Raw genomic sequence first — 72,089 nt, 5'->3', positions numbered from 1 at the left:
TTCTGCGCTCATCGAAATGTCCACCACATAGTCCATCATGACAGGCTTTTAAAATGTCAAAGATTTCATCTTCTCGAACGCATCTTCTAATATGCATGTCTGCCCTTGTGTGAAACAAATAGCCCCCAATCCACGAGAATCGAGCACTCTTCCGAACAATTTGTTTCTGCTCATTAGGGGATAGATGTTTCGGTAGTTTACCTACTACTAGGTAATTGGCAACATCAGCATACCAGGGTGTTTGAATAGCGACAGCAAACAGATGCCCATCCGGGAATTGATCTTCAACTACTGCTGCATCGATTGGCTTTGGCATTCTTGAGAGAAAATCGGCTATAGGATTTTCTTTGCCAGGTCGATCCTTGATTGTGATATCAAATTTCTGCAATAAAATCAGCCATCTAGTTATTCTGCCATTTGTGACAGGCTTATTTGCTAGATATTTTATGGAAAAATGATCTGTATACAAGATAACAGGATATCCAGTAATGTAATGTCTAAACTTATTGATAGCATGTATTACAGCTAGGAATTCTTTTTCAGTAACAGTGTAATTTAATTTAGTAGGGGATAAATTTTTGCTGATGTAATAAATTGCATATGGTTTTTTTATCCTCTTCCTGCCCAAGGACTACTCCAATGGCTGTATCTGAGGCATCAAATGATATCTGGAATGGCAAATCCCAATTTGGTACTCGAAGGACTGGGGCTGTGGCTACGAGCTTCTTCATATCCTTGACAGCATGTTCACATTTTTCTGTCCAAAGAAAATCAACGTTACCAGTTAGTGCATATAGAGGTGCAGCAATGTGCGAATAATGTTCTATAAATCGCCTATAATAACCAGAAAATCCAAGAAAACTGTGTACCTTTATTTGAGTGGTAGGAATGGGAATAAGCAAAAGTATTTGGATTTTGGCTGGGTCTACCTGAATGCCAGCTGCTGAAATATAGTGGCCTAGGATAAGTCCTTCAGTCATCATCATAAAACATTTTTCGTGGCTTAAACAAAGCCTGGTAGCAATGCAGCGTTGTAGGAATTTTTATAGGGTATCCAATGCTGGATCGAAATCATCTCCATATGGTGTAAAGTCATCCATGTATACTTCAATTCCATCATTTATTAAATCTGAAAAAATGCTAAGGACAGCCCTTTGGAATGTGGCAGGAGCATTGCATAAGCCAAAAGGTAGAACTCAGTAGGAAAATGTTCCCCAAGGACAAGTAAAGGTAGTTTTGTCTTGGTCTTCAGGGGCAATCTGAATCTGATTGTATCCACTAAAGCCATCTAGGAAAGAAAAGAATTTCTTTCCTGCTAAAGTATCTAATACTTAGTCGATGAATGGGAGAGGAAAGTGGTCTTTTTGTGTTGCTTTATTTAGCTCCCTGTAGTCCACACAGATTCTCCATTTCCCATTCTTTTTTGGTACCACCACAAGCAGAGAGACCCATTTACTATCAGAGATAGGATAGATAAAATTGACATCTAAAAGTTTTTGAAGTTCAGCTTTTACCACATCCTTTAGATGAGGATTAAGTCTCCTTTGAGGTTGACGAACAAGTCTGGCATCCTTTTCTATATAAAAGTGGTGTGTACATAATTGGGGGTCAATTCCTTTCATATCAGGGTAATCCCATGCAAATGCTTCTTTATATTTCCTTAACAAATGGATGAGCTTCATTTCTTGTTCATGCGTGAGGTTGGCATTAATATTTAAGGTTTTTCCCAGTTCAATTTCCACAATTTTACTATTTGCAACAGAAGTAACAGTTATTGTTTGATCATGTGTATCTTTCAGAGGATCTTCTTCTAATTCATTATCAAATGTTTCTTCTATCATGTGACACTGTGTGCAGGGTCTAGATTCAGTTTGACTAATGAAATTATTAATGGCATCATCTTCTGTTTGGTCTTTAAAATCAAGTGCTTCTTGTATAGTTAATGGAGATCTAATGTTATCAGTAAGGTATGATACAGGGTGCTTATTAGTTTTGATTATTGTGACACTTGGCTGCGCTGGAGGATATAGAACTAAATTCTTGATATTTGGTCCTTTGGTTATGGTCATATTTCCTTGCCGGCAGCCAATATAAGCATCGGCAGTGGCAAGCCAAGGTCTACCTAAAATCAGTGGATGTCCATCAAGTCAGGTTTTAGGATTTATTATCAGGAAATCGGTTGGATATTCCCAGGAATCAACAGAGACCATGACATCATGTAGAGTACCCTCCGGCCTAACCACAGATCGGTCACCAATTCTAGCAAGGTAGAGGTGGGTTCTACAGATGTAATGCCTAGCTTTTGGCAATTAGTGGTTGTTAAGATATTAATTGCAGCTCCTAGATCAACTAAGGCATTGGACAGGGTCTAACCATAAATTTGGACAGTTACAATTGGATTTCCTGGGTCTTCATATTTAATGGGTGTTTCTTTCCCTGATAGTAAGTCAGATAAAGTACCGACTACTTGGACTCTTGGATTATTTGTTATATTCCTCCTTGGTTTCTTTATGCATAATTCTTTGATAGTTTTTGCGTATATCGGGATGTCTTGAATGGCTTGGAGGAATGGAATTTTTATGTACAGATTTTGTAATTCTCCCAGAATGTCAAAATCAGGATATTGTATAGGTCGAGGTATGACTAATCATTCTGGGAAGGGAGCAGAGGATGTGGTTGCTTGATTATGCGTTTGTTGTTTATTCACATCCTCTTGTTGTGACAGATGTTCTTTGGGTAACTGATCTTCAATCTGAACTGTCTTATCTCCCTCGGTTTCAATAATACGCCCAGATCTTAACTGAAGATCATTACACTCCCTCAAGTCGGCTCCTATTTCTGGTGTTTCTATAATTTGGAGAGATTGGACCGGTCTATTATTTGGATTGGGGTTGGGTTGGGCTGGGAGTTGCGGTCTCAGATTAGACTGGGGATTTTGTTGCAAGGCTAGCAGTGTAGGTTGAGGGAGCGGGATAGTTCCTACTGGCTAATGCATTGGTCTCTGCCAGTTTATCTGCCAGGTTGAACTTTGTGAAGTAGGGGGAGTCCATTGTGAAGGATATGAGTTACCTTGCCAATATGGTGGAGTATAAGGAAAATTCGGCCAACTAGATTGGTTTACCTGATTCAGCCACGGGTTTGAAGAAGGAAACGACTGTGGTGACCAGTTTGGAAACGGGGGTTGGGATTGGCTTTGCCACGTATTATATTGTTGAGCATTATACTGTGGAGGCTGAAAAGAAGAAGCTGGGTTTGGAAACATACCAGATTGTCTCGGCTGCCACTGAAGGCACTGGTTGAGCGAATACACCGATTTTGGTTCTTCTTCCACTTCCTTATATACCGCTTTCAATCCAAGAAGTGAGGGGCAGCTCTCCGTAAGGTGATCTTTTGTACAGATGGCGCATGTTTGGATTATATCCATTGGACACTCCTTGTGACTATGCTTTTTCCTGCATCGGGGACACAAGATCGCCAAATTATGTTATGCCTCCATTTGCTTCTCTTTGGCCTGCATAATATCAAGTTGTGTAGTCAGTGTCCCTAGTATATCAGTTTTAAAATTTTCCAATAAATTTCCAATTTCTACACGTGTTACTCCTTATGTTGAAATTTTATTATCTCTTACAAACCGATCATGTTCTGCCAGTTTTACTCTTGTGCTGCCTCTCGAGCTCCTGATACATAAATCAATAATGTCAGCAAAATTTTCTTGATAAATATCCCATTTTCCCATAATGTTTAATGTTCTGATCCATTGTTCCTTCATGCCCCTTATCAATGATGTTTTTAACACATTATCAGGTAAAGGTAGTGATGAATAAGGAGATATTTGTAGATTATACTGGAAATGTTCCACATACTCCTCTAATGTTTCATTCGGTCTAGCTGTCATCTAGAATATTTTGTCCTTTAGTTCTCTAGACCTGCAATAATCCTGATATTTTTTTAGAAAATATTCTTTCATTTGATCCCAGTTATTTATAACCCCGCCACCTAATCCCATAAACCATCTTAAAGCAACCCCTTTTAATGTAGAGGGAAATAATTTCAGTTTATGGGGGTCGGTGGTGTAATCATATCCCCTGCACAACACATCAAATTCAAATAAAAATGCATCTAGATCTTCTGATGTAAGACCGTGAAATGTAGGGATATGTTGAAGAGGGATTGCTTTCATAGGCGCATTTGCTGCTGAATCCACTATAGGGTATTGTAATGTAGAGGTTTGAGTGTTTGGCTGATTTTGAGCCATAGGGTCGAATATATGCGAATAACCTCCTGGGATATCTAGGAGGGTAATCCTAGGTTGAGAGGGAATGGATTTGACAGGAATAGTTTTAATAGCACTTCCTCTATCTGGGATAATGAGAATGCCTGATGTCTGAGGAGATTGAGTTCCTTCAACAATGATTTTTGCAGCACTTCCCTTGTCTGGGTTGTTTAATGGTTGAGTTGTTCCAATAGGAGATCTTGGTTCCTCAGTTTCCCCTGTCTCTCCTTCTCCTTCACAAAGATTGCTGAAATTCCCTTCCTGCAATAGTTCTGGAGTAGAATTTTCAATTTCTTGAAAGTCCTGCTCTTCAGTTTGACTATGCACCTCAGCAAAGGCTACAGATGGTGATCCTGTGGCCTGAAGGGAGCTAGTAGGCTATTTAGAAATGATTTTCCTGGGTCCTACTGATGGCTGAGATTCTGCTTTCTTGTAGATTTTGTCTATGAAGGTCGTTCGGCCAAGGGTCACCAGCCCCTTAGCTTTTTCTGGCTTGGGTAGAGGTTTGGTATTTTTTTCTGGTTTTTTCTGCTTAGTCATGCACTCAAATTAACTACTAAATTCTATTCAAACAAAACAACAGCAAATCTGTTAGGAAAGCGGACAGAGGAGCAGGGCTTTTACATGCTCCGCACGTAGGTTCTTACCTTCCATTTTTAAAATCCAACTCTTCCCTAGCAAGTTCGTACACTACTCTGAAAAAAAAAGAACAAATGGCTACACTCTTTCCCCGGCAACGGCGCCAAAATGTAGAGCTATAAAAAGGGTCTCTTTCACCTCTAATTACCTCACATTAATATGTCAATCCGGGAGCATTTTGTTATTTCAAAGAGTGTCTCAGTCTGAGGCTATCATTTGCCAGAGTAATGCTAGTAGTACAGTGTTCAGAAATACAAAAGTAAATGGATGTTTGTCTACAGCTTAACTACTTCAAAAGAGTAAATCACACACTCAAAAGACTAAGTAACTTATCAGTCAAGGGTTCAGTAGTAATAACCTACAGCTTAACTACTTCAAAAGAGTAAATCACACACTCAAAAGACTAAGTAACTTATCAGTCAAGGGTTCAGTAGTAATAACCCATCCCTTTGGAAACTGATGGAAAAGGAAATCAGAGAATAGATCGTGGATCTGGGAGCCAGACAGTAAATGCCAACGCTCACTACAGCCTTAGATCGTCTCCCATACCAAAATAACAAATACCAGGAAATGGAACGGCAGATAAGAAAATGGAACGGCAAACAAGAAATCGAACAACAAGTCTGTAATGGAACAACAATTCTTAAATGGAACAGCAGCTAAGAAATATAACAGCAACTAAGTCTCACAAGCAGTAACAAACTTAATCTATCAAATCAAATGCATTAATTGTAATCAAATGGCAATCTTTCACTCTTAAGGCAAATCGAATAGCACACACCAATGGAACAGCACTGATTACTGATGAACTATGGAATAGCGCTTGAAAGCCATATACACACACAGCACACTTAAATAGTAATCTGATCCAAGTATCAATCTTAGTTAGAAGGAATACGACTGCGTTTCAAAATAGAACAACATTGTTTATAAATCCAACAATCGTAAAGAACATAACTCCCAAGATGAATTCGGTGACGTGAATGAACAGGTGCACAGCACAAAAACTCTGTAATGGAATAGTAACAGTATTATGTTAAGACTAGTAATATTAGATCAACTCTGAAAAGAACAGTAATATGATGCAGAGTCAATACATAGTTTTGTCTGTGGAAACCTTAATGAATTAAACATAACAGAGCATGTGATGTAAACTTATAAAGCACATCAGATTACCAAATAATGACGATAGACAAACCACGCATAAACCAACGTAATAATACAGGAGCAAGTGTCCTCCATGGTCGGGCCCTTAGCCTCCAGGGGTACACCGCTTGAAGTTAATCCAGACTCAGAGATGAAGTAATCACCAAGTTTGTATTAATGCATAAAGCAAAATTACAATAAACTAGTTCTTATCGAGACTCGAAGATCAAAGTTTTGATCTTAAAAGAAATCACATAAAAACATAATCATGTCTAACTCTCTCCCGAGCTAACAGTGCTGTCCCTTTTATAAGGGTGACGGCGGAAATGTCTAAGTGAAAAAATAGATAAAACAGCGATCCTTCAGGATCAAGGATCCTGAGGGATTCGCCAAACCGTTAGGCCTCAGTCATTTCTTTTCTCTCCTGTGCCGAGCTGATATCTCCACCTCCTTTTCTGGGCCGATTTACTTTGATTTGCTTTGCCTTGTTTGCATTCGGTCTCCCGTCAAAGGGAAAGCGGTTAACCCGTCCTTGTCCTTTCCTTTGGAATGGCAACTTCTCGTTTTCACTCCTTCCTGCATAAGGAAATGACAATTGTCAGTGTTTTAGTCTTGCATATTAATCTCACATGTTTTGTTATAATTCTTTATCATTTTCCGAATTCATGATGCAAAAAGGTTTGCAAGTTCTACTGAAAAGATACTGAAATAATCATCAAAAACATACCTTTTTTAGTACTCCACACTCAGGCTTGAGAACGCCTCCACTTGCATGCCTTGAATATTAGCCTCATTTTGTTGCATTCATCGCCTATACACCCCATTCTCGAGCCATCCTTGGTACTTTACGGCAGATCAAGATAGATGCACCACCGCATCCTACATTTGGCCTATCATCTACCCATATTACCCATTTGTGTCATTTCATCTGCCTCACCAACCCAACATGGAGACCAACCAATGCCCCCCCCAGCAAAAGCACCAAACCTCCATCCAGGTTACCATTATCATGGGGCACTTGTCTCTGTGTCTGTACATCCAAATCACCTTCATATTCTTTTGGCAAGTGTACAAATATTTTTTTTAGGAAAAAAGGACTCCCACCCATATTTTCATGTCTTTTACAGGGTGGCATTTTCTAGTCACCCTTGGTCAGAGCTCGCATATCACCCACAGTCATTTACCATCTTCACGCCAATCAGAACATACTTACACCCACCCTGGAAATCCTTCTGACTCTAGGGCAATCCCTATCAGCAAACGTGTTTTGATTTGTCACCATTTTCATAATCAATCCAACCTCGAGCCACCTGTCTCTATCCACTCATCTCGCCAGCTCTCATTATCATGTCTTAACTGACCCACAATATTACAGTCTGTTTACACATTATATTGATTCCCCAACATAGCGTGTCGGGCAGTTGATGCCTCTTTCCTGTCGAATTCAACACTCGTATTCCAAGATAGAAGAAGAATCTTGGATACTCACCCCTTGAAGGGATATCCTTGAGTAGTACAATGGAAATAACTATTTCCCACTGATTTCATCGATCCCCTTGACATTCGACACCACACAAGTTTTCATGTCAAGGTGGTATCATACTTAATGACCATTGCAGTTATTTCATTTAGTCGAAGACCTCTGCATCACTAAGAACCTCATTCAATAGTGCTTACATCATGATATGGGGGAGGTACCCAAAGTCGAAGACCCATGCATACCTCAGCACCTCATTTAGTAGTGCTTCACCTTTGTTATGCATGGGGGAACCAAATTCAGTCTATTTTTCCAAGAAGCGCCCTTGAGGGTGTCATCAATTATCATCATCAACCATCAACACGTCAACCACCATAATGTTGACTAGACAGAACCATTTCCTATCTGATTGTAATAATTCGTCACTAGTCATCATAACGAGCATGGGACATGCCCGCCTCATATAGACATTTTTTTACTCTTTAGGTTTTCTTCAGAGCATGGTTATCCTTTATACTCAGTCAAGGGGTTTCCCTACTCATATCCACAACAATTTATTCTCTCTCTCAAAAAGTTGATCAGATTCTCCGTCAGAACAAAAAGTTGATGTATCTCAACTATAATTTTACTCCTAACCTCATACATCAAGGGGCAATTGTTAACACCATAAAATCATACACATGTTTTCACAATCTAGAAGATGCCAAAAGGTGTCTAGCAGAATGCACAAGTGAAGATTTTTCAACTGAAGACGAAGTTTAACTTCTCCTAATATACAAAGTTTATAAGGTTAAAAAATTAAGGACATCGCGACTATTTCCTCGATAGCTGCGTACCACGCCGAATTTTCTTCAAAAGTCGTGCGGTCGAAGAAATGGATGATTCACGAATTTGGGACCACTTCACACTCTTAGAGGTGATTCCATAACAGGATCTCAGTCTAGGACAGTTGAATGTGATTCGCCCTCAATGGAATCATCTTGTCCTACTCATGATTCATTGTCATGCATGAACCAAGAGAGGGAAGATGAATTCAAAAATTTTGTATAAACATGCCATGGGAGAACCAAAATATGAGACATTGTTATGCTGGCCAAATTGCTATCAAAGCAAACCAACATTCCATTATTTAAGCCAAAGAAAGTAAGAGCACTAGCATGTTGACCATATTGCTTCTAAGTAATCCATCATCTTAGTGAGAGGAGAAGAGTCCACCATTGGAGAGTCTACATACTTCTTTCAGAGAGAGGAGAAACTTGCAAAGAGATTGAGGAAAAGAACCCCCCTGCTAAGGATTTTTTAGCACCATAGCTCAAAGAATTCTCTTCAAGTGTTTCGGATTCATCTATTGTATTCAACCTCTACTACCAGCAGTCAATAAAGGGATCTTTTTCCATTGTTTTATTGACTTGTTTGCTCCATTGAGCATTGTTTGTGTATTTATCTCTTTGTTTTAGTATATTTTTATATATGCATTATTTTCACTATTTTCAATGCTTTGTTTATCTTTGTATGTTCACTAACAGCACCAACTCTGTCTTTGATCCTTTGCAGGGAACAACTAACTGCTAAAGAGGTGTCTTTTGGTACACCATTGCCACAAAAACACTACTACAATGTTAATGAATGATTGTTGTATTTTTCTTTATGTACAACACCACGTATGTTTCTTTATGAATTTTTTGTTTTGCTATTTTCTATGCATGAATATAAATGTGTTGCTTTCAACTTTTTTCTAGTATATAGACTTGGTACTGGGGAATTGAGAGGGGGGTGATATAAGAACTTACATCTTCACGTGGTTGTCCATATTCAGTAAAGAATAAATTAGGATTTGGATAATCTTGGAACAAACCTCCCTCGATCCAACAGAGCAACAAAAAAGTCATTGTTGACTTCATTGTTGCTCCGTCAAATCTAGTGAGGTTTGCTCAAAAATTACACTACTCCAATAAATTATTCTTGAAACCTAGAGGAGCTTATTAAGGTATTCAGGCGCTCAAGTTTGTATTTTAAATTATTATATAGGCATAAAAATGTTTGTTAATTTATTTTGTTATTTTGTTGATTCTTTAAGTGTTGATTAAATCAATAGAAAAATTGTTGGAGGAGATCTCAATATGTACTTGTAAAGAGAAACAAGTGGAAGTGATGTACAAAATGCAAGAGCATGATTGAACTAGTTGAATGTTGCAACCACATGACTTGCAGGTACTATATTGAGTTATGGAATTATTTTATTTATTTTATTAAAAAGATGTGGAATTTATTATTTTTTCAAACTCAAATTATTAATAGTCCCGCCATAATTGACCTAGCTTTCTATAAGGACTAAAGCAAGTCTTTGCAAGTTGGAAACATTGAGACCTAAGAAAATTTATCTATTTTAGTTCAAATTAGATTTATTACTACTATGTTTTTAGTTTTGTATAACAAATTATATTATTCCAACTTTACATCGGGTGGAGAATGTTATATTCTCTTCAATACTAGGTTGTGGAGTGCACTAGGAGCATATATATATCGTAACATCCATCGGTATACCTCGTACAAAATACACATGATTAAATTTTTTACAAGTTTTACCAACATGTAGCATCCCATGAATGACTTATCACATACTTAATTAATCATCAAATGATCAAATCACCATCATAAAGTGAAGTAATCATAGAAATGGAATAGCTATTTGTGTAAAGGAATAATCATTAATGCAACTTATTAACATAATGATTTATGTTGCAACTTTGCATCATTAACATTGTTCAATGAATCGGGATTATAAAAAGCGTGATGAGTGATATAATTCAACATTATGCAAGGTGACCATATCATTGAGGCATCTAGATAGGAGAGCACATAAACGAATGCCAATATTACTCTTGAAACCCCGAAGGGAAAATCTAGCAAACAGTTAATTTATTAAACATTTCATCAGGGAATTCACCCCTCACTCAATGGAAATAAGGGATTCCATCACTTGTTCATTGTTGATATTTTATAAAATAAACATAAACGTCCATTCAAGCATTATTAACGAGAGGCCCATACATTAGACATGTTGTCATGTTTCTCTAACACATTACCCAATAGCTCTTAGAGCAGAATATCTCTGTGGAATGGTTGTTTACCGCAATAACTTTTTTCCCCATTGTGCATCACCATTGTCAAACCATAAAAAGTTAACAATATAACATAGTAAACCAAGTTTCATGTTGCAAATTGCATGTAACAATAGTTATATATAATAATATAATCACCTGCAATAGTATTAGTTATAATCCATTGTTTAATCGTTGCAAAAGAGATTAGTTTATAAATTATTACTCAATTCTTTGTGAAAGTCATGATTCTTCCCTACAAACATTATTGTTAGCAAACAATATAATGTCATGATTACGTGTAATTCCTAAAATATCAAATTGTTCAAATCCAAAATATTATGGGTTTTCATCCAAATATAATATGAGAGAATTAAAATATCTCTATCTCAAATATTTAATCTTTATCCGTGATCATTTTTATGTCAAAATCACTAATAATCTTCTACATATTATATATTTTTGCATGAAATCACTTCTTGCACATGCATAAATAAATGTCATAACCTCATTAACCTTTTTATTTATAAATGCATTATCAAATACAGAACCATAATTATTATTGCATTTCTCACATGCAATACCATAATTATTATTGCAAAATCATACTTTTATTGCATTTAACATAATGCAAAACCATGGGTAACAATCTATTTAGTCATTTTAATACAAAACCGTGGGTAACAATCTACATGTTCCCTTTAAAACAAAACCATGGGTAACAATCTACGTGTTTCCTTTAATACAAAATCATTCTTGTTATTACTAATACAATAACATATATTAATAATATAAAATATGTTTAATCTTGTTGTCATTTATTTCCATTGTATTATACAATTATAAGAGCTCGCCTATTTATCTATCTTTCACTTGCTTTAAATAAATGCATACAATTATAAAAGCATGTCTATTTATTCATATTTCACATGCATTAAATAAATGCATAGATTATAAAAACATACCTAGTTATCCATATTTCACATGCATTAAATAAATGCATACGACTATAAAAACATTCCTATTTATCCATATTTCCGATACATTAAATAAATACATCCATTTATAAAAAATCCGGTTATATATGGTTCAAAATGCAAAACACTATGCATTAGTGAAACCACCTTTATATTATTTTCGTGAATACAAAATCAAATGCATTATCTAACATAGAGCCATGACTATTTTATTATTAAAAAGGTAATGGCAAATGCACTGGTTGAAATCAATATTTTATATGTAAGTAAAAAGAATTATAAACTCACTGCCATATTGACCCAAATATAAATGTATTGATGATCCGGATTTAAACAGGAACAAAACAAATTAAAGAGATAACCATATACACAAAGATGCAGCGGAAATAATACTTCATTTCATTAATGGAAAATATTGAAATATGCTTACAACCAGAAATGGAAATAAACCAGCTAGGGCGATGGTAGCTTATCTCTGAGAAGAGATGTGATGGCTACATGCCTCTGAACTGTGTTACAATGAGGCTCGAAGGCCTATTTATTGTTGAGAAACAATGGAAAAACCCTTAACATTCCAAAACCTAACCCTAGGAGATGAAACGCCAAACTGTGGGCCCCGTTTGGGGTAAATTGGTACATCAACTTCCCGGGGTCGTAACTTTGGCATATGATCTCCGTTTGACGCGTACAATAGCTCATTAGAAAGATCTATCCGAGCACTATCATTGTTGGAACGGGCAACATGGGTCCATGTATGGACCCATGTTGCCCCTGGATTCCCCAAAAAACGTCGTTTAGGGCCTCAAAACGGCTCCGGAAGTTCAGGACCCGAAAAACTGCTAAAAATAGTAAGTTGTGCTACAATTAAGGAAACTGAAAATGCTGAGAAAGACAATGGTGGGGGTCCAGGTGGACTTGGCAGGTGGCCACCAATATCCACCTGGATCATTCCTCCCCCCTTAGGAAGCAATGGTCCCCATTGCGTTGAGCTCCTCCATGAGATGAGGAAACTTCTGCTGAACTTGTTCCCTGGTGAGCCACTTGCCCTGCTGAAGGAGTTGGCCTGCTTTGACAACTCGATACAGTTGGATATTCTGTTGGCGAGTGTTCTTGATCTGTGTGTCCATGATTCGATCAGTTGCAGCTTGTTCCATGCAATCTGGATTTAATTCTGTGGGTTTGAGCTGTTCTGCAATGTCGGATGTGTCTAGCAATGGTGGAAAGTATGGCCGAAGGCGGTCCACATTGAACACTGGGTGCAGGCCAAGGAATGGGGGAATGCTGAGCTCAAATGCATTGTCTCCCATAGCCTTAGTAATGGTGTAAGGACCATATCAGAGTGGTCTCAATTTCCGATAGGCTCCAGTAAGGCGTTCCTTTTGCAAATGCAACCAGACTTTGTCGCCCACCTGAAACTTGTGTGGCACCCGATGTTGATCATGTCGCTGCTTGTACTTGGCATTTGATTTCTCAAGAATGTCATGGACCTGCTGGCGAATATGTTGGATGCGCTCAATGAAGCTGGTGGCCTTATCTGTTTCGGACTGGACATGAGCTGAATTCATGTGAGTAGCTGCAAGTGGCATGGCCACATCAATGGGGCATAGTGGCTGGAATCCCAAACCCACCTGAAAAGGGCTATGGCCAGTGGAGCTGTGAAGAGCTCGGTTGTAGCTGTGCTGAACATAGGGGAGGCTCTCGTCCCATGTGCGTGGATGCTTTGAGTTATACATGCGCAGAATGTGCACAATCATCCTATTGACAACCTCTGTCTGGCCATCAGTTTGAGGATGGAAGGCTGTGGACTTCGTGAGTTTGGTGTCCAGCATTGACCAGAGACTGGACCAAAATGTGCTGAGAAACCGACTGTCCCGATCTGAGATGATAGACTGTGGGATCCCAAAGTGCACCCACACTCGTTCAAAGAAGAGTTTAGCAGTGGCTTCTGCTGTGATATTCTTCTTGCAGGCCACCATAATGGCCATCTTCGAGAACCTGTCGACGACCACAAAAACACAGTCATTTCCATGCTTAGTGGAAGGAAGGCCTGACATGTAATCCATGGAGATGGATTCCCAAGGTCGACTAGGGGTAGGCAACGGGGTATAGAGGCCGTGCTTCTTAATGGTCGGTTTGGCAATGGCACAGGCAGTACATGATCGGATGTACTTCCCAACATCCTGTCGAAGATTCGGCCAATAGAAATAATTTTGCAGTACTGCCACTGTTTTCTCGACCCCGAAATGCCCAGCAGCCCGACTGTAGTGTGCTTCCCAAATCATCTTGGCACGCTCGCTTGAAGGAACACAAAGGTGACCGAGGTGGCATAATAGGGCATCCTGGAGGTGAAAATCTGCAACATGCCGACCCTCCAAGAGTGTCTGGTATGTGTGGCCGAATTCTGGGTCGCTTTTGTAGAGAAGTGGCCAATCAGAAGTCTCGTGCCCACAAGAGTTGAGCACGGTGGTTAGCGCCATGATCGGTGGTCGACTGAGGCAATCTGCAACATTATTGGTGCTGCCCTTTTTATACTTGATATTCAAGTGAAACTGTTGCAGGTATGTAGACCACTTCTGATGGCGATCATTCTGCAATTTCCCTTGGGTCTGTATGAACTGCAGGGGTCGGTGGTCTGTGTGGATGACCGTTTCCTTCCCCAAAATGTAATGCTTCCATTGTCGGCAGGCCTGTACAATGGAATACATCTCTTTATCATAAGTGGGGTACTTCCGGACTGTGTCTGAAAGTGTTTCACTGTGATATGCCACTGGATGTCCATGTTGAGTAAGGACTGCCCCAATAGCATAGTCAGAGGCATCTGTCTCGACCTCAAATGGTTGTTGTAAATCTGGTAACGCGAGCACTGGTGCCGTGCAGAGGCGATCCTTCAACTCCCTGAATGCCTTCTGTTGAGATTCAGACCAAAAGAATTTTGCTTTCGCCCCTCCCTTGGTGACTTGACTCAAGGGCCAAGAAATATGAGAAAACCCCAACACAAACCTGCGGTAGAAGTTGGCAAGACCTAGAAAGCTGCGGAGCTCTGTTAGAGTGGTTGGAGAGGGCCAATCCCGAATGACTTGGACCTTGGCTGGATCGACATGCACCCCCTGTTCATCAATGATGTATCCCAGATACTGAACCTGGGTCATGCCAAAAGTGCATTTCTCCAAATTGGCACATAGCTTGTGTTGCCGCAGTGTTTGGAGAACCTGTCGGATGTGGTGGAGGTGCTCTTCCCAACTCTGGCTGAAGATCAGAATGTCATCCAAGTATACTACTACAAAGGAGTTGGTGAATGGCCGCAAGATGTCATCCATTAGCCTCATAAAGGTTGCAGGAGCATTCGTCAATCCGAAAGGCATGACCAACCATTCGAAGAGGCCCTCCTTGGATTTGAAGGCAGTCTTCCACACATCTGAGGGTTCGATTGGTACCTGGTGATATCCTGACTTCAGATCGATCTTGCTGAAATATTTCGCCCCCTTTAGTTGGTCTAGGAGGTCATCAATCCGCGGGATCGGGTACCTATTACGGACAGTGATCTTGTTCAGCGCCCGATAGTCAATACAGAGTCTCCACGTCCCATCCTTCTTCTGTACCAACACGATCGGGCTCCCACAGGGCGATGAACTCGGACGGATGTGACCTTTCTGCAGGAGCTCCTGAATCTGCCTCTTGATTTCATTGTTCTCCAGAACGGAGCGCCGATAAATTGGTCCATTGGGTAGCGGCGCACCTGGGGTCAGATCGATGGAGTGCTTGACTTGACAGTGCAGAGGAACCCCTGCCGGGGAGGTGAAGATGTCTTCGTACTCCTCCACAATCTTGTCCATCTGTAGTTGTCGTGCAGAGGGACCCCGTTTGGAGGCCGCGGCCACTGTCTTCTTCTTCCCTTGAGGGCGTATCATCAGGAAAACAAATTTCCTGGTTTTGGAAATGATCTTACTGCATTGTTTTGCAGTAATCAAAGAGATGGCGGCAGGTGGTGCTACCTCTGGTATCCTGAACAACTTATTTCCCAATGTAATAATAACAGCACGGGGCCTTGATTCATACACAGCATGTCGCTTCCACAAGTATGGTTGTCCTAGTAATACATCACAAACTTCAAGGGGAGCAATGTCACACAATACCTCATCCGTGAAGGGCTTGATGTTGTATGGAAGGCGACACTGCTGGCTCACGCGAAGATCTCGCCCTTGGTGAAGCCACCCAATGGTGTATGGTTGTGGATGTGCTGTGGTCGGTAAGCCCAACCGCTTCACGACCTCTGCCGAAATGAGGTTCTTTTGACTCCCGCTATCAACAATGAACTGTATCGGGGAGCCCTTTACCCACATCTGGGAGTGGAAGAGACGCTCCTCCTCCTCTGGATCTTCGGGTTCATTTTTCTGGATCTTTGCGGTAGCAACAGTGGCGCTGGGATCCGCATCAATGATCTGCTTCCCTTTTTCATACCCCTTATCGGGTTCTGACTCAGAGTCGGAACATGCATCTGATTCTGAAACCTTTAGCTCAGCCACCAGTGACTGCTTGGCCCGACACTCACTTGTGTTGTGAGTGGAGCTCTTATGGAACTCGCACCATTTTCCAGTGTCCTTTCTCGGCTTCGCGGCGTTGTTCTTTGCTTGCAGCTTCGGCTGGTTGTCTTGGGCTGTCCCGCCTTGGCTTTGTCCTTTGTTCTGTGGTTTAGGGGCACCTTTCCCCTGCTTTGGATTCGCAGATCCAAAGTCTCGCTTCTTTTGTTTAAACTTTTGCTCGACCTTGACGGCATATCGGTATGCTGCGCCGAGCGAGGGGATGTTTAGGAATTGTATTTCTTCCTGGATGTACTTGTGCAGGCAGCCACGGTATTTGAGTATCAAATGTTGCTCTGAATCCTTGATACCCAACTTTGTGCGAAGGGTATGGAAAAGATTGGTGAACTCCGGCACGTCTTGGTCCCTTCCCTGCCGCAGCGTGGTCCACTTTATGTATTCATCCTCATAGCTTCCGACAGGGTAGTACTGCTCCTTGATGGCATCCCGGAACGAATCCCAGGTGGGTGCGGCTGAAAATAGTGAGCCAGTACTTTCATCCTTCTGCTCGCAGTAGGTTTCCCACCAGTCCTTGACGTGGGGGGCTGCTTTGAGAAGAGAAAAAACAATCTTTTCCCGACTCGAAAATTCATGAACAGAAAAATAACCCTCTAGCAGATTTAACCATTTATCTACGGCATCGGCGTCTATCTGACCCTCGAATATGGGGATTTCAAAATTAACTTGTACCTTAAAGGGTGTGGCGTTTCCAGAGGAGCTGCTGGAAGCCGATGCGCAGCTTCTGGGTAGCCGCTGAAGGATCTGGGCAAAGCTGTCCATCATCGCGTTCCGTTGTCGCTCGAGAGCTTCTTCGAGCAAGATTTTGATGGGATCTCCTGCCCCCTCGTCTTTCTTCTCGTCCGCCATGGGAGGCCGTCGGGATTTGCGAGGCTGGTCTTGCAAAGGTTCAACCAGTTCAAGCCCTAACTCCTTATATCCCGACCTTGTTGGGGACATGCAAAGAAAAACAGAGAAAAAGCAGACCGCTCTGATACCACTGATCTGGATTTAAACAGGAACGCAACAAATTACAGAGATAACCATATACACAAAGATGCAGCGGAAATAATACTTCATTTCATTAATGGAAAATACTGAAATATGCTTACAACCAGAAATGGAAATAAACCAGCTAGGGCGATGGTAGCTTATCTCTGAGAAGAGATGTGATGGCTACATGCCTCTGAACTGTGTTACAATGAGGCTCGAAGGCCTATTTATTGTTGAGAAACAATGGAAAAACCCTTAACATTCCAAAACCTAACCCTAGGAGATGAAACGCCAAACTGTGGGCCCCGTTTGGGGTAAATTGGTACATCAACTTCCCGGGGTCGTAACTTTGGCATATGATCTCCGTTTGACGCGTACAATAGCTCATTAGAAAGATCTATCCGAGCACTATCATTGTTGGAACGGGCAACATTATTCCATGGACCCATGTTGCCCCTGGATTCCCCAAAAAACGTCGTTTAGGGCCTCAAAACGGCTCCGGAAGTTCAGGACCCGAAAAACTGCTAAAAATAGTAAGTTGTGCTACAATTAAGGAAACTAAAAATGCTGAGAAAGACAGTGGTGGGGGTCCAGGTGGACTTGGCAGGTGGCCACCAATATCCACCTAGATCAATTGACCAACGCAAAACCATATTTATAATATCAACTTTCAGACCGCATATAAATAGCATTTAAATATCACCATGCCAATGAGTAAAAATAGAGTTTGTGTACCCATTAATTATGTTACATTCTACTTGGGTGCACAAGAACAGAGGTAATTTTTTTATAACAAAATATTGTTACCTTATGAGTGGGAATTATACCTCCAAACCCTTGCATGAATCGTTTTAACATTGGTTTTCATACTGAAAATCTACCAAGGCACCGACGATTGCATTTCTAAAATGGTATTCCCTTGCCTTTCAAGTTGGATTGAGAATTCTCTTGGCCAAGAAAAGCATACCCTCACCAATTCCTTTAACCAAGGTATTTATGGTTAGCAGTCTGGTGGTTTCCAACTATTCTATAACCAAGCGGGGGGTTTTTGAAAAGATGTTGGTTTTTGAAAAAGCTTCCTCATGGAAACAATTGCATCTTACAAATATTTATTGGCTCAGTGAAGGGATATAAGATCAAGGAGATTTATAGTTGGCCACCCTACTCTAACCGTAAATCTATCCTTCTTCAAAACCTCCTTCCAAACATGTTTTTGCATAATGAGGGCATATGGAAATGATTAACCTTGTTTATCATATCCATTAATATCCCTAATAAGTGTTTATCCATGCTCCTAAAGCACAGGATAATATGTACTCATCTCAAGCTACCTGAAGATCATAAAAATTGTTCTTCAAGGCATCCTTGAACATCATTACACTATAGTCGTGTTCATTCAACTTGACTATAATGTTTATTTCATTAGCAAATGCCCGATATGTAAAATTTGAAGGAGGGCCTTTCCTTAAGGACGAATCTATTGTTAAAATCTCCTCCATTCATGCAATATCTTTTGTCAAATAAAGAATCATAGTATTCGAAATATCATAAACAAAATTGGCATCATCCATGCCATCTCCTACATTGTCCAAATAAAGTCGAGTAGCATATGCAGGGAACTCTTTTATCGCCTCATGTAATGTTTTGAAATTTTCTGTAGACTTTGACATTTTTTCCGAATTGAGCATAAAGTGCCCATTGCATCTAAATGGATGGGGCCATTTTTCCTTAGGGAATATGGATTTGTGATTGTAAATAAAAACTGTGAGATGGTTCTGAATTAAAACCTTTCCAAATACCCACAAATCAAAAGGATAACAATATTCAAACTCTTTCTTCATGTGTTTCAAGAGATTTGAGGGAATTTATGATTGTGGAAAAAATCCCTCAAGTAATATATAATCCCAAACCTCAACTGGCATTTTAATTGGCTTGATTAGAGACGTACTCCTACCATAATGTCCCCATTTTGCAAAACACGGGCAATTGTGTAATAGGCCATATATATTGTGGAATCTGACAATGACTCAACGAGAAATTTTCCATCCCAGGGAATTCTTGTTCCAAGGCCAAATGATCTAGAACATGCCCACTAATTAATCCAAATTAATGTAAGCTCAAATCCATGCCTAGCCTCATGATAATATAGCTCCACCTTAGTCAAACACTCCTCTTCCTTTACTTTCCACTGTGGTTTACCATAAATTATGCAAGATTGGTCAGTAAGGGCCACAACACATTCATCACCTGACCTGGAGATTACCTTCTTTACAGGCTCCCTATGCATGACTTCATCCCCTGGCTCTAAAATCTTTTTCCTGATTAGAGGTTTTTATTCTTGAATTTTTTTTCCCTTGAACTCCCCCACTATCGTTGTTCCATATGTAAAAATCTTCCACGGAAGTAGTTAATCTCTTTGCCTCTACAAGTATTCCTTTCTCATTTGGGATCTTGATCTTCAAATCCACACACTCATTTTCATTTAACGTGTCCCTAAACTCTGGAGCGTTGATTATAGGGATTACATTAAATGGTAAAAACCCATTCATCCTTCACATAGAACTGAGCCGTGAGGGTGGGTTTTAATGTTAGATCCAATAAATCCATATAATCATCTTTTAAATCACTAGGGACATTAGTTACTATTACAGTGTCTTTTTCTATTAGAACTGTGTGCATGGGAAGGGCATACACAACCTCGTTGACTGTCAAATGAGAATCTAGTTGTAGACCAATCAAATCATGGCTAGAGAGCTATAACAAGTAGGTCGGATTCTTAAGGACCTTAGACATATGTTGATATGCAAGATTAAGGGTAGCCCTCTCAGTGATAATAAACACATCAATATCATCAATTTCAAATGAACCATACTCACCAATCCAAAAAATATGAAAAAATAACACTACATATAGAATGGAGTCAGATTTGAACAATTTTAAGGTGTTTCCATATATCCTAGCATTCCACAATAGAACATACTAGGATGGGAATTGATATATGCACACACACACCCACAGCCACAAGATAACTAATCACAAAATAAAATGGATCACAAACTAAGAGAGAGGATGCAAATACATGAATCTTACCAACTTGTGTCCCAAAGCTACATTTGACTTATGGGTTGGTATGAATTTGTCATATGAAGAGTTTAAATATATGTTCTACACATTAAAGAGAAGTAGGATAGTGACTTCAATGATTTCATACATCTTTCACCAGTGCTAAACATTTGTCACTGCTCCCCAATGATAGATATCAATAAGAAAAATAGTGTAGATCTTACTCATAAGCATGTCATACTCTAGATTGTCCTTATGCTCATTTCAACAAGCACAATTCATTAATTCTAGTGCTTATTTAGAGTATGTTACTTTTCTAAGGAATCACTCAAGGTCCACCCTAAAGGACTAGGCCCAAAGCACTTTACCAAATAATCTCTCAAGAATTTACCCAAGACTCTCAAAATTCAAGAGCATTCAAAATAATGGTATACATTGACAAGTATTCAGGAGTGTATTTAGGAGGATATATTTTATATTATAGTGTTTACTGTGTATTCCTTTTACTATCTAAGACCCGTATTTCTTTCCCATCATTTTATGAGAATTTCCTCCACATATATGATGGATCTATTATCCTTTCGAGGTATATTCTACAATAATAGTCTCATGAATTGCCATTTCCTCCACATCTACAATGGTATCCTTTCTAGTTATTGTCAACAATAATAGTCTCATGACTTTCCATATCCTCTAGGATCAATTAGAGTTGGGTCTCATTGTCAAAATATGTTTATATTATGAAGATATAATGCACTTGGCCCTATACATTATGGAGTTGTTCAAACAATTTCCATTTATGAAATAAGCATTGTTTGTTTTAGGTCAATCATACATTTTATGTCTCTTTACTTATTACTTTTTCTAACTAATCACTTCCATAATTAGCCAGAAAAGGGACGGAATTCTATTGAGTTTTGTAGAATTACCAAATGTTGTCCCTCATCTTTCTTAAGTCAAAATCATACTCATATTCATGGGGACCCTCATTGGCCTTATAGAGATATATCTAAATATAGGATCCTATAGAAAAAATTGTTTCTTTGCATGAGATAAGAGGTCATGCATGGATGTTAATGGATTTAATGTTTCTTCCTTATTAAGAAATAACTGACTTCCTTTAAGGACTACACAATATTCCCCATGATCGTGATCCCTTCTTTGGGAAAGGTACGAGAGTATTTATGGTCTTTGATAATGATGGATGGTTTATAAAGTTGCATTTCCATAGAACCTCTTATTTACGATGTTCTAGGTTACTTCATCAATATTTTGTCACGTGGATTTTTCTACCTTTAGCATGGAGATTTCATAGGCACTTTATTAGGATAGGGATATTGTACATGTTATATGTGAAATTTGTACATTAATTATCTTTATTCCTAATCGTTCTCTTTAACTCAACCAAAAGTGTGTTTACACATCCTTGTTCTTTATCTCGTACCCCCCTCTTTTGTTGCAATGGATATTAACATAGTACTTATGACATATGTATTCCAATTTTTATATGCATTATTGAAGTATTCATGCCAATTTACTTTCACACTTTATAAAACTATCCTTCAAGAAAAAAACAAAAAACAAAAGACAAAAGACAAAAGAAAAAACAATAAACAAAAACCAAAAAACAAAAAACAAAAGCAAAACAAAACAGAAAAACTAAACTAAACTAAACTCCATGTAACATTTTTCTTGAGGATTTCCTGTAAAATCATTATTTCTTGTTCTCCATTTTGTTATTGTCTATATGTATCCCAAAATTGCTACCAAATAAATAAATTAATGATATATCTTATATCTCAATATAGATAACTAACATGCAGCATTGTCATCATCCTTTACAAAAATGTGATGTCACGGATTTTCTTTAAAAGGTGGATCCATGCATAACAAAAGTTATGGAATTTGTTCTTATAGTACCATTTGACTTTTTTATTAAAGTGTTGTCTCATAGGACATTTTCACAGGAAAATTATTTGCTAAGAATGGAATCAAAATGCTTTGAAAGATGTTATGATCCGACTATGCATTGACAGTTGACTCCTTTCCTCAAGCATTTATTACTTTCACTTACCCAAGCCTTCCCTTCTAGGATGAGAATGGGGGACACTATGGAGACTGTTCAATGGATGACACCATCCTCATCAAGGTTCTAGGAGAGAGAAATTGATATTTTTAGGGTTCCTATGTCATTCAATATGGATTGGAAAATAAAAGTGATCCCTAATTTTATCAAGTGTTGGTAAAGGATAAGAACCTAGAGTGACCATTCTCTCACACCACCACTTTCCATGGGGGGGAATTTAGAATATTATATATAATGATTTTCCAAAGTTGCCTTACCTTTTGAGTCTTGGTTTATTGACTAAACACATTGAATACTGGTGTGATTGTGAGTACCAATGATTTTAAGCTCTTTAGAAGCTTGAAAAAAGTTCCAAATGCTTCATTTGATCCTAAGGAAATATTTTTTACCTTACAAAACACCCTATAGGAAATCTTGGTGTATTCTCATATGTTTGTCAAGAATTTCTTCAGAGAGCATCTAGTAAAAGTAAAACATGAAGGATGGTTAGCAACTTAACACCTTGATTTCAAAAACATGGTCTTCAAAAATCATAGTGTGATCCTGGTTTCTTCTTTGTGTAGCATGTATTGTTACAAGTTAAGAGGAGGCATCATGAAAATAGAAGGGATGCCTAGGAGTTGAGAGACTAGTCTTGTTAGATACAAGTATGAATGGATCATATGAAGTAGATGTATCCATGGTGAATCCCATGATGGATCTTATCACTTCTATGTATAATATATCACACTTTGTGGATTTGAAGGAAATGAAAACTAGCAAATTAAGACATGGAAACTTATGTGTTTGCTTCTGATGATGAAGGTGATATAGCAACAGGAGTTAGAAACTCAAGTTGAACACCAGGTCCTTTTGAATTTTCCTCCTTTGATGTATGATATGAAACCTCAACAACTTCTTCTTTGGGTTTGTATCCCTACATCAAATACTTGGTTGGAGGCTACAATACCCACTTAGACATTTGTGGATATTGGATTTATCTAGGTGCATTCACCATAATTTTTTACGATAACTTATATTTATATATTAAGGCTTAATTTCACTTGCATTTATTTTACTTTACGGTTTATATTGTATAAATCCTTAGAAACTCGAATGAGTATTGGCACTTTTCAATTAATTCACTGCATTTCATTGCTTTATCTATTTGATTTGCTATTAAATCACTACTAATTCACTTACCAAACTATTCTTACAATATTATAAAATGAGAATACCTTTTGACATATTCAAGTTTGTGATCTTGACAATATAAGAGTTTCACACCATAACGTTTTCTAGATGAGAAAGCCTTAGGAAATTAAGTGATTTTTCCATGTATCCTCGACATTCCTATAGTTAACACCATTTCTGATTATGAACTTACATGTCTCTAGGGTGAAATTATTTTTAATGTGAGTTTAACATTGCATCTTGATTCCCTATTTTAAATATGGGATTCTCCTTATTCCCGCCTTATATAACTAACTTCTTTGGTAATTCATATTACAACAAGTCTTATAAATACTTAAGTAATATTTCTCGATTAAGCATAATATCCTATGATTTTCAACATGCTTCCTTCTCTATTAAATGCTTCTAATTTCCCGCGCTATTGATTCCTTTTTTAACAAGGGGTACTTCCAATGTGTTGTTACATTTTCACTGGGTTGTAAGTGGAGTCAAATGTTTAGATTGTTTTATATACATTTATTGAGTTTTCCTTTTTTCGATGTGTGTTGCACCATGGCTTATTGGGATAGTGATTTTTTAAGCATTACCAGATAAGTTCTATGTGCCTTATGTGAAATATTTATGTGTAGATATTTCGTTTAGTGCAAGAAATATATTGTTGAACCTAAACTCGAACCTAAACCATATGACATTGGTTCAATTATGAAAGTACAAATGTGTCCACTTTTCTAAACATCATATTGGAGTCATCAAATTTATTCAATATATGTTGATTTTTTGGAGTTCATATTATAAGTAGCATGTTGTTGTCCTTTGCAAACCCTTATTCAGTGGTGAGTTCATTCAAGTTACTCCTTAATCTATAACTTATAGATGTATTTACTCAAATAAATAACAGTGCTTTCTAGATTCCCTTCCAATCTTTTGTTTAAGCATGGTTGGCCCTTGCAAAGAATATTTTAGTGATACCTTGAAAATATAGATCTGTACAGGAAGAAGGTTTTGTTAGATACGCATTGAAAGTCACTTGAGAATGATAAATAGTATCTAGCTCATAGTGTATTTGAGATGATGTTTTCAGTACTACGTGTCTGAGATACATTAGAGAACTGATGTGGAAAAGTAGTTTCTTTTTTTAGGGGTCCTTCATTTGACTACAAGAGAACATAAGATCTTATGTGTCTCATTGTACAATGATTTTTTGTTGCTTCATTCGATAGGGACATTTGGTTTGATGCCTCAACCTGAAGGGATTGTTGATATCTCATGTAGTTAATATGTATATATATTATTAATAGCTTATTTGTAAGGAACTATTGGGTTGCACAACTAAGTTGTTAAAACAATTTCACCTTTCCATTATAACCTTTACATTATCCACCTTAGTATGTAATCATGCAAGCAAAGACTAAATGTAATATGATCAGTTTACAAGTTTATATTTTTTACTGAATATCAGTGTTGTCTAATCATACATAATTAATCATCTTCTCTTGTTGAGAAGCGCAATTTCACATAATAAAACATTTCAAGTTTCATGAAAAACATAATCACAAAATGTTATGGTCTAAACCATGCTCACATTAGTTGGAATTGGTATTAATGCTTGGAAGTTATAAGTTGAACCATGTATTATATGAATAATGCAACGCAAGCAAACCCACATGAATTTTTGGATAAAACACTATTATTTTTATACTTTTTAAGTAGAGGTACTAAGTGTTGGAAAGTGATTAAAATCCATAGAACATGCAACATCTTTGTTTCATACATGTCCTGACTGATCAATTTTTTTAACCTTAAATTTAGATCTTCCCTAGTAATATGTCCTATCAAGGTACATATTGATGTTTATGTAAATTCACAATTACACATAAATATTTTTTGGATATCCATTGAGTATTTTGAGAAACATACCACTAGGAGGAATAATAACCTAGCTAAATCCTAGAGGACCTTAACAGGGGTCATATGGATCATTTCTATTTCATATATATCTATATATATATATATATATATATATATATATATATATATATATATATATAGAGAGAGAGAGAGAGAGAGAGAGAGAGAGAGAGAGAGAGATACTTTGGTTCATCGTTCCTCCAACAACGACATTCGACGAGCTTACGGCAATGATGTATGATGTCGTTAATCGACTGAATCTCACTCTTGTAGCTCTTGCAACAACTGGTAACATCCAACCATCGCCATGGCGAGTATGGAAATTGTGTCGAAGGATGTTCAATGTCATCGATAGACTAACTCTAACTCTCTTCAGTCTCATGATGACCAGTAATGTCCAACCGTCAAATGAAAAGCATGGATGGTATGGAAAGTTTATCAAAGGATGTATGATGTTATCAATCAACTAACTCTCACTCTCATCGATCTTATCATGACTGGTAATGCCCAACTGTCGAATGGAAAGTGTGGCAGGTACCATCGAATGGAAAGTGTGGTGGGTATGGTAAGTTCATCAAAGCATGTTCGATGTCATCGATAGACCGACTCTAACTCTCATATGTATTACAATAACTGGTAACTTACAGTAATCTAATGGAAAGTGTGGTAGGTATGAAAAGTTTGATGAAGAATGTTTGATGTATTTGGTCAACCAATGCACATTTGTCGTTAGTCTTGTGACACTAGGAAATTGTGCTTCCATCGACATGGAATGACTATTATTTGCATCAAAACTCCAACGATCACTTGTGTCAGCAAACACCTTTTTTCTTCGAAGACACATGTCCATAACTATCATCATAAGTCTAAAATTTGTAAAAATGTCGATAGTACGACTATACCAGAAATGACATTTAGTGAGACCTCATTTTGTTGTTATAATGATGAAATTTTGTTGCAAGAACAACGAATTTCCATCAAGAATTGGCTCAATTTTTAGTAGTCATACCTCTAAATTGTGTATAATGCATTTCTTCCATCATAATAACCTTCTGACCTCATGCAATAAGGGGAATCTTGTTGAGAAATGCAGCAAGGAAGTCTCAATTTGATTTTTCCTTGGTCAAATTGAGAAAATTTGACTTTCCACATCAGCAGACAACTTGGATGCAATTGTCTAAGGTGACATGGCTCTTGTCACTTAGTTAGCTCAGTAAATTTGTGTTAGGGGAGTTGGAGTTCAGTTAAGAATGTGTGATAGCTAATTTGTAGCAATCAAGGTCAGTTATTACAATTTGTTTTCAATTAAACTAGTTCTAATTGTTGGAGGAACTAGTGAAAGTTTAGTTGTGCAGTGAGCCTTCGGTCTAACTCAATGATCATCAAGTTAATTGATCAATTAGCCCAAGATAGCCAGTGCATGCATAAAATTAGAGATCCCCAGCTGTGGTGGATATTCCAAGGCAGTGTAACATCATTTGTATACTAGTTTTGAGTGTACAGGTGTTGCATGCAGTCAGATAATCAACCTTGGGAATTTCATCATTTTGGAGGAAATTCCTAAATAATAGGGGCCTAATTTCCTCAGGAATTGTGCAAAGAAGTAGCGGCTCAAGCAGAGGCATAAATTGACTAAGTCTGGGTTATAGCTTCTCAGTGAGAAGAGATATAGGTTATGCATTTGCAGGTTGTGCTTAGTCAGAGAAAGCAATTATAATTCATCTATATTCATCATATTAATGCAAGCAGGAAAAGGGGTTTTAGCATATTGCTTTCCCCTAGAAAAATACTATGTGAGTGTGTGTTAGTTATTATTGCATGTTTTTTATTATTCATTAAATTGTGAATTGAATTTCGTAGAGCAGTAGATTTGGCTTGTGTCTTGTGATTTTGATTAAAATTTCATCAACAGTTACAATTCTACACCATAATTTCTACATGGTATTGGAGAAGGATTAACATTAGAATAGGAATTTTGAAGTTGTTTCTCAGGATTTTTGAATTTGTAGTTTGGTGTAGCAAGATCTCTTCAGAGTTGGGAAGTGTTGGGATAGGGTCCCCTGGGCTCAAGTTTTGGTATTTAATTTTTGTACAAATTTAAAGTCTTCACGATTAGAGGAAGTGGAGCGCGAAGATCATAATATTCAAAGGGTCTTTAGTCCCTTAGGTTGTTAGGATATAAGAAGTCTTGAGACCCGCCCATGGTCTGCGGAACATGGTATTGTAAAATAAAATAATATATATAGAAGGGTCATAGCGAGTCTAGAAGATAACTCGTAACTAGAAGATCATTTTTTGGGCAAGTAAGCTAAGGCAAGAAAGTCTGTTTCCTGTACTTAGGAGAAGGGGAAGGCTCCTGCAGCTGAGTGCACAGAGACCTTGGTAAGTCCACAGGCTGAGTGCGTGGGCCCCTGCAGCTGAGTGCGCAGGGAAGAAGAGTCTGTACTTGAAAGAATACATCTAATAAAGACAATTTTGATCCATTAATTGTGCATCTGTGTATCTATATTTACTTCTACAATTTTTTGTATTTTCACTCTGTATTGCAAATTATATGAATGAATTCTTATCTTATGCATGAAAGTAGTAGATCATCCAGATTTGTTGATGTTATGAATGTTTAAAGACCTTCGCGAAGATATAAATGTTGTTTATATGAATTACTGTAGTTATCTATATCCAAAGGGTTAGGGTTCACGAAGACAGAGCTAAGCCCTAGAAGCCGTAGGAACCCATCACACAGACCTCTGGATGCAAAAACCTGGTTCTGTCATCCCCCAATACTGCTTCAGGTGAGACTACAGCCTGCACTACGCGGGTTTTTACCGAAAGGGCCAGCATTTTAGGGTTTTGTTGGTTGGTGCAACTAAATTTGAACCTGGGTAAGGGCCCATCAAGCCAACAAATGGTCCGGAATTCCACAAATTGCATGTTCATGCAAGAAGGGAACCCAAGAAGACATGGCACAAGTTTTCTTACTTGGTTGTTGAGGAAGATGTAGCAGAGATCATCACCAAATGGCCACTTGAATGGCTAACCCCATCAGATGTGAATGCAAGTACAAGCAACGTTGTGAAGGATACCACCGCGCAGATGGTAGTAGCAGAGAAATAGAAGGAATCCCAGAAGGAAACTGCCCAGGAGAAATTTTCACAGCGAAATGAGGCTACTACTAGAGAAAAGCAAGAGGCAAAAAAAGCACGAGCAACCCACACAACAACAACGTCGTAGACCACCATCGACGTTGAATAGTCTGATACACAGCGACACCAGAACAAGAAGAAACAGAAGAGGAAGAAGGAGGGGGTGCGGAGTAGGGAACCCCCTTCGTGGTCAAGAAGTGACAGAAGAAGACATCCACGAGGCTACGAAAGAAATAGAAGTCTGACCACTCATTCGGGACAACCCCTTTAGTCCTCACTAAGTGGGACTTAGATGAAATAAATGATGTGGTTCATGACACAACCTCAGAAATTTTGGTCCACTTTGATGAACAGTACCTCCAGGCACTAGGAAAGGTTCAGCAAGACCTGTGTGAGTTGCAAGTCCAAACAGGTCCAGAATAGGCGAGCGTGGGATATACGAGCGAGGTGCAAGAGATCCTACATCAGCGAGAGCATCAGTTCTGGATACGGACAAGACTTTGGATCTTTGTATATTTCAGCTACCATATGGAGCCCCACGTGTTGAGATAGAAGAAGAAATGACCCAACTACTACAGATTACGAATATAGGCCTAAACCTCGTGGCACTACCTATCCAGACCCTGCATGAGCTTCACCAAAGTGTCTCCGATGAGTTGTGGATTAGGGAGAAGCACGCGTTGTTGGTTATCAGTGAAGTAAAAACAAACAACCAACAGATATTTGCAGAAAAGGCGCAGGAACTCAAGGAGAAGGAGGAAATCACCACACGTAGTCAGCAATTAGAGGCAGTCATTACACAGGCTTGCAATGAGCTGTCAGAACTCAACATTTCAGTTGAAGCATCTTCTACGAAGAAGATCCAAAAGCTTGTCACGGTAGTAAAACATTCAAAGGACGAAATCAGTCAATTCCAGTTTGAATTGCAGTTACAGATATCAGAGCTGCAATTGAAGTTGCAGCCTACGACTCCTCCAGAGGTCCGGGAGCAGTCAAAGAGGGAATAGCCAATTTAGAAAATGTAGTCCATGGCTGCACCAAGTTTTTTAAGTAGGCCATGTAGCTATGGACTTCATTGCAGGAGGAACCAACCCTGCAGAAGATTGGCATGGACATCAGGGACAGAAACAGGCAGTTCGATGAGATCTGATCGAATGTGTGGACACTAGCACCAATACAATGATTCACGCATCTGCGGAAAGGCAAACTTCTACAAAATGAAATTGATGAGATGTGCCGCAAGGAAGAAATTATTATTTCCCAAACAAAGCCTTGGATAGAGAAGGCTAGCTAGTTGACTCTCTTAGTACATAGTAAACTTAAGAGCATGAAGCAGACTCAGAGGACCATGGGCCTCGCGTGGACAGCCCAACTACTGAAAAATTGGTCAAGGAAGTGTAGAAGGTTGCTACCCAGGGAATAGCCGATCTGCAAGTTTTGAAGTTGGAGTTCCACGAAATCCAAATGAACATCGAAGCGCCATCCGAGTGACGAAATTGTGTTGGGGGGCTGTTGGGATAGGGTCCCATGGGGTCAAGTTTTGGTATTTACTTTTTGTACAAATGTAAAGTATCTGCGATTAGAGGAAGTGGAGCACAAATATAATAAGAGTAAAAAAGGCTTTAGTCCCTTAGGTTGTTAGGATATATGAAGTTTTGAGACCCGCCCATGGTCTGCGAACCATGGTATTGTAAAAGAAAATAATATATACATAAGGGTCATAGCTAGTCTAGAATATAACTCATAACTAGAAGATCATTGTTTGGGAAAGTAAGCTAAGGCAGGAAAGTTCGTTTCCTATACTTAGGCGAAGGGGAAGGCTCCTGCAGCAGAGTGCAGGAAGACCTTGGTAAGTCACAGGCTGAGTGTGCGAGCCCCTACAGCTGAGTGCGCGGGGAAGAAGAATCTGTACTTGAAAAAATACATCTAATAAAGACATTTTTGACCCGTTAATTGTGCATCTGTGTATCTCTATATTCACTTTTGCAGTTTTCTGTATTCTCACTCTGTATTGTAAATTGTATGAATGAATGCTTATCTTATGCGTGAAATTAGTAGATCAGTAAGATTTGTTGATGTTATGAATGTTTAAATACCTTCACAAAGATATAAATGATGTCTATATTAATTACTGTAGTTATTTGTATCGAAAGGGTTAGGGTTCGCGAAGACAGAGCTAAGCCCTAGAAGCCGCAGGAACCCATCACACAAACCTTTGGTGCAGAAACCTGGTTCTGTCATCCCCCAATACTGCTTCGAGTGAGACTGCATCTTGTGGTACGTGGGTTGTTACTGAAAAGGCTAGCGTTTTAGGGTTTTGTTGGTTGGCGCAGCTAACTTTGAACCTCGGTCAGGGCCCATCAAGCCAATAGGAAGATGACCTTCAACGAGATGAGACTATAGTATGCCTTGGAAGGTAACTCTAATTTAATTGCATGGAGTCAGTTCTTGATGACAATGACTTACTAGAATACATCAAGAACGATGTTCCAAAACCAACAGAATCTTATGCACAAATCCTAGCCCAATGGAAAAAAGATGTAGCCAAGGCAAGGAGAATAATCTTGGAGGGAGTATGAGACCGCATTGTCTCAAATCTCCAAGGGAAAGAAACTCCTTTCGCAATGTGGAAGGCACTGATAGAATTGTTTGAGAATAGCAGTGACCATAGGAAATTTGTACTCATGGATAAACTTTGAAATATCAAGATGTAGAAGAATAACACTATCCTACAGTATTTGAGCATATTTACACAAGTTCATGATGAACTTAGTGGGGTTGGTATTAATGTTGCAGAAGATGACTTGGGAATCCTAGCTCTTCTAGGCCTTCCCAAAAGTTGGAGTAGCTACCAAGACTCAGTGAAAGGTAGGGAGAAATTGCCAAATTGGGAACGCTTATGGTCTGATTTGGTACAAGAGGAGATAAGGCAGAATACCAAAGATGGAACCTCATCCAAGGGAGAGGATGACGAAAACTTTTCATTGGTTGGAAAGGGAAAGAAGGGAAAAGGGAAGAGATCTTAAACCAAACCAGAATCCATCCAAGGGGGCAAGAAGAAAGACTAGTCCAAAATAAAATGCTTCAATTGTCAAGAATTTGGGCACTATGCCACGAAGTGTACACACATATATTATATCAATAATAACTCATGAGGAGAATCAGGTGAAGCCTTGGTTTCATAGTTTGATACTTCACCCTTTTTGTATGCATGGGCAACACAATGACGGGGAGCGTGTGGTACTTGGACTGAGGTGCATCGTTCCACATGATAGGGTGTAGATATTTTTTCAGTGACCTAGAGGAGAAAGATCTCCTGATGCATATTAATTTGGGAGATGACGAAAGGTACAGCGTGACCTGGATTGGTACAGTCACCTTTCAGAGGGATTCAAGATCCCCTCTCATACTCAAGGATGGCATGTTTGTTCTAGACCTAAAGAAGAATATCATCTATGTAGAATTTTTGGAAGATCATGGTTATTATGTGATATTCAACAAAGGGAAAGAATTTCTGAGACACATATCCATGGGATAGGTGAAGCAGATCAGGGTTCTTGCAAAGAACCTGTATAAGCTAGATGTGGAAGATTGTGTTGCATTAAGCAGAAATACGGAGAAATTGAGAGCCTCAATTTCTGTGAAATTTGGCACAGAAGACTTGGCCATTTACATCATGTCACCTTGAATATTATGCAGAAAATAACCAATAGCCTCCCAAAAGGAGCACTTGAGTAGTGGGATGTATGAAAATGATGTATCTTAGGGAAGTATGAAAAATCCACATTCCATGATCGGGACAGCAAAGCACATTCAGCCTTGGAAAGGATCCACTCTTATGTCTATGGACCTTTCTCGATAGCCTCGACTACTAGAAACAAATATTTTGTCATTTTTATTTATGACTTCTTAAGGAAGTGTTGAATCTTCTTCATGCAGAAGAAATATGAGACATTCTCCAATTTCGTAGAATTCAAGGCACTAGTTGAGAAAGAAACTAGCAAGAATTTGAAGGCTCTCAAGAGCGATAATGCATGTGAGTATGTTTCGAATGAATTCAAGGATTTATATGCAAAAGAAGGAATTTGAAGAGAGTTGATAGCACCCCACAACCCACAGCAGAATGGGGTTTCTGAGAGAAAGAACTGCAACATTGTTGGAGCTATGAGAACTATGATACATCACCAAGGCCTACAACTACATTTTTGGGCAGAGGCATGTAACACAATAGTTTATTTGCAAAATTGGAGTCCTCATCGGATTCTTGGTATGATCACACTCGAGGAATATTTCTCGAGGAGAAATCCAGATGTGTCATACTTCAATATTTTTGGAGCCTTTGTTAACTTCCATGTCTCCAAAGAATCAAGGAAGAAGCTTGAGTTGACAGCAAAGTTTGGAGTTTTTGTGGGTTACACAGAAACTCCTCACAACTACCATGTGTACTTTCCATCCCTCAGAATGATAGTTGTGTGAAGGGATGTAAATTTTGATGAAGAGAAAGCAATGTGGTTCTCTCTTGAGAGGGAACTTTAGATCCCACTAGAACAGGAGCTTTTAGCTCCAAAGGAGGAGCCTCGGGTATTTTTCGAGCATCCACAAACTGAGGAGCAGAGAGTGGAGACACCCACTCGAGCAGAACCATCCAGAGAAGGCAGAAAAATAAATAGGGAAGTTGGAAGACTTATGCAACATGCGAGGGAGAATGTGGGAGCTCCTTAAAATTTGTGTAGGCAAAGGAGGTCACTTGAGAGGTACACTGGCTACATGGATCTAATGACTGATCTTGTATATACTAAGCCATCCTCTTTCAAGGAAGCAGTAGAGAAACTTGTTTGGGTTGATGCAATGGTGTAGGAATATGAATCCATTGTAAATAACAATTTTTGGGAAGTAGTCCCAAGACTAGCAGATAAATCAGTAGTGGATTCAAGATGGATCTTCAAAGTAAATCATGCAGCAGATGGAAGGATAGATAAGTATAAGGACAGATTTGTGGCCAACGGATTCTCTCAAGTTGAGGGATTCACTATGAGGAAGCCTTTGCTCCTATAGCAAGGTATTCATACATTAGATCAATTTTTGTACTGGATGTTGTTAACTAAGGTGACATGGCTCTTTTCACTCAGTTAGCTCATTAAATTTTAGTTAGAGGAGTTGGAGTTCATTTAAGCATGTGTGATTGCTAATTTGTAGTAATCAAGGTTAGTTATTTCAAGTTGTTTTTAGTTAAACTAGTTCTAACTGTTGGAGGAAATAGTGGAAGGTCATTTGTGCAGTGAGAGTTCGGTATAACTCATTGATCAACTATTTAACTAATCAATCAACCCAAAATAGCCAATGCATGAAGAGAAGTCAAGTTCCCAAGTTGTGGTGGAGATTCCAAGTCAGTGTAAGATCAATTGTAGACTAGTCTTCAGTGTACAGGTGTCGCATGCAGTCAAATGATCAACCTTGGGAATTGCACAATAATTTTGGAGGAAATAAAAAATAATAGGGGCCTCATTTCCTCTAGAATTATGCAAGGAAATAGGGGCTCAAGCAGAGGAAGAAATTGACTAAGTCTAGATCATAGACTCTCAGTGAGCAGAGAGATAGTTTATTCACTTGCAGGTTGTGCTCGGTCAGATCAAGCAATTGTAATACGTTTATATTCATCATATTATTGAAAGCAGACAAAGGGGTTTTTAGAAAATTTCTTTCCCTTGGAAAAATATTGTGTGCATTAGTGTTATTTCTTATTGCATGTTTCCAATTATTGAACATTCTAAATTGTGAATTGAATTCCGCAGAGAAGTAGAGTAGGTTTGTGTCTTGTGATTTTGATTAAAATTTCATGAGTAGTTGCAAATATACACCATAATTTATACACATATATTATTGCATCTTTCATCACCATGTAGCTTGAGATGCTCTATATGGCATGTATGGCATTCCCCTCCCTCTTGACAAACTTGATGCCCCTCATAAACCTTTAAAAATCATTTTTTTCTTTCCATATGCATGTACTTCTTCTTACATACTTCATATATGTGTGATTAGCCTATATTTCACATCGTGTTCCACAAGTTGTTTCCATTACACCTCATGTATTCCATTAAAAAGCATGAAACAAATATAAAATCTACATGTTTACGAGAAGGGTTCACAAGTTAGGCTAAAAGCTACCCTTTAAAACATGTCCCTCAACTTCCCAACCAAATTTTTTTGATTTAAAATAATGCATTACCTAAGCCCAACCTAATAGCATTTGAGAGTATCCTCACTCTGTTAAAAAATTTGTGAGATCAAAGTCTGTCATCCTCTCTTTTAAGCACGCTACCACTCAATAAACCCCTATCTCCATCCTCACATAGTTTCTACATCACTTGGTGGAATTATCCCTTATATTAGAGATGAGGGTTGTTATATCTGGTCTTCAATGGCTTGAGACGAAGGAAATCAGAAGGTAGTTCTGCTTGGTTCCTACAATTTAAGATCAGGTTGTATTCTATCTCGCTTCTCATTCATTTATATAAGAAGCTCTCTTCATGTTCAAATGTTAATGTTCTTATGAATTCTATTTCATTTATGCATTTAATTTGGATATGTACATGTATATCTATTTCTTTGTTGTACTTGGTCTATGTTTTTATTTCTTTGATTGATACACAAGGCTAAGGAGAGAGTTGAACTAAGGAGAAGGAAGAGGCATTGGATATTCATAAGACTTCAGTGTCACCAAGTATATTTCTATTACCTTTAGATATAGGTTTTCTCCTTGTTTACATGTTGTTTGGGCTTTAATTTCATAGTTTCTTATTGACTATTCTACCAAGGTGTTAACCCTAGCCTCAAGGTAAAATTCCCTATCACAATATGTAATGGATATGGTGAGCAAGTAAAAAACTATTGGGAAATCGATGAGGTAGGCACATCTCACTTTTAGAAGTCATTTAACGAAATGCCAATAGAGAATATGTTTGAAATTGCAAATCATGAGAAAAATTTTGACCACTATGGCCATGATTTCATTGGTATAACTTGGGGTGTGATTCACTTTTTTCAGAAGGACAAGAGTCATGGTCTCAAATGATGGCCATAGAATTCTATATTGGATTCTTTTATTTAATGGTTGATTATCTATCACTAGAGGTTGATGAATCTATGTTGGCGCTATAACCAGAACCTTCCTACCCATGATCCCCAAAAAGAATGTCCATGTATATTGTTAGCACCTAAATCTGCCTCAGGCTGAAGGGAGGCAAAAATTAGGGTAACCACAAACCACGCTCAGTCTAGTAGCTAGCCCTACCAGAGCAGGAGAGGGCTCTCTCCATGTCACGCTCAGTGAATGGATAGTCGAAAAATGTCTGAGATGACTTACAATGAAATATTTACCTTAGGCTAGTAAGTGAATAGGGATTCTGGAATAATTTTCATGAATGACCGAGCTTCTGGGATGTTATGGGACCGGCGCTCAGCAAAGAACAGAGAATTTAATACAAAGGCACAGATTATTCCATGAGGCAAGGTAGGCGGAAAATGTAACAATTTAGTTTGAGGTACCACGGCATGAATAGATTGCTGAAGAAAGTGAAAAGGACATAGTGAAATGAATCCTTTTCAACAGAAGAATAACACTGAACATGAAATTTTCCCACAAGCAGAGCAATAAAATTGAATTCTACCTAATCTCACTCAGAAAATTTCATTGGAAATGAACATGAAACAAATTATGAAACATAATTGAATACATATGAGAACATAAGAGACACATTTGCTACACTCACAACCACAAGAATCTCATGAAGCAGAGTCGTTGCCATTCATTAATTCTCTGTCAAAAATACACAATGAAGAAACAAAGTTTCTTTCCCACAGTCTCCCAGAAGTTACAAGCCAACCAACCCTTTGCAAATAACTTGCATACAATATATAGAATATGTGAGGAAGAGATAAAACGCCCAAGGGTTGGGGAGTTACTCGAATCATTGCAAAATGGAGATGGAGAGCCAACCATCAGCTACAGGTGCAGCGCCACAACCATGACATTTGGCTTGGGTGACCATTTGCCTTCCTTCGCCACTTGGATAGAAGCCAATCTAGAGAAAAAACACTTTATATGCCGCATTTGGTGCCAAAAAACTGAAGTGTAGATGAGCGGGCCCACTTGGAGAAGTCGTGAACCGAAATTTCGCGAAACGGAAGCAAATTGGCAATTTTTTCCTCTGTGCGCCTCGCCATTTTCTCTGTGCGTCGCGCTAGTTTGGGGCATGTTTTGGGGCACTTCCAGGTGTAAAAAATGTGCCCAAGTGGGTTTGCTAGAAGTCCTATCCTATCTACTTTCTAACCCAACTGGAATTTTCAAATTTGGTGCTCATTTTCCCCTCCAAATCTCCATTCTCCCAAGACTGCTTTCTGTGTGTCAAAAAAGTGGCAGAGAGGCCATTTTTGGGTGTTTTTTGACCTTTAGGAGACCCATATCTTGCCCAAATCTCTTGCCCGGACACCATTAGTCGTAATTTTCCATGCTGAATCCAAATCTGCAAGCCATTTCTCAATTGGAGCCCTAGAATTTTAGCGTCGTGCCAGTGGCGCGGCGCACAGGGAGAAAATCCCTGTTTTTTACCCAAAAAATTATCAAGTGACCAAAATTTCCCCAAATTTTTTGAAATTTGGGCTGGAGGATCTCTATGGGGTGCTATGCTGAGCCAAGGAAACCTTAGCCAAGATTCAAATTCGATCTTTCTCTTTTGCCCGTTTTTCCCTTCTTGTTGCTTTCCTCAATTTTGCTTTCAAGTTCCTTATCCGGGCTTGTGCACTCATGTTTCGCACCCTGTAACGAAAATTCATGTGTCTCAGTAGAGCAAGGTTCTGATCGGCTTTGTCCAGATCTCAAGATAGGCCTCTCGATCCTCATTGATCGCTTGATCCAGTGATGTGGGTTGAACTCTTCTCCTTTGAGCAGCTTGGCGATGCTCACGAATGTTTTGAAGCTCCATAATCATCTGTTGGTCCTCAAGCTGCTTGTTTCTCTGCTCCAGGTACTTCATGTTCCACTTGGCCCTTTCTAAATCAATGGACAAGTCTTCAATATCTGATTTCTGCTCCTGGATGATCTCTATAAGCTCTGCATTTGTTGGTTCTGCATCTGTCTCATCATCTTGGAGGAGAACAAACTCGGTCTCTTGCTCACCTGATGGCCCTTCCTCCTACACTGGCTCCTTACCCTTGCCTTGCTAATGTGATGCTGATGTCGGAAGCGAGGCCCCTTCCACCCCGAGTGGAGATAACACTCGCTTTGTTGTTGCAAATAAGGGTCTACTGCCTTTCTGATAGGTGATGTATATTGGCATAATGGCAGTCTCATGTAGCTCATACTGATGAGATGGGCCCCCTACCTCATGCTCTGCCTCTGAAACCACCTGTGGAGCACTGAAGAAGTCACGGGAGATGAATTCCTCCCAAGCAATACCCTGCAATCCCAACTGATGGTCTACCAAAATCCAGATGAGGGCAAAGTGATACACACTGTTGAGCTGCTGTCGAGCGGTCTTGTGTTGCATGAAATTTTTCATCCTCTCTATGTTCCCGCAGATGAAAAATGGGAGGTTCATCATCTGCACCCTGGTAAAGTGCATGAGAAACCTCCCCTTGCAACTGAAGTACTTCACGATCAATTTCATGAGCGGGGCATACTCATCTTTCATAAATTTGAATGGAAAAACTCTCATTTCTAGTCATGTCGAGCGGTGGTGACAGATTTTTCAACACATATATTATATTTGAATACCATGGGGACAAAGAAAACATTTCAAATACCTGAATGGATGATATCTCCTCATTCTCATCAGACATGGCAGTGATCATATTTATGTCCAAGGCATGCAAATTTGATTCGGCCATTAGCTTCGCCAACCCCTGTCCTTTGACCAGCTTTGTGGGCTTTATTTCCACATCATATTCCAGCAAGGCTGTAATCCATTTGCCTCTTCTCCCTTCCGGATCGGTCTGCAACAAAACATCTTTTACAGCAGTGTTAGGAACATAGGCCAGAATGTGAGAATGTAAGATATATACCCGGAAATCCTTCAATGCCTCCACCAATGCCAGGGCTTGCTTCTCAATGATGTTGTACTTTAAAGCTGCATCCCTTATAGCCCTACTAAAGAATGCAATGGGTCTTTCATGATCATCTCTCTTCTGCAATAATATCGCTGTCATAGTGTGCTCAGAAGCAAATGAAAACAATATGAAATCCTGAGTGTAGTCTGGGTTGACTAGAACTGGAGCTGAAGAAAGGGCCAATTTGACCAAGTTGAAAGATTTTACAGCCTCCTCTATCCATTTCACCTGGCTGTCCTTCTTAAGCATGTTGGTCATTTCTCTTAAGTGTTCTGCAAGATTAGGCACAAAGTGACGCAGAAAATTCATTTTACCGCTGAATGATTGTATCTCTTTTTTGTTCCTAGGCAGATCGATTTGCTAAATTGCTTGCACACGTGCTGGGTCTATATGAATACCATCCTTTGAAATGATGTGCCCAAGTAATTTGCCTTCCTCCATGGCGAAAAAGCTCTTCTTAGGATTCAGCAATAGACCATATTTCTTGCACTTTTGAATGACAATTTTTAGGTGATGCATGTGCTCTTCATCAAATTTGGAAAATACCGTCAAATCATCCAGGTACACCACCAAAAACACATCCTTCTCATTTGCAAAAGCCAAGTCCATTGCCCGCTGAAATGTGGCACCTGCATTCTTTAAACCGAAGGGAATTTTGGCATAGTGAAAGCTTCCCCAAGGAGTGGTGAATGTTGTCTTGTCTCTATCATCTTCATGGACAGAAATTTGGTTATATCCAGAATAACCATCAAGCAGTGACATACGAGATGCCCCCACTACTCACTGAAGTATATGGTCCATCTTGGGCAGTGGATAGTTGTCCTTCAATGAGACTTTATTTAGATTTCTGAAATCAATGCATAGGCGGATCTCATCGGTCTTCTTGTGTACCGGCACTAAGTTAGATATCCAATCTGAAAATATGATGGGCACAATGATACTTGACTTGTACAACCTGTTTACCTCCTTTTCGATAGATGGCAGCAACTTTGGATTTATCCTTCTCAGCTTTTGTCTGAATGGTTTTTGATTGGGCTTGATGGGTATTGTGTGTTGAATAATATTTGTATCATAGGTCTTTAAATCAAATAGTCCCAAGCAAACACATTTGCAAATGAAGCCATCAAACTGATGTATTTGTCCTTGACTTTTGGCGGTAATGCTTTAGACAATTTCACCAACTTTGGATTGGCAGCTATACCGATGTTGACCTCTTCTACACTCTTCTCTGTTGGCTGCAATTTTGGCTTGTGGGCTACATCATCCTGATAAAAAAGCTCTTCTAGAGGTATCAAACCTTTAGGAATGATGTTATTCTTAAGTTGCAACACGTCCATTTCATTGATATGCACTCCATCTGTACCATTCCTTTTGTCATCGTCATTTTCTACATCAACGGAGGTTTCTTTGAACTGACCTTTGTTGAGTAGAAAATCCTTAATCTCTTCATCATCTTGAAACACTTGCCAATATCGCTGATTGTCTAGAATGGTGGGACAATGCTTGACATGGATTTCAAATTTGTTGCTGGAGTTCATGGGGATCTTCAAACTGCTTGTTGCCTTGGCAAGAGCATCAACAATACTATTTTGTATATGAGGCACACATGTCAAGGTGTATTCTAAAAATAACTTCAAGATGTCTAAGACTGCATTACGATAGGCCCACATCCTAGGATGTTTTGCTTGATACTCACCTCTGACCTGCTTTATTACCAATTCGGAGTCGCCATATATTGGAATCCTTTTTTCATTCAGCTTTCTAAGAATCTTCAGGCCAGTAATCAAAGCTTCATACTCAGCTTCATTGTTTGAACACTCAAAGGCCAGCTTGTAAGAGCAAACCCTCACGCTACTAAGCACTTTGTTTGGGGCGGAGAAAGGACTGCGTACCCAAATACGAATTCCAGCTCCATCATTTCCTACTGCTCCATCAAAATCCATGGTCCAAAAGCCTTCTTCCTCCTCTTGTAAGTGTTGGAAATCTATTTTTCGTGCCTTGTCTTCTTGCTATCCATTACTTTCAACTGATTGCCCCACATTTTGCTGCTTTTCTTGTCCTTCTTTCTTCAAAATTTCTCTGAAATTTTCTGTTATTTCTGGAATGTCATCTGCTTCTACTATCTGACTATCTATATCATTTAAACTATCTGAAAACAAAACAAAAGACTCTAAATCTGTATGTACATAGTTAATAGGATGATTTATAGGTTTATCCTTGCTTGTGATCATATATTTCATTTTTTGTTCCCGATATAACTTCCTCATTTGTCCAAACATCGGGATTGTTGCATAGGAGAAATCCAGTTGTAGTGTCCCTTTCAATTTCGCTACCCAAGACCTGGAAAGAAGCATGCCAAACCTTGGAGGAATATCTGCTACCACCACATCCATCAAAACATTTTTCATAGGAAGCTGATCCAAACTCACAACCAAGTCTTTGATGAGTCCTATACATCTTACTCTGCTGGAATCAAATGAATAGAGATCATGATATTGTCGGGTGATGTCCAGACCAAGCTTATCCGTGATAGCCTTGGGCATGAGATTGTGATAAGCTCCGGAATCGAACATGGCATTGTGTAACACAAAATCATGCAACCGTAAACTGATATAGAAGGGTGGCACATCACTATCAAGAGACTCACCATTCGTTGCTGGTCAAAAAATCATTTCAGGCTGATCATCTTCTACATTTACCATGTCGGACATTGGGTCCAAATTCAACATCTTAGAAATCTGTCCTCTATAACTGTTGTTCTTCATTATTTCAGTCAAGGGGATGGATACCTTTAACTTAGAAATCTCATTCTCTAAGCTAAAAAAGGGAGTCTTTTCTACTTCTTTGACTGGGATCTCTTTCCTTTCCTTTGATGTAGCTTGCTGCTGTGACGTTTCTGTTGATTTTGATTTGCTGCTTTCCGGACCAACCGCCTCCTTTCCCTTTCTTTGTGTAGCTGATGAATCATTTTTTGTTGTTTCAACCTCCTTCTTTTTCTTAATTGGTTTGGCCGACACATCTCTGTTTCTAAATGAATATCGTTGTTGTTGTGCGGAAAAAGCATTCATATACCCTCTTTGATATTCTTCTGATTCTTCTTTCAACACAGTGTCACTAGCTAGAATAAAATCAGTGTCTTGGTGTGTAGCTGAATTCACTGCACATTCTTCCTCTTTGGTAATGTAAGTATGCAGCGCATCTGGAGTAAAGAGATGGTTTTCTTCGCCTATTACATTCCAGTCCTCATCTGACTCCGATCCATGCACAAAATTCTGCTGCAAAGGTGTTTGTACCGGATGTTGTGCTATCTGCTCTTGAGTTCGCTGATCTCTCTGTCTTATTCTATATTATGGCTGCTGCTGGCCACGAAAGTTAGGATTCCTAACTTGTGGCTCTGGCCTGTCAAGTTTTGCCCTTTCAAGCATCTGCTCTACCTTTTTGAGAAGTTGATCCATTAAAGAAGATTCTTCTTTCACAGTGGTTTTATTCTCTGCTTTCGCTCTAGCTCTTTTGGATAGCAAATTTGCCTCAACGCTGACCGCAATTTTCTGCATGTCTTCCATTGTGGCCGGTTCTCTTTTTCTTAATTGGTACGCCATGTCAGCATCAAAACCATCTGGAAAATTCATCATCTGGAAACTTCAGGTGGCTTTAGATGATCTGGAATTTCGTTATAGACTTCATTAAATCTAACACAATAGTCTTGGACCGACTCACCAGTGTTTCATTTGATTTGTTCATATTCAGCCAGAATTTGAAGAGGATTCTTTTTCACTTCCCACCAGTTGAAAAATTGTCTTTGTAGTTCAACCAAGGTAGTGATACTTGCTGCCGAAAAACCTCTAAACCATATCATCACATCACCTGCAAATGTTTGTACAAAGAGTCTCATTACCACATTCTCCTCATCGATCTCATGGAGTTCATAGAAGTCTGTCATTTTGTCTATATGTTGTTGAGCAGTAATGTTGTTAGGAGTGCCATCAAAAAACAAGATTTTACTTTGATAATCTACGGGCATATCATCTAGAACTTGGGGTAGAAAAAGGGGTGCGAAGCGGGCGGCCATCACTCTCGGTGGATTTGGCCTTGGAGGTGTTGGAGGAGTGTGCACAGTTTGCAAGGGGTTAGCAATTGGAGATTGGGGCTGTGTTGCAATATAATTATCAATTAACCGATTAGCTCTTTCTGTTTTGAGGTCCACAAGAAATTGGGGATTGGGGACAGTATAATCAACAGCCCTTTCGAATTTAGACTTAAACAATGATATCTCAAATCGTTCGTCAAACTCAAGCTCTTCAAGATACTCAAAAATGTCGAGACATGAATGGGATTTGAACTCAGGAGTTATGGTGCTTTCTTGACGAAGGAGTCTTGGAATCAAATTGGGATTTTCATAAATATGAGGAGGATCCAGGTCTGGATTGGCTCTGGTATATCGTCTCGAAGCCAGCGTGCTATTGAGAAAAATCACAGGACACAACCAACTTACTCAGCCTTTCCAATCCTAAGCTCATCATCCGGAAGCTTAGAATTATTATGAAATAAGGGGATCTGATTTCAGTTTGTTTCCCCAGTGGAGTCGCCACTATGTTAGCACCTAAATCTGCCTCAGTCTGAAGGGAGGCAAAAATTAGGGTAACCACAAACCACGCTCAATCTGGTAGCTAGCCCTACCAGAGCAGGAGAGGGCTCTCTCCATGTCACGCTCAGTGAATGGATAGTCGAAAAAGGTTTAAGATGACTTACAATGAAATATTTACCTTAGGCTAGTAAGTGAATAGGGATTCTGGAACAATTTTCATGAATAACCGAGCTTCTGGGATGTTATGGGACCGGCGCTCAGCAAAGAACAGAGAATTTAATACAAAGTCACAGATTATTCCGTAAGGCAAGGTAGGCGGAAAATGTAACAATTTAGTTTGAGGTACCGCGGCATGAATAGATTGATGAAGAATGTGAAAAGGGCATAGTGACATGAATCCTTTTCAACAGAAGAATAACACTGAACATGAAATTTTCCCACAAGCAGAGCAATAAAATTGAATTCTACCTAATCTCACTCAGAAAATTTAACTGGAAATGAACATGAAACGAATTATGAAACATAACTGAATACAAATAAAAACATAAGAGACACATTTGCTACACTCACAACCACAAGAATCTCATGAAACAGAGCCGCTGCCTTTCATTAATTCTCTGTCAAAAATACACAGTGAAGAAACAAAGTTTCTTTCCCACAGTCTCCCAGAAGTTACAAGCCAACCAACCCTTTGCAAATAACTTTCATACAATATATAGAATGTGTGAGGAAGAGATAGAATTCCCAAGGGTTGGGGAGTTACTCGAATCATTGCAAAATGGAGATGGAGAGCCAACCATCAGCTACAGGTGCAGCGCCACAACCATGACATTTGGCTTGGGTGACCGTTTGCCTTCCTTCACCACTTGGATAGAATCCAATCTGGAGAAAAAACACTTTATATGCCACCTTTGGTGCCAAAAAACCGAAGTGTAGATGAGCGGGCCCACTTGGAGAAGTCGCGAACCAAAATTTCGCGAAATGGAAGCAAATTGGCAATTTTTTCCTCTGTGCGCCGCGCCATTTTCTCTGTGTGTCGCGCTACTTTGGGGCCTGTTTTGGGGCACTTTCAGGTGTCCAAAATGTGCCCAAGTGGGCTTACTGGAAAGCATATCCTATCTACTTTCTAACCCAACTAGAATTTTCAAATTTGCTGCTCATTTTCCCCTCCGAATCTCCATTCTCCCAAGACTTCTTTCTGTGTCAAAAAAGTGGCAGAGAAGCCATTTTTGGGTGTTTTTTGACCTTTAGGAGACCCAGATCTTGCCCAAATATCTTGCCCGGACACCATTAGTCGTAATTTACCATGCTGAATCCAAATCTGCAAGCCATTTCTCAATTGGAGCCCTAGAATTTTAGCGCCGCGCCAGTGGCACGCTGCACAGGCGCGGTGCACAGGGAGAAAATCCCTGTTTTTTACCCAAAAAATTATCAAGTGACCAAAATTTCCCCAAATTTTTTTGAAATTTGGGCTGGAGGATCTCTATGGGGTGTTATGCTGAGCCAAGGAAGCCTCAGCCAAGATTCAAAGCCGATCTTTCTCTTTTGCCTGTTTTGCCCTTCTTGTTGCTTTCCTCAATTTTGCTTTCAAGTTCCTTATCCGGGCTTGTGCACTCATGTTTTGCACCCTGTAACGAAAATTCATGTGTCTCAGTAGAGCAAGGTTCTGATCGGCTTTGTCCAGCATCCTCTCCAACTGCATGTTCCTAATCTCGAGATAGGCCTCCCGATCCTCAATGATCGCTTACTCCAGTGATGTGGCTGAACTCTTCTCCTTTGAGCAGCTTGGTGATGCTCACGAATGTTTTGAAGCTCCATAATCATTTGTTGGTCCTCAAGCTGCTTGTTTCTCTGCTCCAGGTACTTCATGTTCCACTTGTCCCTTTCTAAGTCAATGGACAAGTCTTCAATCTCTGTTTGCTACTCCCGGATGATCTCTATAAGCTCTGCATTTGTTGGTTCTGCATCTGTCTCATCATCCTGGAGGAGAAAAAACTCAGTCTCTCGCTCACTTGATGGCCCTTCCTCTTGCACTGGCTCCTTACCCTTGCCTTGCTCCTGTCATGCTGATGTGAGAAGCGAGGCCCCTTCCACCCCCGGTGGAGATAACACTTGCTTTGCTGCTGCAAATAAGGGTCTACTGCCTTTTTGATAGGTGATGTATATTGGCATAGTGGCAGTCTCATGTAGCTCATACTGATGAGATGGGCCCCCTACCTCGTGCTCTGCCTCTGAAACCACCTGTGGAGCGCTGAAGAAGTCACGGGAGATGAAGTCCTCCCAAGAAATACCCCGCAATCCCAACTGATGGTCTACCAAAATCCAGATGAGGGCAAAGTGATACACACTGTTGAGCTGCTGTCGAGGGGTCTTGTGCTGCATGAAATTTTTCATCCTCTCTATGTTCCCGCAGATGAAAAATGGGAGGTTCATCATCCGCACCCTGGTAAAGTGCATGAGAAACCTGATGTGATAGGCATAAAGGTGAGAAAACCTCCCCTCGCAACTGAAGTACTTCACGATCAATTTCATGAGTGATGCATACTCATCTTTCATAAATCTAAATGGAAAAACTCTCGCGAGGTGGCTCAAACAGCTGTCTTTGATCTAAGGCTCATAATGATGCCTCTCTACCTTCTTTTTCTTATGCCACTGCTCTCCAATGTTTGGTATGCCTGTTGCCACTGATATGGTCTTGGGTGTCAATGTGAAAGTGACCCCAGCCAAGATAGACCGTTCCCCATGTAGGTGAAGTGCAAAAAGACAGACCAACTCATGATGAACTCTGACATTTGCCACTCTCTGACAAAATTCGAAACATGCTAATTGCTGGAAACAAGACATAGCAAGAGAGCATGCCTGCAACTCAGTGAGGGTGTTTGGTTCGTCTCTAAGATGTCTACCACTCCTATGATGTCTCCTTTGGGCCCTTTCTCCCGAAGCTATGTCACTGTGGGTCTCCTCCTCATATTCTGATGAAACTTCGAATGCCATTACTGCTATTTGTACCCTGAGTTTTATGCTGCCCTTGAATTCCAACGAAGCTGGTAGCTGCTCTGAAAATCTGCCGCCAAGGGGACAATAAAACAGGGAGTATTAGGAGGGGAATGATGAAATAGGAATAGGGGCTAAAGGGAGAAATTTATCAGGGACTTGGGAGTAGTTTAGGTATAGTGTTGATGGGGTAGGGTTTGAAACATATTGGCGGCCTTGTCACTGTAGCATAAACCCTAGGATCATGATTTCTTTGTTTTTCTTTTGTTGGCTTTATAAAAATGTTTGCACTTGATTTATACCCATATCACCATACTATCCCTTTCAATTTTGATTCAAGAACTGAGGTAGGTTGCCTACCTTTCAAATTTGGTGAGCATTCAAAAGTTTTTAGGTAAATTGGATAGTTTTTGGGCCTTATATTTTTGTGCGCCGCGCGCTCTGCCCAGTGCGCCACGCACCGAGTATGCGTCGCACCAGTGTTATATTTACACAGTGGGTGGGCCCTGTGTGCGCTGTGCCCAATGAGTGCGTCGCGCTCCTTGGTGTGTGCGTCGCACGCTATGTAAACACCCAAATTTCTTCCTAATTGTTTTGACTCTTTAACCCTTTGACCATGCACCCTCTTCCACAGCTTTGCTTGCCCAATAAGCTGGTTTCGCGGTGACTTTGAGTTAACCAAATAATGGAGGAATAGGGAGAGGGTTTGGTAGTGACTTAGGGCAGGGGTTTAGGAAAAATGGTAAGGGAGGATGGGGAAAAATGATAGGTGAGGGGAATAGGTGAGTGGAGTGCAGCCCAATAACAACACAAATTTACAACCCCAGCCCTCGTTTTCTTGGTGATTTTCACATGGTTGACATTATGCATTTTGGGTGACATTCAAACCTCTTCACAAAAACCATATCCTTGACACAATTTGATGAGCAGGTGATGTCATAAGGCTTACATCTCAATTTGATAGCCTTCCCCAAAGTTTGAAGTGGTTTGGCACCATTTCTTGGCCGCTGGACTGTGTGCGCCGCACGCAATTTCCAGTGCGCCACGCACTTTGTATGCGCCGCATCCGAGTAATCTTTCAACAGCGGGCTGGCTGCGTGTGCGTCACACCTGATGAGTGTGCCGCGCCCCTGGTTATATGCGACGTGCGCTTCCAAAACCTACTTTCGCTCACTCAAACTCTCCAATCTCACCCTCACGTCTTTACAAATGTCTTCTCCAAGTCTTGTAGCTGCACAATGCCTTTGCTTTGGGTCAAAACGTGTATTTATAGCCTTGGAGGAGATGGTTTTGATTTTTGCCTCTTTGAAAACCCCTTTTCTAATGTTGTGTTTTGCACTTTTTCATTGACCTTTAAACACACTGATTTTCACTTTCCCTTTGACATTTTGGCTCAAAGGATGAAATTTGCAGCACCTCTTTGCAGGGAATGTATGACATTGCATTTGGCCATGTAAATCATAACTGCATCTGAAAAGTCAACTGGTTATTTTTTGGAAAATTTTGTCATAAATGACCTTGTTTGACTTTTCTTCAAAACAGTGTTTTAAAGAAGAGTCGATGTCTATCCAAGTGACGATGAAGCTCTCTGAACCATAGTTGTATAAGGGCCTCCCTCTGGCCTACATGGCTTGTTCTGGACATGTTTTCAAAGACCAAATTGATGAATTCCTAGACCCAAACATAAAAATGACTTTGTCCTGTAAAGGATCAGACCTTAACTGTCATGAGCTTTCGATGATTATGGACAAAGACCTGAACCAGCAGGAGCCAGACATGAGGGAAAATGATTAGCATGATTTTCTCCATCAGATCATGGCATGCCCCTAGCGGAATGCAACTGAGTGAATGGAGCGGGACACTTAAAATTGAAATGCACAAAGAGTTTTGATCTCTGACGGAGGGCTGACCAGATCAACTCTAACATTGGCTCCAATGGGGGATGGTAGCTCCTTGGAGGTGCCAAGAACAGCAAATCTCTGGAGGAGCTAGGCAGTGCCTTTCATCCATTGGGCTATGGAGTCATCATTTTGATAAACAGCACAGAACTCTGACTTATTTATGAAACTGAAATGACCAAGAAATTGGCTCTACTTGACATTGAAACAAATCAAAAACTAACTTTACAAACTGAAATGAAAAATGGTATTTACAATGACAGTGGAAGTAGCGTTAATAAATCAATAGTGATACCGCTTGAGCAGCCGACCATTGATCGACCCTCCAGGACAATCTTCCCTGTTCATTTCCTTCAGAAGAAAGGCATTCTGACCCCTATATGCTGCAATCTTGAAAGGACCTTTCCAAAGATTTTCGAACTTTCCGTGCTTGCCTTTCTCTTCATTCCTTGCATCCCACTTCAGCACCACATAATCCAACTGAAATTTATCTGCCTTTGCTTTTCTGTCATAGATTTTCTTTATTTTCTCCTGCAATTTGGATGTGTTCCTTAAAACTTTTTCTCTTGTTTGATGTGTTGATATTGCAACAAGATGATGGAGCTTAGTGAAAAGAGTCGCCTTCACTAAGTGGGCCCGCAGGCTATTTTTGGCGCAAGTCTATTTTTAGACTATGTCTATTTTTAGACATATGGATCATGTCTATGGATTGCAGGTTGCTGTTTATGGATGATTGATCAAGTTGGGAAAAAATAGATGGACTTCTATTTTTGATGAAAGTGTGAGTGATCACAGTGTGAGTGATCAAAGTCTATTTTTAGACTGGCTGTCAAAAATAGAAAAGTCAAATATTATTATCTCACAATAATATTTGGACTATAAACTTAATCTTATTCTCTTGGAGCACTTTAGTTTGAGCTACAGAGGTGGCACATGCAGCTGTCAGGAGGAAATACACTTTTCTTATGAGTCAGTTGAGTTGTTGCATGCATGACTTCAGTTAGAACTCAATCAGTTGAGTTTGGTGGAGTTGATTGTGGAGTTGATGGAGTTGTGTTCAGTTTAGCTTTGTTAAACTGGTTGTATTTAGTCTAACTGGCAAATAGACTAGAGATGAGTTATGTGAATTAGTTATTAATTAATTCACAAGTTATTAACTCATAATACAACTAATGAATACATCAGTTAACTCAGTTGCATGTCAGTGCATGTTCAGTTCAACAGGGACAGGTGGTAGAGAATCAGATTGCTATCAATTGTGACTATAGTTGTGCACCAGATCTTGCACAATCAAGGGATTGAGTATGCCAATGAGTTTGCTCACGTATTTTCCCACATTATAGCTTGTGCTCACGTCCAACAAAGAGTGAGTGACTATTTTGCAGGTGAAAAACGAGTTTGGTGAGCCATTCTCATCAGTTCTTGAGCAGGTATTGAGCAGTGGAGGCAGGCAAGCAGTGGAAGAGATTTGGAGATCAGATATGAGTTGTATTGTTTGTAACAGAGGTGGAGATACTTGTGAGAAGTATTATGTTGTGTAATGTTACATGACTCAATCATTAATATACAGATAGTTGGGGTTTTTAGCAAGATGCTTTCCCCGGGATACATACTGTGTTAATGTGTGAATGCTCTTGATGTTTTATTGTTATTGATGCTGCTATATTGATGATCAACGTAGAGGAGCTTATGTATTGTGTATGTATTCCACAATAGTACATGATCAGGATAATCTCTGTTGAATATGTGTTAAATTATTCAAAATTTCTACATGGTATCAGAGCGAGCTAGATAATTATAGAAAAAAATTTCTACATGGTATCGGAGCTACTTGATTTGTAGAAGAGATTTTTACAGGATATCAAGCGAGGATTGATCATCAGATCTACTATTCAGGAAGTGTTTACATTCTATTCCTTCAGGCAAAGTCTGTAATCGGGCCAGGTAGCCTCTGGATTCATCCTTCTTTTGGAAGGTGAGATATCCGGTGAATGCCCATACAGTCAATCTCTGTACGAGAAATATTGTGTTCTCACGAATTCTAGATCGGAGGCGGTTGAGTTTGGAGCTGGTGGAAATCAAATTTGCAGCAGTGTTGTTGAAATGTCTTTCAACGGATTGCAAATGTTATTCCAAAGCAAGAGCGACCTGGCGCTCAAGGATAAACTCAGTAACAATAAAGGTGAGAATGGATCTTCATCAAAGGTATCTGATGAAGAGAATTGCGCTTTGGCTGCCAAAGCAAAGAAGGGGAAGAACAAGAAAGCTTCTCATTCCGGTGCGAAAGGCAAGAAGCAGGACATGTCCAAGGTGAAGTGTTTTCACTGTCACCAGCACAGACACTATGCCACAAATTATCTGCAGAAGAAGAAGAACAAGAAAGCTGCTGGATTTGCAGGGGGAGAGGCCTTAGCTTCTCATTTTGAGCTTGATTTTTCATTGATCGCATGCTTGGTTTCAAGTGTGATGGGATCAGTGTGGTTCTTGGACAGTGGTGCGTCTTTTCACATGACGGGAGATAGAGATTTGTTCTCTGATCTGGAGGAAAAAGATCTTGGAGTGCACATCGAGATGGGCGATGATGGTAGATACAGTGCGACCGGTATCGGTACCATTTCCTTTGAGAGGGAGTCTGGTAAACCCTTTGTATTGAAGGAAGTCATGCATGTTCCAGGATTGAAGAAGAATCTCATCTCAGTGGCGATGCTAGAAGACAAGGGGTATGATGTTGTTTTCAGCGAGGGAAAGGCCTTCCTGCGTAGCAAGACAACTGGTGAGACCCGAAAGATAGGGGTTCGAGTGAGGAACCTTTATCAGTTGCATGTAGATGGATGCGCAGCAATGGCAGGCAAGGCAGAAGGATTGGTGAGCCGGGATGATGGCGAGTTGTGGCACAGGAGATTGGGTCACCTTCACCATGGAGCCTTGAAGATACTGCAGCAGATCACTACAGGGCTTCCTAAAGGCACACTTGCGCAGTCAGATCAGTGCAAGGGGTGTACTTTGGGGAAGTTTGTGAAAGCCACCTTTCACGAGAAGGATAGTCGCGCCACGACGATCCTTGAGAGAATTCACACAGATGTGTGTGGACCTTTCTCAGTTGCTTCGACAGCAAAACACAGGTATTATGTGATTTTTGTTGATGATTTCTCTCGTAAGTGTTGGATCTTCTTCATGCAGAAGAAGAGCGAGACATATTCAAAGTTCTGTGAATTCAAAGCATTGGTCGAGAAGGAGTCGAGGAAGAAGGTGAAGGATCTTAGGAGCGATAATGGTGGTGAATACATCTCGGATGAGTTCAAGGATTTCATCAAGACAGAAGGGATTCGTAGAGAGCTCATAGCTCCCCATAACCCACAGCAGAACGGGGTAGCTGAGCGGAAGAACAGAACCATTGTGGGTGTTGCACGGGCAATGTTGCATGATCAGGGCCTACCCCTTCACTTGTGGGCGGAAGCATGCAATACAGCAGTTTATGTGCAGAACCATTGTCCTCATAGGATACTTGGCATGAGTACACCTGAGGAGACTTATTCTGGTAAGAAGCCTGATCTTTCTCATTTGAGGATTTTTGGTGCTAACGTTTACATGCATGTGACGAAGGATGCCAAGAAGAAGTTGGAGCCGACCGCAGAGGTTGGGATATTTGTGGGGTACACTAATACGCCCCACAACTATCGTGTGTATTTTCCAGACAGTGGTAAAACTGTTGTGCAACGGGATATAAAATTTCAGGAGGAGAAAGCCATGAAGTGTTCACTTGAGAGGGAGCTACACTTGCATGCAGATGAGGAGCTATTAGTTCCTAAGGATGAGCTTCAGGACGTGGATCAGCCACAGGACGAGGTTCATGGAGTGGAAGAGACCACTCATGCAGCGCCAACCATCAGAGGGCGAAAGCGCTTGACAGAAGCTGAGCGACTGGCTCAAGATGCAGAGAAAGTTGTAGGACCACCTACAGCCCAACGCAGGCAGAGACAGTCACCTGATCGGTACACTGGATACATGGCTCTTATGAGCAAGTGTGTTGTGACTGAGCCATCCTCTTTCGAGGAAGCTGTGGAGGATCCCGCATGGGTAGACGCCATGGTGGAAGAGTATGATTCTATTGTCAGAAACAGTGCACGGGAGATTGTTCCTAGACCGGAAGGGAAATCAGTGGTGGGTTCGAGATGGATCTACAAAGTTAAGCAGGCAGCTGACGGAGTGTGGAGAAGTACAAGGCAAGATTTCTTGCCCGAGGCTTTTCACAGATTGAGGGGATCGATTATGAGGAGACCTTTGCACCTGTCGCAAGGTATTCTTCCATACGGACGATTCTTGCTCTCTCAGCGCAGATGGGATGGCACATTCATCAGATGGATGTGAAGACTGCGTTCCTCAACGGAGTCATTGAATAGGAGGTGTACATTGAGCAACCCGAAGGCTTTGAAGTCTTCAGCAGCGAGTCGCATGTGTTCAGGCTCAAGAGAGCGTTGTATGGGTTGAAGCAAGCACCACGTGCTTGGTACACACGGATAGATAGCTATTTCACAAGACTTGGATTCTCCAAGAGCGAGGCGGATCCGAACCTATACCAGATTGTGGTGGAGGGTAAGTTGCTTATCATTGTACTGTATGTTGATCATTTGATTCTAACGGGTGATGAGCTGTTGATACTGTCATGCAAGAAGGATCTTGCTACAGAGTTTGAGATGAAGGATTTGGGCCTCCTTCATTATTTCCTGGGATTGGAAATATGGCAGCGCAGTGGTGGATTGTTTGTTTCTCAGGGCAAGTATGCTCGGGAGATACTGGAGAAGTTCAACATGTATGGCTGCAAGCCTGTTGATACTCCTCTTCCTGGAGGTTGGAGGAAGGAGGATGCCACTTCGGGAGAAGAAGTGGATACCACTGTTTATCGACAGTTGGTGGGGTCGCTGATGTATTTGGTCAATACACGACCTGATATATGCTATGCAGTTAACCAGCTTTCACAAGCTATGGTTAAGCCTACCAAGCTCTTCTGGAAGGCGGGCAAGCATGTATTGCGCTACTTGAGAGGCACATCGGGATATGGTTTGTGGTACAGACAGGAGGATGAGGTGAAGCTATGTGGCTTCACGGATGCAGATTGGGCAGGGAGCCCAACAGACAGAAAGAGCACATCAGGAGGGGTCTTCAGTATTGGATCGACAGCAGTTTCTTGGTACAGCAGGAAACAGAGATCCGTGGCACTCAGTTCAGTGGAGGCCGAGTATATGGCAGCAAGTTTGGCTGCATGCGAGGCTATATGGATGAGGAAGATCCTGGTTGGTTTGTTTGGTTCTCATTTGGATCCTACTGTGATTTACTGTGATAACCAGAGTTGCATTAAACTCTCGGCTAATCCTGTATTTCATGATAGATCTAAACATATTGACATCAGGTACCATCATATCAGAGATTGTGTGCAGCGGAGGATCATGTTGCTTTCATACATTCCAACGGAGGATCAGGATGCTGATATTCTAACGAAGGCTCTCACCAGGAGCAAATTCGAGTACCACCGAGGCAGGATAGGGGTTGTTGATAATCCATATCTTGTCGAGAGGGAGTGTTGAGATTGCAACAAGATGATGGAGCTTAGTGGAAAGAGTCGCCTTCACTAAGTGGGCCTGCAGGCTATTTTTGGCGCAAGTCTATTTTTAGACTATGTCTATTTTTAGACATATGGATCATGTCTATGGATTGCAGGTTGCTGTTTATGGATGATTGATCAAGTTGGGAAAAAATAGATGGACTTCTATTTTTGATGAAAGTGTGAGTGATCACAGTGTGAGTGATCAAAGTCTATTTTTAGACTGGCTGTCAAAAATAGAAAAGTCAAATATTATTATCTCACAATAATATTTGGACTATAAACTTAATCTTATTCTCTTGGAGCACTTCAGTTTGAGCTACAGAGGTGGCACATGCAGCTGTCAGAAGGAAATACACTTTTCTTATGAGTCAGTTGAGTTGTTGCATGCATGACTTCAGTTAGAACTCAATCAGTTGAGTTTGGTGGAGTTGATTGTGGAGTTGATGGAGTTGTGTTCAGTTTAGCTTTGTTAAACTGGTTGTATTTAGTCTAACTGGCAAATAGACTAGAGATGAGTTATGTGAATTAGTTATTAATTAATTCACAAGTTATTAACTCATAATACAACTAATGAATACATCAGTTAACTCAATTGCATGTCAGTGCATGTTCAATTCAACAGGGACAGGTGGTAGAGAATCAGATTGCTATCAGTTGTGACTATAGTTGTGCACCAGATCTTGCACAATCAAGGGATTGAGTATGCCAATGAGTTTGCTCACGTATTTGCCCACATTATAGCTTGTGCTCACGTCCAACAAAGAGTGAGTGACTATTTTTCAGGTGAAAAACGAGTTTGGTGAGCCATTCTCATCAGTTCTTGAGCAGGTATTGAGCAGTGGAGGCAGGCAAGCAGTGGAAGAGATTTGGAGATCAGATCTGAGCTGTATTGTGTGTAACAGAGGTGGAGATACTTGTGAGAAGTATTATGCTGTGTAATGTTACATGACTCAATCATTAATATACAGATAGTTGGGGTTTTTAGCAAGTTGCTTTCCCCGGGATACATACTGTGTTAATGTGTGAATGCTCTTGATGTTTTATTGTTATTAATGCTGCTATATTGATGATCAACGTAGAGGAGCTTATGTATTGTGTATGTATTCCGCAATAGTACATGATCAGGATAATCTCTGTTGAATATGTGTTAAATTATTCAAAATTTCTACATGCTGCAAGTGGATCATTTCATTCAGCCTTCTCTGCATGGGATCTTCATCGTTGCCGGCCTCCTGAAGAAGTCTGACCACCGGGGCAGCAAGAGAGGCGGGAAATACTGTATCACCTCCATAAACAAGCTCAAACGGTGACATACCAATGGACTTTTTCTGACTGATCCGATCTGCCCAAAGCACATGGACCAACCTCTTATTCCAGCTCTTTTTATTTACTTCCAGTAGCTTCTTGATGATTTTGACCAATGATTTATTCGAAGATTCCACCAATCCATTGCCTTGCGGATGGTAGGCAATTGAATGACCCAAAATGGTGTGATACCTATGACAAAATTCTACCATCCTCTTTGATTTGAAAGTTTTTGGATTATCGGTGATTAACTTATTTGGACAACCAAAGCGAGCCAAGATGTTATTTTCGAGAAATGAAATGATTATCATGTCTTTAGCTTGTCTGGTGGGAGCTGCCTCAATCCATTTTGTGAAATAGTTTGTCACTGTAAGGATCCATCTATACTGTCCGGAAGAGGTGGGATGAATTTCCCCAATGAAATCTAATCCCCACTACTGGAAAGGAGCGCTCACCTCAATAAGCTTAAGTGGCAAAGGCTGTAATTTCTGTTTTCCTTCGAAAATCTGACATTTATGACAGCGCTTGACCATCTTATACACATCAGCAAACAAAGTAGGCCAGTAGTACCCTGCTCTCAAAATTTTGTTCGTTGTTGACTTCCAAAAAAGGTGACCACCACACTCTCCTCCGTGGAAATCCTCCATGACTTTCTTTTCCTTCTCTTCCACCAAACAATTTAACAAAATGCCCCCGGGATCCTTCCAATACAGTGCAGAATTCAAAATGCAAAACTTGGCAGCCTTCAATTTGAGTGTTCTCGCTTTGTTTCTAGTCATGCAGAGCGGTGGTGACAGATTTTTCAGCACATATATTATATCTGAATACCATGGGGACAAAGCAAACATTTCAGATACCTAAATGGATGATATCTCCTCATTCTCATCGGACATGGCAATGATCACATTTATGTCCAAGGCATGCAAATTTGATTCGGCCATTAGCTTCGCCAACCCCTGTCCTTTGACCAGCTTTGTGGGCTTTATTTCCACATCATATTCCAGCAAGGCTGCAATCCATTTGCCTCTTCTCCCTTCCAGATCGGTCTGCACCAAAACATCTTTTACAACAGTGTTAGGAACATAGGCTAGAATGTGAGAATGTAAGATATATACCCGAAAATCCTTCAATGCCTTCACCAATGCCAGGGCTTGCTTCTCAATGATGTTGTACTTTAAAGTTGCATCCCTTATAGCCCTACTGAAGAATGCAATGGGTCTTTCATGATCATCTCTCTTATGCAATGATACCGCTGCCATAGTGTGCTCAAAAAATTCATTTTACCGTTGAATGATTGTATCTCTCTTTTTTTCCTAGGCAGATCGATTTGTTGAATTGCTTGCACACGTGCTGGGTCTATACGAATGCCATCCTTTGAAATGATGTGCCCAAGTAATTTTCCTTCCTTTATGGCGAACAATCTCTTCTTAGGATTCAGCGATATACCATATTTCCTGCACTTTTGAAAGACAATTTTTAGGTGATGCATGTGCTCTTCATCAGATTTGGAAAATACCGTCAAATCATCCAGGTACACCACCAAAAACACATCCTTCTCATTTGCAAAAGCCAAGTCCATTGCCCACTGAAATGTGGCACCTGCATTCTTTAAACCGAAGGGAATTTTGGCGTAGTGAAAGGTTCCCCATGGAGTGGTGAATGTTGTCTTGTCTCTATCATCTTCATGGACAGAAATTTGGTTATATCCGGAATAACCATCAAGCAGTGACATACGAGATGCCCCCACTACTCGCTGAAGTATATGGTCCATCTTGGGCAGTGGATAGTTGTCCTTCAATGAGACTTTATTTAGATTTCTGAAATCAATGCATAGGCGGATCTCATCGGTCTTCTTGTGTACCGGCACTAAGTTAGATATCCAATCTAAAAATATGATGGGCACAATGATACTTGACTTGTACAACCTGTTTACCTCCTTTTCGATAAATGGCAGCAACTTTGGATTTATCCTTCTCAGCTTCTGTCTGAATGGTTTTTGATTGGGCTTGATGGGTATTGTGTGCTGAATAATATTTGTATCATAGGTCTTTAAATCAGAATAGTCCCAAGCAAACACATTTGCAAATGAAGCCATCAAACTGATGTATTTGTCCTTGACTTTTGGCGGTAATTCTTTAGACAATTTCACCAACTTTGTATTGGCAGTTGTACTGATGTTGACCTCTTCTACACTCTTCTCTGTTGGCTGTAATTTTGGCTTGCGGGCTACATCATCCTGATAAAAAAGCTCTTCTATAGGTATCAAGCCTTTAGGAATGATGTTATTCTTCAGCTGCAACACGTCCATTTCATTGATCTGCACTCCATCTGTACCATTCCTTTTCTCATCGTCATTTTCTACATCAATGGAGGTTTCTTTGAACTGACCTTTGTTAAGCAGAAAATCCTTAATCTCTTCATCATCTTGAAACACTTGTCAATATCGCTAATTGTCTGGAATGGTGGGACGATGCTTGACATGGATTTCAAATTTATTGCTTGAGTTCATGGGGATCTTCAAACTGCTTGCTGCCTTGGCAAGAGCATCAGCAATACTATTTTGTATACGAGGCACACATGTCAAGGTGTATTCTGAAAATAACTTCAAGATGTCTAAGACTGCATTACGATAGTCCCGCATCCTAGGATGTTTTTCTTGATACTCACCTCTGACCTGCTTTATTACCAATTTGGAGTCGCCATATATTGGAATTCTTTTTGCATTCATCTTTCTAAGAATCTTCAGGCCAGCAATCAGAGCTTCATACTCAGCTTCATTGTTTGAACACTCAAAGGCCAGCTTGTAAGAGCAAACCCTCACGCTGCTAGGCACTTTGTTTGGGGTGGAGAAAGGATTGCATACCCAAATACGAATTCCAGCTCCATCATTTCCTACTGCTCCATCAAAATACATGGTCCACAAGCCTTCTTCTTCCTCTTGTAAGTGCTGGAAATCTGTTTGTCATGCCTTGTCTGCTTGCTATCCATTACTTTCAACTGATTGCCCGACATTTTGCTGCGTTTTTTGTCCTTCTTTCTTCAAAATTTCTCTGAAATTTTCTGTTATTTTTGAATGTCATCTGCTTCTACTATCTGACTATCTATATCATTTAAACTATCTGAAAACAAAACAAAAGACTCTAAATATGTATGTACATAGTTAAGAGGATGATTTATATGTTTCTCCTTGCTTGTGATCATATATTTCATTTTTTGTTCCCAATATAACTTCCTCATTTGTCCAAACACCGGGATTGTTGCATAGGAGAAATCCACCTGTAGTGTCCCTTTCAATTTCGCTACCCAAGACCTAGAAAGAAGCATGCCAAACCTTGGAGGAATATCTGCTACCACCACATCCATCAAAACATTTTTCATAGGAAGCTGATCCAAACTCACAGCCAAGTATTTAATGAGTCCTATACATCTTACTCTACTAGAATCGAATGAATAGAGATCATGATATTGTCGGGTGATGTCCAGACCAAGCTTATCCATGATAGCCTTGGGCATGAGATTGTGAGAAGCTCTGGAATCGAACATGGCATTGTGTAACACAAAATCATGCAACCGTAAACTGATATAGAAGGGTGGCACATCACTATCAAGAGACTCACCATTCGTTGTTGGTCAAAAAATCATTTCAGGCTGATCATATTCTACATTTACCATGTCGGACATTGGGTCCAAATTCAACATCTTAGAAATCTGTCCTCTATAACTGTTGTTCTTCATTATTTCAGTCAAGGGGATGGATACCTTTAACTTAGAAATCTCATTCTCTAAGCTAAAAGCGGGAGTCTTTTCTACCTCTTTGACTGGGATCTCTTTCCTTTCCTTTGATGTAGCTTGTTGTTGTGACGGTTCTGTTGATTTTGATTTGCTGCTCTCCGGACTAACTGCCTCCTTTCCCTTTCTTTATGTAGCTGATGAATCATTTTTTGTTGTTTCAACCTCCTTCTTTTTCTGAATTGGTTTGGCCGGCACATCTCTGTTTCTAAATGAATATCGTTGTTGTTGTGCGGACAAAGCATTCATATACCCTCTTTTATATTCTTCTGATTCTTCTTCCAACACAGTGTCGCTAGCTAGAATAAAATCAGTGTCTTGGTGTGCAGCTGAATTCACTGCACATTCTTCCTCTTCGGTAATGTAAGTAGGCAGCTCATCTGGAGTAAAGAGATGGTTTTCTTCGCCTATTACATTCCCGTCCTCATCTGACTCCGGTCCATGCACAAAATTCTGCTGCAAAGGTGTTTGTACCGGCTGTTGTGCTATCTGCTCTTGAGTTTGTTGATCTCTCTGTCTTATTCTATATTGTGGCTGCTGTTGGCCACGAAAGTTAGGATTCCTAACTTGTGGCTCTGGCTTGTCAAGTTTTACCCTTTCAAGCATCTGCTCTACCTTTTTGAGAAGTTGATCCATTGAAGAAGATTCTTCTTTCACAATGGTTTTCTTCTCTACTTTCGCTCTAGCTCTTTTGGACAGCAGATTTGCCTCAACGCTGACCGCAATTTTCTGCATGTCTTCCATTGTGGCCGGTTCTCTTTCTCTTAATTGGTACGCCATGTCAGCATCAAAACCATCTGGAAACTTCATCATTGCTAGTCCCACAGGTGGCTTTAGATGATCTGGAATTTCGTTATAGACTGCATTAAATCTAACACAATAGTCTTGGACCGACTCACCAGCGTTTCGTTTGATTTGTTCATATTCAGCCAGAATTTGAAGAGGATTCTTTTTCACTTCCCACCGGTTCAAAAATTGTCTTTGTAGTTCAACCAAGGTAGTGATACTTGCTGCCAGCAAACCTCTAAACCATTTCCTCACATCACCTACAAATGTCTGTACAAAGAGTCTCATTACCACATTCTCCTCATCGATCTCATGGAGTTCATAGAAGTCTGCCATTTTGTCCACATGTTGCTGAGCAGTAATGCTGTTAGGAGTGCCATCAAAAAATGGGATTTTACTTTGATAAACCGTGGGAATATCATCTAGAACTTGGGGCAGAACAAGGGGTGCGAAACAGGCAGCCATCACTCTCGGTGGATTTGGCCTTGGAGGTGTTGGAGGAGTGTGCACAGTTTGCAAGGGGTTAGCAATTGGAGTTTGGGGCTGTGTTGCAATATAATTATCAATTAACCGATTAGCTCTTTCTGTTTTGAGGTCCACAAGAAATTGGGGATTGGGGACAGTATAATCAACAGCCCTTTCGGATTTAGACTCAAACAATGATATCTCAAATCGTTCGTCAAACTCAAGCTCTTCAAGATACTCAAAAATGTCGGGACATGAATGGGATTTGAACTCGGGAGTTATGGTGCTTTCTTGACGAAGGAGTCTTGGAATCAAATTGGGATTTTCATAAATATGAGGAGGATCCGTGTCTGGATTGGCTCTGGTATATCATCTCGAAGCAAGCGTGCTATTGAGAAAAATCACAGGACACAACCAACTTACTCAGCCTTTCCAATCCTAAGCTCATCATCCGGAAGCTTAGAATTATTATGAAACAAGGGGATCTGATTTCAGTTTGTTTCCCCAGTGGAGTCGCCACTATGTTAGCACCTAAATCTGCCTCAGGCTGAAGGGAGGAAAAAATTAGGGTAACCACAAACCATGCTCAATCTGGTAGCTAGCCCTACCAGAGCAGGAGAGGGCTCTCTCCGTGTCACGCTCAATGAATGGATAGTCGAAAAATGTCTGAGATGACTTACAATGAAATATTTACCTTAGGCTAGTAAGTGAATAGGGATTCTGGAACAATTTTCATGAATAACCGAGCTTCTGGGATGTTATGGGACCGGCGCTCAGCAAAGAATAGAGAATTTAATACAAAGGCACAAATTATTCTGTGAGGCAAGGTAGGCGGAAAATGTAACAATTTAGTTTGAGGTACCGCGGCATGAATAGATTGCTGAAGAAAGTGAAAAGGGCATAGTGACATGAATCCTTTTCAAAGAAGAATAACACTGAACATGAAATTTTCCCACAAGCAGAGCAATAAAATTGAATTCTACCTAATCTCACTTAGAAAATTTCACTAGAAATGAACATGAAACGAATTATGAAACATAACTGAATACATATGAAAACATAAGAGACACATTTGCTACACTCACAACCGCAAGAATCTCATGAAACAGAGCCGCTGCCTTTCATTAATTCTCTGTCAAAAATACACAGTGAAGAAACAAAGTTTCTTTCCCACAGTCTCCCAAAAGTTACAAGCTAACCAACCCTTTGCAAATAACTTGCATACAATATATAGAATGTGTGAGGAAGAGATAGAACACCCAAGGGTTTGGGAGTTACTCGAATCATTGCAAAATGGAGATGGAGAGCCAACCATCAGCTCTAGGTGCAGCGCCACAACCATGACATTTGGCTTGGGTGACCGTTTGCCTTCCTTCGCCACTTGGATAGAAGCCAATCTGGAGAAAAAAAACTTTATATGCTGCCTTTGGTGCCAAAAATCTGAAGTGTAGATGAGCGGGCCCACTTGGAGAAGTCGCGAACCGAAATTTCGCGAAACGGAAGCAAATTGGCAATTTTTTCCTCTGTGCGCCGCACCATTTTCTCTGTGCGTCATGCTACTTTGGGGCCTGTTTTGGGGCACTTTCAGGTGTCCAAAATGTTCCCAAGTGGGCTTGCTAGAAATCTTGTCCTGTCTACTTTCTAACCCAACTAGAATTTTCAAATTTGGTGCTCATTTGCCCCTCCAAATCTCCATTCTCCCAAGACTGCTTTCTGTGTGTCAAAAAAGTGGCAGAGAGGCCATTTTTGGGTGTTTTTTGACCTTTAGGAGACCCAGATCTTGCCCAAATCTCTTGCTCGGACACCATTAGTCGAAATTTACCATGTTGAATCCATATCTACAAGCCATTTCTCAATTGGAGCCCTAGAATTTTAGCTTCGTGCCAGTGACGCGGCGCACAGGGAGAAAATCCCTGTTTTTTACCCAAAAAATTATCAAGTGACCAAAATTTCCCTAAGTGTTTTTGAAATTTGGGCTGGAGGATCTCTATGGGGTGCTATGCTGAGCTAAGGAAGCCTCAGCCAAGATTTGAAGCCGATCTTTCTCTTTTGCTCGTTTTTCCCTTCTTGTTGCTTTCCTCAATTTTGCTTTCAAGTTCCTTATCCGGGCTTGTGCACTCATGTTTCGCACCGTGTAACGAAAATTCATGTGTCTCAGTAGAGCAAGGTTCTGATCGGCCTATTCCAGCATCCTCTCCAACTGCATGTTCCTGATCTCGAGATAGGCCTCCCGATCCTCATTGATCGCTTGCTCCAATGATGTGGGCTGAACTCTTCTCCTTTGAGCAGCTTGGAAATGCTCACGAATGTTTTGAAGCTCCATAATCATCTGTTGGTCCTCAAGCTGCTTGTTTCTCTGCTCCAGGTACTTCATGTTCCACTTGACCCTTTCTAAATCAATGGACAAGTCTTCAATCTCTTATTGCTGCTCTCAGATGATCTCTATAAGCTCTGGATTTGTTGGTTCTGCATCTGTCTCATCATCCTGGAGGAGAACAAACTTGGTCTCTCGCTCACCTGATGGCCCTTCCTCCTGCACTGGCTCCTTACCCTTGCCCTGCTCCTATGATGCTGATGTCGGAAGCGAGGCCCCTTCCACCGCGGGTGGAGATAACACTCGCTTTGTTGCTGCAAATAAGGGTCTACTGCCTTTCTAATAGGTGATGTATACTGGCATAGTGGCGGTCTCATGTAGCTCATACTGATGAGATGGGCCCCCTACCTCGTGCTCTACCTCTGAAACCACCTGTGGAGCGCTGAAGAAGTCATAGGAGATGAAGTCCTCCCAAGCAATACCCTGCAATCCCAACTGATGGTCTACCAAAATCCAGATGAGGGAAAAGTGATACACACTGTTGAGATGTTGTCAAGGGGTCTTGTGTTGCATGAAATTTCTCATCCTCTCTATGTTCCCGCAGATGAAAAATGGGAGGTTCATCATCCGCACCCTGGTAAAGTGCATGAGCAACCTGATGTGATAGGCATAAAGGCGAGAAAACCTCCCCTCGCAACTGAAGTACTTCATGATGAATTTCATGAGCGGGGCATACTCATCTTTTAGAAATCTGAATGGAAAATCTCTCGTGAGGTGGCTCAAATAGCTGTCTTTGATGTAAGGCTCATAATGATGCCTCTCTACCTTCTTTTTCTTATGCCACTGCTCTCCAATGTTTGGTATGCCTATTGCCACTGATATGGTCTCGGGTGTCAATGTGAAAGTGACCCCAACCAAGATAGACTGTCCCCCATGTAGGTGAAGTGAAAAAAGACAGACCAACTCATGATGAACTCTGACATTTGCCACTCTCTGACAAAATTTGAAACATGCTAATTGCTGGAAACAAGACATAGCAAGAGGGCATGCCTGCAACTCGATGAGGGTGTTTGGTTCGTCTCTAATATGTCTGCCACTCCGGTGATGTCTCCTTTGGGCCCTTTCTCCCGAAGCTATGTCAATGTGGGTCTCCTCCTCATATTCTGATGAAACTTCGGATGCCATTACTGCTATTTGTACCCTGAGTTTTATGCTGCCCTTCAATTCCAATGAAGCTGGTAGCTGCTCTAAAAATCTGCTGCCAAGGGGAAAATAAAACAGGGAGTATTAGGAGGGGAATGATGAAATAGGAATAGGGGCTAAAGGGAGAAATTTATCAGGGACTTGGGAGTAGTTTAGGTATAGTGTTGATGGGGTAGCGTTTGAAACATATTGGCAGCCTTGTCACTGTAGCATAAACCCTAGGATCATAATTTCTTTGTTTTTCTTTTGTTGGCTTTATAAAAATGTTTGCACTTGATTTATACCCCTACCACCATATTATCCCTTTCAATTTTGATTCAAGAACTGAGGTAGGTGGCCTACCTTTCAAATTTGGTGAGCATTCAAAAGTTTTTAGGTAGATTGGATAGTTTCTGGGCCTTATATTTCTGTGCGTCACGCGCTCTTCCCAGTGAGCCGCGCGTCAGGTATGCGCCGCGCCAGTGTTATATTTACACAGTGGGTGGGCCCTGTGTGCACCGCGCCCAGTGAGTGCGTCGCGCTCCTTGGTGTGTGCACCACGCGCTATCAAAACACCCGAATTTCTTCCTAATTGTTTTGACTCTTTAACCCTTTGACCATGCACCCTCTTCCACAGCTTTGCTTGCCCAATAAGCTGGTTTCGTGGTGACTTTGAGTTAACCAAATAATGGAGGAATAGGGAGAGGGTTTGGTAGTGACTTAGGGCATGGATTTAGGAAAAATGGTAAGGGAGGATGGGGAAAATGATAGGTGAGGGGAATAGGTGAGTGGAGTGCAACCTTGGCAACAACAACACAAATTTACAACCCCAACCCTCATTTTCTTGGTGATTTTCACATGGTTGACATTATGCATTTTGGGTGACATTCAAACCTCTTCACAAACACCATATCCTTGACACAATTTGATGAGCAGGTGATGTCATAAGGCTTACCTCTCAATTTGATAGCCTTCCCCAAAGTTTGAAGTGGTTTGGCACCATTTCTTCGCCGCTGGACTGTGTGCGACGCGCGCAATTTCCAGTGCGCCGCCCACTTTCTATGCGCCGCGCCCGAGTAATATTTCAACGGCGGGTTGGCTGCGTGTGCGTCGCGCCCGTTGAGTGCGTTGCGCCCCTAGTTATATGCTCCACGCGCTTCCAAAACCTGCTTCCGCTCACTCAAACTCTCCAATCTCACCCTCACGTCTTTACAAATGTCTTCTCCAAGTCTTGTAGCTGGACAATGGCTTTGCTTTGGGTCAAAACATGTATTTATAGCCTTGGAGGAGATGGGTTTGATTTTTGCCTCTTTGAAAACCCCTTTTCTAATGTTGTGTTTTGCACTTTTTCATTGACCTTTAAACACACTGATTTTCACTTTCCCTTTGACATTTTGGCTCAAAAGATGAAATTTTCGGCACCTCTTTGCAGGGACTGTATGACAGAGCATTTGGCCATGTAAATCATAACTGCATCTGAAAAGTCAACTGGTGATTTTTTGGAAAATTTTGTCATAAATGACCTTGTTTGACTTTTCTTCAAAACAGAGTTTTGAAGAAGAGTCGATGTCTATCCAAGTGACGATGAAGCTCTCTGAACCATAGTTGTATAAGGGCCTCCCTCTGGCCTGCATGGCTTGTTCTGGACATGTTTTCAAAGACCAAATTGATGAATTCCTAGACCCAAACATAAAAATGACTTTGTCTTGTAAGGGATTAGACCTTGACTGTCATGAGCTTTCAGTGATTATGGACAAAGACTTGAGCCAGCAGGAGCAATACATGAGGGAAAATGATTAGCATGACTTTCTCCGTCAGATCATGGCATGCCCCTAGCGGAATTCAGCTGAGTGAATGGAGCGGGACACTTAAAATTGAAATGCACAAAGAGTTTTGATCTCTAACGGAGGGCTAACCAGACCGACTCTAACATATACTTTAATAATTTTAAGCCAATATAAATTTATATCCTTGCATACAAGATGATCACCAAGGTCATAGTAAGAATGATTAAATCAATGTTATGTCCAGTGATATCAAGTTAGCAATTTCGGTTTCTAAATGATAAGAAAATCCATGAATCCATAGGTATTGCTTAGGAAGGCCTACATCCTATCAAGGTAAGAAAAATTTACCCCTACATCATTAAATTGGATTTTTATAAGGCATATCATAGGAAGTTAGTTCTATGTAAGATTGATGATGCTACATGTGCGGCTCTATTGTAATTTTCTTTTATTGGGTGGAAGGTTGTAAATCTTTTATTTCCTTTTAATTATTGATAGATGGTTTTGGTACTTCTTTCTTATATCCCTACGGAGTATTAAGGGATAGTTTCACCCTCTATCCTCTACTTTTTCCATTGATCATTGAATGACTAAGCAGAGGTTTGACTCATTAGAAATCCCATGGTACACACAGAGGGATAAAGATGTGATGCAATGTTTCCCTTACCCACCTTTGTTTTGTGGATGATGCATTATTGTTTGATGATGGACCCATCATGGATGCATTAATATATCAATAAATTCTATATCTATGTTATCTTATTACTAGTATGGGAGTGAATGAAAGAAAATCTTCTATTATATTCCATATTATGATATTAGGTCAATGGAATGATCTTAAGGAAATACTGCCATTTTATAAAGTTTCATTTGATTTCAAATAGGTGTGCTTTTAGAGATTGGATTTGGATACTTAGTAAAAGTGAAGGCATTTCTCTTGGTATATTGAATGGGTCTCTCTTAGGGGAAGACTAACATTAGTTAACTTTGGTTTAGAGGTAATCTCAATGTATTGGAACTCTTTTCCTATATCATAAAGGGATTTTGGAAAAAATTACAAGAAATATCTTCCACATCTTATGGATTTGGAAAGGTGAGATGGAAAAAATGGAACTAATGAAGCAAGATAGTTTGGAAAATCAAATAAAATTACAGGTTGGGAACTAAATATTATATTTCACTTTGGTAAGGCTTTCGCTATGAAAATCCTATTGAAGCTTTTCACTAAAGATGGATTATGGAAGAGGTTGATAATATCGAAGTACATAGAACCTTTAAATTTTGATCAATGGATTATAAACCCTAATAAAATATGTAAAAATGCCTCCATTTTTTGAAATTTTATAGTTCTAGCATTCTCATTAGTGGGAAAATGACTTATATGGAAATCCAGTAGTGATAAAAAAAAATTAAATTGTAGTTGAACCCTAGATACACTATGGATAATATTATATAATGTCTAACGGTTTACATGATCACTTAATACTCATTAACATCCTTTCATTATCATATGCTCAAATCCCAAACATTGACAATCATTAGAAAGGGGACTGAAAATCATTAGAAAGGGGTCCAAAAATAGACAAGGGACATTGGTATGGTGGGGATGCTTAGAAAGGAGTATAAAGCATTCATCCATTGGTTGACCTCCAATATTATTCATATTAAATATGTAGAGGACCTTTTGGTCTAGTCAAAAACCCTTGCAAGGGGATATTACACAATAAGACTAGAATATGATGCAATATTCATTGATGTCCAAAGCCAATAAGTAAAATAGTGGTGGAACAAGTTATAAAAATTAAAGGACCTAAAAAAACAAGTTTATTATTTAGGATGTCTTTGAACAAAAAAATTCTAATAAAAAATTCCTTACAAAGTGTTTTTTTCGAGGGCCTAGGTATGTTTCCAGCATGCATAGTGTGCTTTAGATTCCATTTATTATATGCTAGTAGGATGTCATTTAATAATAGAAGTGTGTGCAACTAAAACTTTATCCAGAGGAACTAGTTTTCAATGGAAATCATGTCGAAGAGGGACTTAAGACATGGATGCAAGATGAAAACATTTTAGAACATGTATCATTACCATTTCTTGTGCATTGGGCTATTTGGTTGAGCGAAAATGCCATAATATTTGAAGATGTTAACATAATCCCTTTGCAAGTTTTTTTTTCAAAATTCAATATACCTATTTTGACCTTAAGAAATCACCTGACAACAAGACTCAAAGACTAACCATGGTGTTTTTTTTTATAATGCTTCCATTAGAAATCCAATTTTGTGTGTTAGGTGTATTTTATACATGTCAAGGAGTCATTGCATAAACTTCTCTTCAGGATTGGAACTCGGGAGCATCAATATGTGGAGAGAAAATCCATCCTTATATTGATGGGTATAGAAATTAACGAAGGTATCACTAACATACATATTTTGGGGGACAATGCAAGTTTTGTAATGGGTAAATCAGCACATAAAGATTCTAAATATTGACGTGGATTAGCTTCAATATTTGTAAACTTTTCTTGCAAATACATATATAAAGAAATAAAATGAATTATCGACAGTTTGTTAAAATGATAAATGAATGCTCAAGTAGGTATATGAAATATCTTAATTTTTTTCCTTGGAAAATTTGTAATTAAATTTGTTTAAAACCATGCATGGATATTTTTTATTTCCTACTAAATAGATCACCACGAGATATATAAACCATGGTGTTTTGAATATTGAAAATAGTTTTACTTTTGTAGTTAATAAAATGATGATAACCAATACTAGCAGGTATGAGTGTCTGTGGGGGCTATAATAACACAAGTAGAGAAAGGCAAGTGGGTCTAAGGGATTTTAATATTATTATTTATATCTAACCTACCCTATCATCTTCACCATATTAATTCTATGGGTAGTGGAGAAAACCAATTCCTGGAGTTAAGTCATTACTCCTATACTTTAACAAGGTATCTCCCGTACATTTTGAGAACAATAAATAGTCGGAGGGACTTCTTATCATGGGGAATGGATAACAAAATTTTGATGAAGGGAGGGAGGCTGGGAAAAGGGAAGAAAAATATAATTTTTAGAGATGATAAAATTATAAAACACAATTCCATGAACATATAGATGAGACTAGCCATGAAAATAAGTAATGTTCTTATTGAAAGAGCCATGAATCTAGGAAATCTACAAGGAAGCTATGTGACACCAATTAAAAATTTATGTCTTCACTAAAAATAATTAGAAGAAGAGACTATTGAGGGAATAAAAAGAAGAGAAGGAAGTCATCTTGTGATGTGAGAGGCAAGTAATGTGGGTGTTTAAAGTTGTTATGTATTTTGCAAAACTCAGTAATGGGAAATATCTAGTTGAAATCTTGATAGGCTAAACCCAAAATTGTTAATCCTACTTCGCCCAAGCAGTATCATAGCCTAGATAGGGGTGGATTTCTATAGAAAAAAGTATGGTTAGGTGGAAATAGCTCATTTTGTTGGGTTTTTCTAATCCTCCTTGTCATATTTAGATAAGATTCTATTTCTATCTCTATTAGTTCTTTACATTATTTTGGTTAACTTTTGAATATGATATGGATAAGAAAGTAGAAAATTGTTGAGTTATTTGAATTATTGAACTTACCAAAATTATTACATGTTGATAGAAATAATGCATACTATATAAATTTATACTCTCTTCTCTATAACCTTTGTGAAATTGAGGAAAAAATAAATATTTCAATATTTCGTAAGAGGACTCCTCTTTTCTAGTATAATACTTCTTTCAAATCAAATCAAATAAAAATACTAGACAATCTTGTTCTTGGTGGTTTCCAGAGTATAGAGTTGTTACTTTCTTTCCTTTGATTTGATGATAATACTATTTGAAAATTTAATGTTTCTTTTTTTTGTAAAATTGCCTCATTTGATGCTCAGTTCCTATCACTTTTGTGATATTTTTAGTTTCAAGTGTAATTGGCTTCATGCATTTAGTTTGACATGGATACTTTCCTTATATAATTCAGTGAATATCCATTAAAATGAAAATGATGCATTAGCGGAAAGAGTTGGAAGCTTAAAACTTTGTTAATTAGGGATTTGAGTTCTCATACATAGATCTTGCTCATATGCATTGGTAGTGGTCATGATTGAGGGCTAGCAAACAAAAGGGCCTAAAGGGTGTAAACATAGTAAAGAGTGGATGTCCTCGTTATAAGGATATCTGAATAACTAAATATATAGGCTTATTCATTAAGGCACCATTGGAAATTTGGCTTTTTGTGGAAGCATATTGGAAGTTTAAGGATGTTCCCAATATATAGAAAATTAATTTAAAAGGAAAACTTTGAAAGACCCAGATAGTGGAGAGACTAGAGAGTTAGAACATTAACCTTGGAACCTTTCACAAAGGATCTCTATGAACAAAGTCTATCAACATATCCTTTCCATCAATTATAAAAAGACTTTTCCATCACTTAATATAATCTAGATATCTAGAAGATCCAAAATCTGATAATTTAGCCTTTCCATCCATTGTTGGGTTTCTTATCCGTCATTTTATAGAATATAGATTTCTGAAATATCTAAAAGTCCTTATTTATCTAGATCTAAAATTCCAAAAACCCAGAACTTCCTAAAATTGACCTTTTTTGAAAAACTTGGATTTGGATGCTAGTGAAGGAGACTACATGGAAATCATGTGAAATCCACATAGACAACCCTATACAACTGGAGTGGATAGGTGTGACATGGAATGATGACATCATAGGATGATGTGTCATATTAATTTGGAGAGGATAGATCAAGAGGATGTCACATGGAAACATGTTAGGATGACATGGAAAGAAGTCGACATGGAAATTGACCTAGTGTTTGTCATGGTGAGTAACATTGAGACCGAAAATCTAAAATTCAATAAATATATCTTTTTAACTGATAGATTACGGAATCATCTAAACATGGATCTATATGTTTTACTTATTGACTAACGAGAATCTAAAAGAAAGGAGAATAGCTATGGAAGAAGGAAAAGCTTGATCCAAATGGTTAATAAGTTTTGGAATTTCTAAATGTATCTAGGAATGTGGAAATCCAACAGAGTAGAGATATGGAATTTGTATAAAGGTATTTTATGTAAATTCCCAAATCTACATCAATTAAGAAGGCTAACGTGTTCGGCTAAAGATATGGCTCTACGTGGTGGTGACATATGGGTGTGGGGCTACCATGTGTTAGCTGATGTGGAATCGTACAATAGTGACATGGAGGCAAAAGGTTGTCATGTGACAATGGTGCAAATGATGTTGTGGTTGCTTTAACAAAGGTAATTATCACAAGGCCATATCTTTGCATCCAAATTTCATAACTAGATGAAGCTTATATCATTTGAAATCTCTCGTCGAGTAGAATATTATGGTGATCTCAAAAAGAAATCAAAGGTTGTTAAATGAAGAGAAATTTTGTTATCCCATAAGTATAAAGTAAACTTTGATGTTTGAGATGGTTTGAGGAGAAGAAAATTTGAAATCTTATTTCCTTAAGATAGTCTAAAGGTTTGAGTCTAGAATAGAGAAATAATTACTTATTTAAGAAATATTGAATCAAGATTTGTGTATTTCTATTCCTTATCTAAATTTTGGTTATAGATATTTTAGTGATGGGGTTTGTTATAAATTGGTATCATAACCATGCTTACAACACTTAAGGTTGTATGGGCTGAAAGTAAAAATGATAAAAACATCATTATTATAATATTGTTTAGAGAAAAACCTAAAACCTTAATTTACTTTGGCCTCGAAGAGAGAGGGAGAGAGAGAGACATAAAGGGACAAAGAGAGATAAGTATCATGGAAGATTCACCACGATACCATGAATCTGATACCCATGAAAGAGGAGACATGGTGACTCCTTTGGACATGGTAGAGACTATGAGAATTTTAAAAATAGAACTTCAAATTTAGAAAGAAGACAATGAAAATATTATTAAATCCAATGTTGATTTGCTACAAATCTTGATTGAAATGCAACAACACATGCAACAAGGAAAAGTATCAAGTATTATTGGTTAATTCCTTCATGGAAGAGATATCGTAGTTATAAGGCTCAAGGCCCCAATGATGATACTAATGCATAATTGGAAAATTATTCAAGCTAGAAAACAACTACTTCTAATGAGTTTTCTAGCAAAAAATCCAAATCTTCTTCCATGCATAAGAATAACAAAGTTTCTAAAGATCCTTTACAAGGGCCTTTTTAGAATATCAAACCACCTACCCTTAATGGTGAGCTGATATTTGGTGAGGAAGTTGAAGCTTGGATTTTGGGAATGAAGAAATATTTATAGATACAAAACTATATTGGAAAATGAGAGCTAGAGTAGCTATATGCAACATGAATAGTAGAGCATCCCTTTGGTGGTAAATCTCAATAATATGAAGAAGATCAGTGACAAGAAAATCACTTGGAAATAGTTTAAAAAAGAATATTTTCATTGGAAATATCTCTCATAGAGGCATTATGATGGAAAAATTAAGAAATTTCTTGAAATAGATATGTGTCAATCAACTGACAATGTGAACATATGGTTACTAATAAAAGTTAAGCTAATTCACAATCCTTTGATCATCTAATTGTTAACCCAAATACTTTGGAGATCGTTTAAAGCACCCAGTGAAATATACAAAACAAAAACAAAAAACTTACTCTAATCACACCTCATACATCCTAATCTATA

General features: G+C 39.5%; 1 pseudogene; it reads right to left on the bottom strand.

The window, feature by feature from the left end:
• Window positions 1-18,207: 18,207 nt before the first annotated feature.
• Window positions 18,208-28,649, bottom strand: LOC149140505 (leucine--tRNA ligase, cytoplasmic pseudogene; annotated as a pseudogene).
• Between the last annotated feature and the right edge of the window lie 43,440 nt (window positions 28,650-72,089).

The sequence above is a fragment of the Pinus tabuliformis genome, chromosome X (assembly GCF_031772625.1).
Source record: "Pinus tabuliformis cultivar Carrire ecotype Pingquan chromosome X, CPIR1, whole genome shotgun sequence".
Taxonomy (NCBI): Eukaryota; Viridiplantae; Streptophyta; class Pinopsida; order Pinales; family Pinaceae; genus Pinus; species Pinus tabuliformis.
The sequence above is the reverse complement of the archived record's forward strand: the minus strand, read 5'-3'. Positions and strand labels throughout refer to the sequence as shown.